This window comes from Pagrus pagrus, assembly GCF_965226575.1.
Source record: "Pagrus pagrus genome assembly, chromosome: 21".
NCBI lineage: Eukaryota > Metazoa > Chordata > Actinopteri > Spariformes > Sparidae > Pagrus > Pagrus pagrus.
In genome coordinates, this window is record NC_140208.1 from 17243677 (window position 1) to 17315154 (window position 71478).

The window sequence follows — 71478 nt, forward strand, 5'->3', positions numbered from 1 at the left end:
CACATGTTGGTGCTAGAGGAAAAGTCAGGTGATCACCAAAGTCACGAGGATTAATCCACTGAGAACCATGGATGTTGTGCCTATCACTCGACTAGATGTTGAGCATTTCACAGAGACGAACCAACCAACAGACTGACATTGCCATCCCTAGGGCGATGCTCCTAGCACGGCTAAAAATATCCCTTTAGACTGACATTTGCTCTGAGGGAACAGAACCTCCACGTCACACAGCACTCAGTCTCTCTCAGTCCGCTGTGTTTACATCCCACATTTACCATGTTGGTGGCCCACACGTATTAAAAATGCTACATGTTGTTTAACAGCGTCTGCAGGCGGTCATGTGACCAGAAGTGAGCGCCGATCTGTTGACAAGTCAATCCACCTGAGAAAAATGAGCGTGCACCCTGCAGCGAGGCACGCTGTGGTTACACACCGGGGAGCTCTGGTGATTTGTCACTGTGATTTATCTCTGTTGTTACGCGTTCGAGGCATAACAATGAGGTGCCGCGCGGTTTTAATCTCCTGAATTTTACTGCTGCGCGGAGATTTTAGGAGAAGCTCCGTTACGTAACCCCTCTTGTTGCAACAGATGATTTACGGCGGCGATGTGTGTGTGAACATAACTCGTGTGCAGATAGCCGTCCGCGGGGAATGTGATGTAGTGCGTCTGATGCAGAGCTGGATCCATCCTCACTCGCCTGTCGCCGCAGACATCGTTTTTCATATTAGACCTGCATGCTGGCAGCGTGCCTGACATCCTCTCTCCTCCTGTTTTCTCCCCCTCCTCTTTTTAACCTCCTCTTTTTCTTTACCCTCCCTTCCACAAACACACTTCTCCTCCTCCTCCTCCCCCTTTCTTTCCTTCTGATCAGCCTGAGTGCTGCAGTGATTTCAGCCCTGCCTCGGAAAAAAAGTAAAAAAAAAACACAAAAAAATCCGTCCCAGTTTGATGACATCATTGCTGCCACTCATGCTCAGCCAGCATGTTCGAGACCATGAGTGGAAACAACTGCTGTGATGTGTTTGTGTATTCAAATTCTCCTCCTATTAGTCAGTATGAGAGTCCAGCTGCTAGATGCTGCACAGGAAGTGGTTGTAACAAAGGTTTTTGTTCAGACATGAGAACAGGAACATCCACACAGACACACACTTACTCATCCACGATGTCATACCACCCTCCTGAGTCTCCTCGATGATGACATTCAGTACTGGCACCCTTTATCTGTACCTGATGCTAATCTAGAGCCTGAACACAAGTCTTAGGACTAAACTTCAGTGCTACTGCAACTGAAATGAGGTGAAATTTGATTTTGTGATGGTAGTTAATGTGAGACAGAGAGTAACCTAATTACACGTTACATATTGTAAAAAAAAATCTTAAAGGAGCACTCTGTAGTTTTGGGAAAGAAGGTTTAATCGGAAGAGAAAGATCTTTATTGACTGATTTTTTGATTTATGCGTAAACAAACTAAATAAACAAATTCTCTTTGTTTTCATGACTGAATAAACAAAATAAACAAACTGACCTTAAAGGACAACACAGTTTCATACTGTTTTACTTTGTTTATATGTGGCGGACCCTGCCACCTTTCTAGCTTCAAACAGTGTTCTGGGACCTTATTTTCCTCTGAGAGCAGCTTGTTTATTCAGTGATGGTAAAAAATAAACACTTCTGAGTTCGTATTATTACCTCATCCATAGTTTGAATTTGTTCTCCCAAACTACATAATGCCCCTTTAATAACACGCATGTAAAAGACAAAGATTAAATAGACATTATAGTGAAAGTGTGTTTAAAAGTAGGATTTAAAAGACATCCCCGACTGACATGAGTTCTAGTTTTGTCCTCATGTGTATAGACATACAACCCCCCACATACACACACACACGCAGACACACACTAATCCGGGCATGACGCAACGCTCTCAGCAACTGTATGTCATCATCAGCCAGACGTCCTCTGGGAGGCAGCGAGTCAGTACGACACGCTGCCTAATGGACACAGCGGACAGCAGAGTGTGTTAAAGATCTCTCCTCCACTATACAGTAACACACACACAGACTGACCTATATCACAATGTATCACAGTATTATTATAGTTACATATGAAGTTGTTTGATAGACCACCTCTTTGTGTTGGTTATGTAACAACCCACTGTTATGGCTGGGAATTATAGAGGGCTGTTTCAGCGCTGGGTAAAGTGTTTCAGTATGTGTCTAACATCTTTGCTGGGTTGTTCACTCATTGTTAGGACCTTACTTTTCCTGTTTATAACCTTATATAATAGTACAACTGCAGAAAATTAACATGCTAGTTCCTAAGCTAACACCTCCTAAACTAGCTTAATTAGCTTTCTTTTAGCATTAGCACACAATGATATATGTGACTTTTTAAGGTTTATGTGTTACATGTTAGCAAAAAGTTGCTTTTTTACATTACTAGCAGACACCGAGCAAAATTAGCACTGATTTGGAGCCATGGTTCAGGCCTGTTGAAACACAAACGACGTGTAGCTATAAACATTAAATACATAAAGGTATGTTAAAAGATATAAATACATTTTGAAAATAATTTAAGCATTGAAAAGTGCTACTTAAACCTACAATAGCTGATGTGTTGGCATCTTAGGAGCAACACAACAAGCTAGGCTACAAACACAACACTGACATAGGCTTAAATCGTCCTGATTTGTTGCACGTTAGCAAACAGCTGCTTTTTCACATTACTAGCAGACACAAACGACGTGTAGCTATAAACGTAAAATACTAGATAAAAGATAAAAGTACATTTTAAAAATATTTTATCTTTGAAAAGTGCTACTTAAACTTACAATAGGCTAACTGATGTTTTGGTATCTTGGGAACAGAACAACAAGCTAGGCTACAAACACGACACTGAAATATATTCACATGATGTGTCAGACATGGGGAACAGCCTGATGTTCCGAAACACCTCCGTTGCGAAACCCCTCCATCCCGAAACACCCCACTCCGACACACCGCTGTTCCGAATCCGACTTTCAACTTCCAATTACTTCCCAATATGGTTAGGGTCAGGGGTTCCACAATAGCCTTTTCGGAATAGCGGGGTCTTTAGAAAAAATGGGAAACCACGCCATTACGATGAATGGAAGTCTATTTTCGGAACAGCGGGGTTTCGGAAAAGCGGGGTGTAACCTCAGACATGCTAGCTAACAGTCGTTAGACATTTAGCCGACACAGAGCAATATTAGCATTAATCCGGAGTTGTGTTTCTGGCCACCTGGCAAACGTAAGTCTAATAGTTACTCACTTTTAGCTCTGTTTTGGTCTCCGACAACTCCTGAGAAAAATGTCAGGCTTCATGTTCACTAGCTATTGTTTCGGGTCAAAGAAGTAACCTTGATCCCAGAGTTAAACATTTACTCTATTACAGTAACACTACTGCCCGACGATACGTGAGAACTTTTTGTTGCTGAATAATGAAGCTCATTTACCATCAACGTCTGTGTGTATCCTTCCTTGGGTGACTAATACCCTGACAGGTGGTGTACACACACACTTTACTGTTATTGGATCTGTGCGCATCTCTCTCTCGCTCACACACACACACACACACACACACACACACGTACACACAGTGAGTAAATGTGCAAAGTGGACATACTGTAGTGTGTGGGGTGGAAGTAAGTTAGTGAGCCTTTTAGCTGGAGGGGGAGAGGAGAGAGGAGGAAATATGAGGCTTGTGTAAAGCTCCTTAATATTTCAGGTTTTGAATGAGAGAATAGATGGATGGATGGATGGATGGATGGATGGATGGATGGGTGGATGAATGGATGGAGGTCTGCCACTGCAGGACTAGTGACGTCAACCCCTGTAAACTAAGGACATAATCCTCTGTAGGCCTGACCTGCTCCTTTAGTGTAAGAGACTGACATCTAGTGGTCAGCTGCTAGAACAACACTATCATTTTGAGGCTTTGCTCCCCTCTTTAGTACCTTAAACATCCAAAAATGTATGAGAACATAACACTGATTTCTTGTTCGCCTCTTCGTGTTACATCTGTGTTTGCTCGGCTTGAGCGCGCTAACCCAATTTACCCAAAGTAACACAGGCTGATGACAACACCTCATCAAACTGTAACACCATATAAAAAGACAAATCGGAAATTAAATGAGGTCACGGATAAGGCTTATGAAATACTCTCCTTATCAGTGTGCACATGTAATTCAGTCTGCTGGCTGTTGTTCTCACACAGCCCAATGTAAACACATGGAGTGATTTTATGGGTGGAATATGGGTCAGACATCATCTGCTCTGCCGATGTTATAAACTCGCTCCAGGCTTTATTGATGCTACGGTGGCCGGCTACCGTCACATGGGGCCAACTGCCGCATTTCACAGTTGAACAAGCCGGTACACTGTGTGCTACCCAACACCGCAGGGTTCAGGTTATTTTCAGACCGAATGTTCAATAATCGACTGAGACACAAGTGTTTACGCACGTATAGAGTGAGGCCGTGACCTTTGACTCCGCTTCATCAGTATAGCACATATCTTAACTGTTATCAAGGGTTTATGATGGCTGTAATACATTTAAAGTGAAGCTGAAACCCCCACAGCAAATTAAATATATAGTATGTGTTCTTGGATTTTATTTGATCTACAACAGCAAACAGAAATCTAAAAAATGTCACATTATTGAAAACATTTTTTTGGTGTTAACTCACATTAAAGAACTAATGGTACCTTTTTTGTCCTCTATTGAAGTTAAAAGCCCCTAAAAACATTTGTTTTAAATCTGAAAGTCTGGATCACATGACTACATATATTATGTAAGATTTTGCTTATATGTGATTGTTTTGTTTTGGTCCCATCGCTCTAAATAACCGTCAGCTGTTTTCAGCCAAACAAACAAACAAACAAACAAACAAACAAACAAACATACAACCACAAAACGAAATAAGAAAAATTAAGAATAAATAAATAAATAAATACGTTTAATAAACCTGCTGTATACTACCTGCTAAGCACACAACAGCAGACATACAAAGTTAGCGACTAGCTTGGGCACATTGCTGAGCATTTAGCAGCTAAAGAGGCCATGTATGTCCTTCAGAAGATGGTGGAGACCAAAAAAGAGCTAAAAGGAGAGAGAATATTGGACAAACTGACTCCTAGTGAACGCTAATGTTGCCTCGTAACTCCTGGATGCATAAATAACAGCTTATTCTCTAACCGCTAATGACCAAAAAATAAACAATTAAGGGTGCTTTAAGTATTTTTACACATACGCAACATTTTACACAACATTGAACTATCAAGCATCCTTGTGTTGTATCAATACCTCTCCAAACCTCTGTGTGGATTTGATCAGATTTTATTGACAGAACCTGACTGCACGTAGGAGAAGATGCAGCACTGTTTGGCTCCGGAAATGTTTTGTTGACAACGAAACTTCACCTGACTGGTGAGTAGATAATGACTAAAGTTTCATTTCTGTTTCATTGTTTATCTTTATTGGTGCATGAAAGTACATGACATCATGTTTTTCTATTCACAAGAGCACTGAGCACTGACTTGTTGGTTCTTTAATTTTTTGTTACCTGATCAGTATTGCTACCTGTAGAGGCAATCATTTGAGTGGGATTGAATCTATGCATGACGTAGTTTGAACACAGATGTCTTATAATTATTCAACCAATGTCCAAAGTCTTACTGAAATACAGTCAAACATAATGTGGAGTTGAACTAAGCTGGACTTTGAGTCTTTTGTTGGGGTCGGCTCACCTCCCACTGCTGTGCATTGTGTTGTATTATTGACAGCAACCTTACTGTCCAACAGGAAAGTAGGTCAGCCATGTCAAATATACAAGAGAAGGGGAATGTATTACTCATCTACAGATGGAATAACAGCCCTGCTTTGCCTGAATGACAAATTTTCTTCCCCACAACACCAAAATAATTCTGTGGTTATGTTGTGTCATTGTTGAGCTCTGTCAGTACCAGGTATTATACAATGTGACCACAGTTGTCCTTCCAAACACCCGAGCCTCTCAACATTTGCATGTTTTACATTCAGAGCACACTATTTACCTTATTTAAATGGAAGTATCAATTGTATCGTGTGACGCCTGGTTTGAAGTTACTGTCGGTGTCCTGAGGCGAGACTGTCCAGATGATGAAAACACGTCGCTGCGTCTCTTTCTGAGTCTGCTGTTCAACGCCTGGGTGTGTTTTTTTAGAGCCATTTTGAGAGATGAATGAGTTTTGTGAGATGTTGCAGGAAATGTTCGACATCGCTCAGTTATTTTGTATTCAGATTCTGGTTTTGATCTGTTTTTAAGCTGCCTTTGTTCATGGTCAACATCACTACGGTGTGCGGATCTACAGCGTCAGGTCTTTAAAACAGGATGGAGGTCCCAGACCAGGATGGGAAGCTCCAGCTTCAGTCCGTCATCCATACACAGAGCGTGGGGTCGAACACGGGCGTCACTTCAGACCCAGAGCAACCTGACGTCCAGCCTGAATCCAACCAAGACACAGCGGAGCCAGGGGACGGCCTCCCACCGCAGGTTGCCATCGAGACTCGCATACAGCAGCTTAACAGCAGGCGCTGCCTCCTGCAGCACGTCAGACAGATGTCAAAGGACACTAATGGAGGCACCATAGCAGAAAGTGAGTCTTTTGGTTGCATATGTATATTTCGACTTGAGTTGTTTTGCATTTTCAACTTTAAATGTTTTAATAATTCCTCATAATGAGGAGGTAAAACTTAGGTCATGATAATGTCAGTAGCAGTGGTGAGAAAAGGACTTAGATCCTTAACTGAAAAAAAAGTAACAACACCACAATGTGAAAATACAAGTAAAGGTTTGCATTCAAACTTCTACCTGAGTATAAGCACAGCATCACATGTCTTCTTCATGTAGCTGCTGCAGGTGGAACTATTTCTTCAAACTAAAGGACTGTATGTTGCTGTACTGTAACTGTAGTGGACTTGTGCTGCACTTGAAGGTGGTCGTTAGTGGAGCGGAGAATGGCACTGAGAGGACGTGCATTTAGTCACATCCTTTGGACTGTCGAGGAAAATCTGACAGGAGTCTTTCATGAAAAAAATCCACAGTCCAGCAGCTTTAAACAAAACCGTCCACAGGCTGGTATAGACAACCAAGAGAGACGGGGAGGGTCGTCACGTTACGATCCGCTCGCATGAGGCCAAGAAAATATGATTCATGCATGTAAATTACCACAAACTGTTACAGAGAGGCACTTTAATACATTTTCTCCAGGGGAAGGGCACCCTGGAAGACATTTTACTACTCATTTTTATTTTTCAACTCCTTAGTAGCCAGTTGTCAGCAAGCTAATGCCAACAAAGTCAGCTAAATTAGCTAAAACTGCCACCATTCAGATTAATAGATTAATACCTCATTTATTTAACTTTTTAAAAAAAAAACTTTTTGTATTTCTTTCCATGCTTTTCATCTTATAATCATATAATCATTAAGAAATATTGCTCGCTAAGAACTAACAACGCAAATAACCAAAGAAGAAAAAGTAAAAATACATTTAAACCTAATTTATTTGACATACAGTATAATGCTTTGCAGTAGTTGATTAACAATTATATTTATTGATGTATTCTGTTATAATTTGTACCTGTTTGTAACTTTTCACTGTATTTTGTCAGTTTTGAGGCTCCATGACGAGCTAATAAAAAGTGCTTTACAGACTCCTGAGCTTGCTTTAGACCCACTTCAGCTCTGTAAACCTCCCCTCCCTGTATGTCGGTATCTTCAGTGACCAGTGAGGACAGCGACAAACTGAATGAGCTGGAGGCCGTCCTGAGGGAGCTGGAGGAGCTGCTGCGTAAAAAGAAGGAGCTGGAGGAGCTGAAGAAACGGGGAACGAGCCCCAGTTTCGGTAACGATACCCGACCCTGCTTACAGACTTTATTCTTCTTTTTTTAACATAAAGACATAAATGAATGCCAACAACATCTTCAAACTGCTCATGCTTCAAATCAGGTCAAGAGGCCATGCGTCCCACTTTTTCTAAAACGGAGACACCCCATGGGGGGATCTACCTGCTGCCACCTCTCCAGACAGCACAGGAGGACACAGCGCCGGCGCAGACCGGGCCTGTGGGTGAGACACCAATGGGACCAGTCGCTCCTCTTCCAGGTGAGTTACACCACCTCACACACATGAACACACATGTAACAGTATCAGAAAGGCATTTGTTTATGTGAGAGTATGTCAGACCAGTGACTCTCTGTCTCTCTCTGGGACAAGTGGACAGTCTGGCTCACATAGCAGCGATCACCCGGTGTCCATCCTGTCAGGAGGTCGTCCTCAGTGAGACCCGGAGCACAGTGGGCGAGGCCATGTGGCTGCTCTGCTGCTTGTTCTCCATGATGGGGTAGGTCCTCTCAGACCTGATTGGCTTTTGACACTTTGACCTTGCCAAACTGTTAATAAAACTAGCCTTTAAAGGGTTAGTTCGACATTTTGTAAAATGTGCTTATTCGCTTCCTGGTCCAGAGTCTCATGTCTGTACACCTTATATGGAACTGCAGCCAGGAGACATTAGCTTTACATTAGGAAGCTGTTAAATTCAATTTTATCCATACAATCTTTTGGCTCGGTGCAATGACATAGATGTTGCTGTGAACTGATGTAATTCAGTCCTTCAATGAGATAACATTGGCCACCACAAGTGTTATACAGTCAGTATGGACCGTACTCACAACGCAGCCATTTTCCCCTGACGTCACTCACAGTGGGGGAAGCTCTAGTGTCCTACTGCTGTGCTCCAGGTTGCAAGTGTAAGGAATTTGACAAATTGTTATCGTTTCAGCACTTGCTCATTTATCAGCAACTGAAAAGACCGAAGCCACGCCCCATCTGGTTTCCCTCATGGGACCTTATCTTGGAAAAAACTTTGTATGGTAGTGAATGAAGAGAGGCAAATAATTTTTTGATCCTGCTTGAATTGTGCCATGAACTACACATGTGATGTTTGTCAATTTAAAAGATATTTTTTCAAGTCAAGTCGTAAAACTAATGAAGTCGCGTTAGTGACGTTGTCTCGTTGAACGGAGGTTCTCCTTTTACATAACTGCAGTTGTCAATATGGACAGATTTATTGTGATTTTCACCTTTTTTAAGACGTTTTCTGTGCTGAGGCGGGGACCAAGTTGGTGTTGGTGATGTTTGTTGATTGCGCCAATGTTCATGTTGATTTATCAAATAGTTGTTTTACCTTGAAATATGGCCAAAATCCATTGTCTTTTAAGTTGCTGATCAATCAGAAAGTGATGTAATGATGATTTGTCAATACATTTATACAATTTGCAACGAAATAGAGTGCCGTTGCAGAGAGCTCAGAGACACTTTTTGTTGCAAAGATCTTCCACATCCCTGCTCACTCCTTCTCCTCCTTCCATAGGGGTTTTACAGGCTGCTGTTTAATCCCTTTCTTCATGGACCACATGAGGGACGTCCACCACCAGTGTCCCAACTGCCAGGAACACATCTACACCTACCAGCCACTTTGACTTAAACGTGTGATCTGTACAGCACGAGCCGCAGCTTCTGTACTTGAATGACAGCTGCCTGAGGTCTCGGAGCTGTTTGGGACTCGACCTCGGCACTCATTATATTTTTGCAGCACTACAATGAGGGATCTCCACGAGCATTTTGACATTTTGTCTTTCATCTGGGCAAGGACTTGTTTCACTTTTGATTCTACAGCTGGCCTTGGCAATGTTCCTGCAACTGACTGACTTTAAGTATCTCGGAAAACTTAAGTCAAACATACTGTATGACGCCACTGTTACAACTCGCCTCAGAATACCTGACATATAGTGCATTCACATGCTCCTCAGGTTTCCCAAATTGGGTGGTCGTTCCTCTGACTTTGGTGTATTAAAGGTGCAGTATGTGGTTTTGGGGAAGGAATTTTAATTAGAAGAGAAAGATCTTCATTGCCCAAAAAACTAAATAAACAAACTCTCTTTGTTTTCATGACTGAATAAACAAACTGACCTTAAAGGACAACACAATTTCATACTGTTTGTTTATATGTGGCGGACCCTGCCACCTTTCTAGCTTCAAACAGTGTTCTGGGGACCTTATTTTCCTCTGAGAACAGCTTGTTTATTCAGTTACGGAAAATATTTTGTACAATCCCCTCATTAATATTGAAAATAGTAAAATTATGAGTTCGAGTTTCTTCTCCAAAACTACATAGTGCCTCTTTAAAGAGCCTTTCCGTTGTAATGTGAATACAACATGAACCACTGAAATACGTATCTTGACATGACACACTGTTAATTTAAGCTCTCAGCTCACAGTGTCAGGTGTTAGGCAAAGTATCCAGCCTTTTTTCTGTATACAGCTCTGTGGTGTCGGTCAACAACATAATGACCTTTGTGACCAGTTTCCTTGGTGTTAGGGAAATATATTCGGGAAGAACTATTATCTGGCAAGAAAATGGAAATATGTTACAGAGCATATGCAAATACGAGCTTTTTACCTGACAAGTCTGACAAAGATCTGTCATCATACCGTAACTACAAATATATTCAAATGTAGTGGCTTCATCGATTCTTCTATTTCTTGACTCTCGTCTCGTCTGTCATTTGAGAGGCAGCATTAACAGTGTCTGTATTGTTTGTGAAGTGAAGAACTTCTGCCGAGACGTTCACAGTACACCAAATTTTATTGACACATAAAGGCATACAGTACTTATATACATCTTTTTGAGTATGTACAAAATAGAGAACCCATGGATGTTACACATGTATAAAAATATGCATTACATCTATATAAATATGTACACAATGTGCAAAACATATGGCATACAAACAACAAGAGGCATGGCGTGGGTGGTGGAGATGGAGCGGAGGTGTGGCTGCAGTGACGGATGTAAATCAGCAGAGGGTGGAGAAACTCCACGCCTCATCTGTGCTCCCATTAATGTTCCCAAAACACGTGTTTTAATGAAGTGTCCCGTGCAGAGCGCCGTTCGGCTGCTCCGCTGGAAAAATGTAGAATGTTGACAAGATGATAAACGGTGCAGGTGAACGAGGACAAGCGGGAGAGCTGGAGTCAATACGGGGACTCCAACAGTGAATGTAAAAGAACGTTCAAGGAACCTTTAGGGGTTCCTTCCACAAACCTCCAACACGAGAGGGTTATTCAAAGTCAAACACACCCCCCATTCAACCACTCACATATAAGTGCCTTCTCAACTGTATCACTCTGTAGTAAAAGCTCTTACGCTAATAAAATCAAGGCAGGATCTAACATACAGTACAGTATATCAAGGGGAAACAGCAGCCATTTATTGCTTTTAGCTGTCCCTGTCTGACCAGTCAGCGACCGTAAAACTGCCGATAGTAAGTGGTGTCAATCACATAATGTGTAGATTTACTGCAGTCGAGAGGTTTGTGTTCGTCTCGTATGAAAAATAAAACGAAAACAACTCTGCAAACCAAAAATATACACACAAACTCTTCTTTTACAGATTTTACACGAGCATGAAAACAAGATTAAATGTTGTTTTTTTTTTCCTTTAACTTTTCACTCTAAATACAAAAAATGTGAGAAAATTAACAAAAAGTGATAATATGTTCCACTGCCAGTTTGGCAAACAAAATATTACGTTTGATAGCCTTCAGAGGCACTGTGAAGAGTTGGAGAAGAAATTCAAACCCAGAATTTGAATATTTATGATATTAATGAGGTAAAAATACAAACTCAGTTATAGTTATAAATAAGTGTTTGAAGCTCGAAAGGTGGCAAGGTCCGCCACATAGAAACAAAGGAAAACAGTGTGAAAGCCTGTTGTCCTTTACAGTCAGTTTGTTTATTCAGACATGAAAACAAAGAGTTTGTTTATTTAGTTTGTTTAGACATAAATAATCGTGAAGCTCTTTCTCTTCTGATTAAAATGTCTTCCCCAAAACTACAGAGTGCTACTTTAAAGCTAACAGACAGATGCAAATAAAAACCTACGAACTCGTCACCTCTTGTAGGATACACATGAATCAGCTTGTGATTCTTACTGTTCATCCTATTCAGGATTTAACACTCACAGTAATGTGGAACAACCAGAGGTGACCAGGAGAAAGAAGAGAAATCTCTGAATGAGGCTTAAACATGTGACAAAACTAAAATACAACAAAGCCCAGAAGCAGGTCTGTGCAGTATTTGGCGCAACTCTTTCAGGCGTTTCAGATTTGAGCACATCCGTGTGTCTTGGCCTGATGATAAACGTGTAAGTGCAGCAGCGAGAGCATCACACTTCTTTAACAAGACAGTGTTGACATAAAGGGCTCTCCGTCGGTTCGCTCAGGTCGCCACATTATTGCTGACGGGAACAGCAAATCAGCATCACACAGGAAGAGGATCGATTTATTTAAAAACAAGCCCCGTTTAACTGTTTTCTTGCTAGAAAAATGACCCTGAAGCGGCAACATTTGCCGCCGAGGATGTGCCGTGAAGCCAGAACAGAAGAGAGGCGGCGCCCTCTGGTGCCCGTGGACGTAATGACAGAATAAAAAGTGGTTAAAATGTAGATGTGATTTCACCGGACATGTTTTTAAAAACGACAATTAAAAAAAAGCCATCTTATTCCAAAGTGCCATGACCGTATCAATCCCAAAAGAATAATCAAACTGAGCTCCTGAAACACTGAGTGGGATATGATGCAGTCCATTAAAAATAAACATCTAGAGACTTTGTGACGGCTCTTAAAGCAGATAAGCCCTCTTGTCTGTGCATTTTTGACCGTAAGATACTCGCAGAACGACACAGATAAAAACAGTAAACAGTCATCAGAAGCCGTTTTGAAGTTTTGAATATGTCGACTTGATAGTAAACGATTCCATTTTAAAAGATATGAGCAGATTTCTTCAGACAACTTGCGGGCGACGGCCGAGAGAGAGCTCGTAACGGCCAGAGAAGATTAAAACGTGGATACAATCATGCACACGGAGACGCACGAACATGCAAAGGACAGGACGACGAATCCACACATGCTTTCTTGCGCCTTTCTCTCTCACACACACACACACACACACACACACTCACTCACTCAAGAAACTAACTTTGTCGTAGCCGATGACTTTTTCGCCTGCCAAATATTATTTAAAATATTCAGTTTCCTTGGTCGCTAAAGCAGACTAACTTCTCAGCTACACGATTGTTAACTAGCGTGTTTGACGGCTAGTGATGCAGTAAATTCTCACACACACACACGCACACACACACACACACACACACACGCGCGCACACAGGCACACACACAAAGACAAAGTGCAGGTATACTGTAGGACAGCGAGATATAAAGCTCATCTTCTCCAAAAGACATTAATCCTCGATATAACTTGCAGCACACACACAATCACACCTACTGTGTGTGTGTGTGTGTCGTCATGTGTCATAAACTGATTTGTTCCCTTTTCAACTCTCAGTTTACGATCAGAAGAGGAAAAAAAAGCTGCCATCTTTTGAGAGTTAAGTCCCATTTTTTTTTTTTTTTATCTTTTTCAGAATTACATTCAAAATAAGATTCTTGGACAACAACTGCAGTATCTGACGACCGACCGTCACTTCATATTAACCATCACCTTGGATATGCACAGTTCACATTTCCTTGTTCTGAGGTGAGCGAGGGGCATCTGTCGGAAACGCTGCGCCTCTTTAAGTGCATAGCTCTCGCGCAGATGGAGGAGCTTGCTCCTCCCGTCGTCGTCTTTTGTTCCTTAGAGTCATTGGTTCATCAGCTTGACCGCAGGGGTCGTGATAGCTCAGAAGAGAACAGTCGCATCTGATGCAATAAATCAGATTGGTCAGCAAACATGTCATCTACAGTATGTGGGAGATTGGACCAGTGTGCGCTCCTCGCAGATAGAAATCCCTTTAAAGCTGGCTGATCTGGTTTCCAGTCATAAAGGGAACTAGTGACTCCTCAAAGCACTTCGACTGGTTGAGTCAAAGTTTCCCAGGCCTCAAATCATCTTTTTTTTTTTTTTTTTTAATACAGCTTGATTTCATATGTAGTCTGAACTGTCATGGACAGTAACGTCAATGAGTAACACAGTTTTTTGTGTTGCTTTTTTAACCTAGTATGGCTCAGTGGAACAAAGGTCTTCACATCGCAACTATTTATGAACCCTTTAACATTTGGTTACTGTGCCGACACAGTTAAATAGACACAGTGTTCACTGAAAGCCAACCAGCCAAACCTCCAGTAGAAACAAGCGTCAATACTATCGAGGCTCTCTGTCCAGGAAGAGTCATGTTAGTGTGGTCTAAACAGTATTTACAAACAGTCCTTGCTGCCAGTATTCATTTGGCTCTGTCTCCATTATTAATGACATCAGACACTGAAAAAAGTCTACTCTGTTTAAAATCCCTTTATCACATATTATCACCTCAGTGATGACGTTGTTCTGTCTTCTTTTTTAAAGCCGTGCAAACTCCTGCTTTTGTCTCAGTGCTCTGCCTGTACAGCATCCCTTCTGGTAGGATAGTGGGAATATTACAGATGGTATGGATGTAGTGGTGAGAGTGGTATGGCACACAGGTGCCATGTTTTCTCCTCCTTTTGCTTCCTTATTTAAAATGTTGAACTCAGACCCTTTCATCTTCTCTCCATCCATCCATCCATCCGTCCGTCGCTCCCTCCTGGCTCATTCGGCTGCAAACTCCCTCGACTCAACCTTTCTTTTTCTTCCGTCCATGCCTCCGTCAGTCCCAGTGCAGCTGCAGGTCATGTGAATCCAGGAAGTCCGTTGGGATCCCCAGTGGTGTGAGTGCCCCACCGGGACCCGGCGGCATGGTGAGGTCCAGCCACTCCATATTGTCCAGACCTGGGTCGGACAGGCCCATGTTGAGCGAGGACGGGGGCGAGGAGTCACAGAAGGACAGGTCTGATGTGTCCATGGGAGAGTAAGGTTGCTGGTCTATCAGCTGGGCCTGCAGCTCCTCCATCAGAACCTGTGTGCGCGGGTCGGACGCTGGAGGCGTATCGACCAGTGTGCCCTCCAGAAAGGCTTCCAGCTGATTGTCTGTGGCCAGCGAGGAGAGGCTGGGCAGACTTTGGCCGATGATGGGGCTCAGGGTGGGCGGAGGGGCCACCTGGATCTGTGGAGGCGGCCTGGAGAGAGCGGTGTTGACCGGCAGGGTAGTGATGTTTGCTGTGATTGGGAGGGTCTTAGTGAGAGACACTGAAGGATCCTGCTGGATGAATGGTGTGATTTCTGGAGAGAGAGGAGGGAGGAGGAGATTCATTAAGAAGGTTCAACCAATAAGGGCTCCTTTGTAAAGTAGCACTGGTACTGACCGAGACATTTTAATCAAATTATACAGAACATAGAGTCCACAGTTTGTTCATCAATACCACAACCTTCTTCTAAGAAAGTAAACTGAAAGATGAACTGATGAAAAAGTATTTCAACTCCTTACTTTAGCTAATTATTTCACCCAGTTATCTACTCATGTTAAGCTCAACCATGCATTTATTACTTTTAACCAACCAACAATTAATCTATTAAATTTTAGCTGAACACTATATATCAACTATTTATCCATTATTTAAGCTATTTCAACCATTTAGCTGTCAATTTTTGATAATTTATACATTACTTTGGCTAACTGTTTGGAGTCTTTAACCATTACATTTAGCAAACTAATTTCAATGGTCTTTGTGTTGCTGTGGTTGAGGAAGAACCTCCGTCATAATGAGACAGCATAAATATCTAAAAGGCTGATATCAGTCAATTCTGTTAACATAAGACGTAATGTCAACCAACTGAAGACACTCCTGTCTACACAGCCGTTTCCTCAGCGTCTTCCTGAGACTACAATGTCTTTAACTTGCTCATACTAAATACAACGTTCTGGGTCTGTACTGTTTGTGTTTTCTGTCTGTGCACCTCCTTACCTCCACTCTCTATCAGGATGTCGAACAAGTCATCCATTTGCTGGCTTGTTGCCGTGGGAACCTGAAAAGGACAGTTAACAAGGTTGAGAGACTTGAAGCGAGAGAATTCCTCAAGGTTTTGAAATCTGAAAATAGACTTAGATGTTGTTATGCTTTTTGGTATTCTGAAGGATACAGCAGCTGAGAACTGCAGGAGAAGAAATGCATGGAGTGTTTTGAGCTGTGCTATAGGTGTGCGTGTGTTTAAGCTGTGGTGGTGTGCATCTGACCTGTGAAATGTTGTTGATGTGCAAGTTGCGGCTCCGTTTCACAGCCTCCTCATAGCGGGGAGGCTCTTTTGTCTTGGGAGGCTGACTAACGAGGGAGGTGGGCTGAAGGATGAAGGCAGGCTGGGGAGAAGGAGACTGGAAGAATAAAAAACAGGCTTTTGAGTGAAGCAAACACTAAAGGTAAAGTTTGGAAACTTCAAATCAAAAAGTTAATGATCCCAAAAAGCATCTGTAATCAGGATAGACTGAAACAAACTAAACTAAACCCCCCCTCCCTCCAGAAACAAGTCAGCACTGATACCTTATTGAAGGGTCCGTTAGAGATGTGGTGGTTGGGTGAAGCCCGGGGAGAGACCCTGTTCTCCGGGGAGCTTCTCAGGAAATTCTGAGGATTCAACTCAGGTTTAGTCTGGGTCTCTAAACCAATGGTGTTATTGCACATAGTAATAGTCTGTCAAGAGACAAGACAGTCTCAATTAAGTTAATCATGTATAAAAAGATTGACATAATCATAACAGAAAAACAAGACAGCTATAAAAGAGATGAAAAAAATGCAAAAACTCCATAAAACAGATGTAATAAGATAGAGTTGTTTGTGTCATAAATGTGGTACCCAGAGAAAAACAAATGCAGCTGTTGTTTTAAAGGAGGAACTGAAAGTACAGCAAATGGGAAATGTTTTACACACACATTTGTGGCACTGAATTTTTAATTTCTGCTCAAATGTGGAAGTAAATTGGACATCTGATAATACAAAATAAGAGTAGTGGTTGTGGTAAATGGTTGAAGTCATTTTTAAGCAAAAATGTTCAAACATTTTGGTTCCACATTCTCAAATGTGAGGTTTTGTTTTTCTGTTTTTTGGTAAACTAAATATCTTTGGGTTCTGGGCTGTTCTTTGGATAAAAGGACCTTGGTCTCTGAGTAATTGTTACAAGCACTGTCCACCATTTCCTGACATACTGTAGTCCAAACAATGACTCAATTCTTTACGGAAAAAAAACAAAAACAAAACAGATGTATCATTAAAGGATGGGGACTTAAAACAAGTCCCCATCTACTTTGGATATTTAGGAGAATGCTTTCAACATGGTTTTGTTATAACAATGAAACGTGACCCGACTTTCCTTCAGCATGGGGGTGAGTATATGATGACCAAATTTAAATTTTTGGGTGAACTTCATCAAAACAATCATTAGTTGCAACCTTATTTAGATAAACTGCTGCAGTGCTTCTCCAGTAAGCATCATTACTGTGCGTAATACAAAAGTTTCGGATTGTTTAATACACTTTAAGGACAGGACTCAACATATGGGACACAGCCGAACAATATGTTTTGTCAAAATGACAAATCAGCAAACAGACATTGTGTAATGTTGTTCTCACAGAAATGCAACTACTTATGTGACTCACTTGTAGCAATTGGTTGTGGTTGGCTAACTGCTGGCTGGGTGCCACCTCCATCTTAGTGGTTTGCAGCTGAGGAACTGAAGCCTGAATCAGGCCTGGGTTTGAGACTGTGGCCTGAAGAACAGGCTGAGATAAGAGATAAGGAGAAAGGGTCATTTGGATATGTAAAGTCAAACAACATCTGTAAAACTACGCTGAATTTGTTACACATTATTCTTGGTTGCAGTCTCACCTGCAGGTTGACAGTGGTGCTCGGCAGCTGGATCGCAGTAGCGTTGTTGGGTAGTGACACTGGGAGCAGGATCTGAGTTCCAGCCTGGCCTGTCGTGGTCAGCAGAGTCTGAGGCTGACCCAGCACCTGGGAGACTCCTCCTGTGTGGCTGATGAAGAACTGCTGGAGGCTGGGGGCTGCCGGTTGGGACTGGGGCTGGGTCTGGAGCTTGGGACTTCTCTGGGACTGGTGGAGCAGCTGTGGGCTGGTGCTTATTTGGGGCTGGGCTTGGGTGATGAGCTGGGTTTGGGTCTGGAGCTGCAGCGGCTTGCCAGAGGAAACAGTCACATCCTCCAACTTGACCACTGTTGGCAGGGAAGAGAGAGCTTGGGAGCCGAGGATGGAGCTAGGGATTGTAGCAGTGGTGGATGAACAGTTTGACAGGACTGCACCCTCCATTTTTACAACATTTGAGTTCAGGAGAGTAGGAATAGAGTTCATGGCAGGTACAGAGGTGACTTTGGGAGACAGAGAGGCACAGTCAGCAGTGCTGGCCCTCTTCTCCACCTCCAGCTGCATCTTCAGTGCCTCCACCAGCCTCTGCTCTTGCTCCAGCTTCCTCATCAACTCTTCTATCTGCCGCTCCTTCTCGTGGAGCCTCCTGTCCTTTTCCTCAGGGACTTGGACAGACGGAAGAGGTGAGGACCGCAGACCTGCCAACATTTCAGATGGCGGCTCAGACATGCCTACATCATGCTGGAGGGCGGACAGTTCACTGGGAATGGGTGAGACCGGCGGTGTGGGGTTTATGCTTTCTAGAGTCTTCTGCTGGACTGGGAGGACTATAGTGGGGGCTGAAGTGGTGTTTGTGACATCCATGGGGATGGAGGAGAAGGTGGTAATGCCAGGAGAAGGAACAGTGGTCGGAGCAGAGCTGCTGGGATTGTCCTGGAAAGGCTTCAGTCTTTCTATCAGGTCGGTCTTTGTTCCCGAGACAGGGAGGCCACGCAGCTTTAGCTCCAGTTTGAGCTCAGCCACCTAGACAAGAAAAACAACTGTAACACCTATAGAATTATCACACCATGGGCGATTAGATTGGTGCCCTATAAACCTCACTGTCACTATGCAACTTTCACTGTGCACAACATCTCCCGGGGAAAATGATGTCTTCATTAGAGACTAAATGAAAGAATGAACTCCTGTTTTGTCCTGTGTTGTTGGTAGTTTTTACGCTGAGGTAAAAGGAGAAACGATCCAGTTATCTTTGTGCCTTAATGGAAGCTACAGTCCGCTGCTGATTAGCTTAACATACAGCCTGGAAGCAGGGGGAAACAGCTCGTCTGGCTCCGTCCAAACTTAGGAAAAAGCGCCATCCAGCACCATTACATTTACGTTTTCAAAACAAGTGTTTCTTGATGGGCTAGTCACTTCCTGGAGTCCAATAAGTTTAGCAACAATCACCAACAAGACACTGAGAAGTCATTGATCTTGGCAAAGAAACAAGTGCTGCATATAACCACAAAAAAACCATAACATATTGTTTTTACACGTCGTTTTTTCTACAGCTTAAACAGCGTAAGCATAATAATAATCATAATATTTTCCATAGACATTCCCAAGTTGTCAATGCTATTCCCTCAAGTCCTGGTGTGTAACCACTGTCTTAATATGTGTAGCTGTATAAAGCTCGTTCTCACAAAACACCATGTTTTTTGGCAGCGCTGCTAGTGTTCGCAGCAAAAAGAGAGCTTCCTGAAGTATATTGTTATCAAATGCAATTTTGAGAGCTCCCTTGTGTAATCATTGTTTTATAAAACTTCCTGAATGAACTTGAATGACTTGTATTAAAAACATGGCCTAGCTTTGTAATAACTTTAAGTTTTAACAGCTGAGTAATTCCACCCTTCAGCCTACAATCATAACTTTGATTTCTAAGCTGCTGGGGCACGCTGTTCCAAGCTACAAGGGCGAAGGGTTCACTGGTGCACGTGGGTTCCCAAATACCTTCATCTCCTCCAGGTTGGCAGGCAAGACTCCTGGCTTGCGGTTCGACAGCGAGTTGTTTGGGCGAGCTGGAACCGAAGCCACAGGGGGAGGCGGAGGTGCAGTGGGCAAAGACACCACGATGGAGGTTGGCAAGCTGCTGGCGCTGCTGCCCTGACCCTCTGCCACAGGTCTGCAGGGAGAAAAGAGACGTGAAATAAGATGAGGTCATTGTTATTCAGGAAATCATTCGCACTACATTGCATGTGAAACAGAAAAAAAAGGAAGAGGAGATGGGAGAAAGAGGGAATCACTGAAAAGAGAAAGACAGGAAATGAAGAGAGGAAATCTGTTCCCAATATGAACAGATGATCCGTTCTGTGACCTGCGCCTCACACTAACAAAGCCAGTCAACCAAACCACTGAGCACAAGCACAGTTCAAAGAGAGCTTGGCCAGACTGCCGCTGTGAGGACATTCATGAAAACAGCGGCTGTGGAGCAACATCCTGTGAGTTATTAATATGATTAGAGGCAGAGTTGTTGTTGGAAACTAGCTAATGGCCCTCTGGCCCGTTGAAAACAACAATATTTGGCTTGTTGTCAGATAAAGAGTTATGGAGGAAAGCCAGACCAGGCCTCTTGAAAAAAATGTGTGTTGTTTTTTTTCAAAGAGGCCTGAAAAAACATAAATCCATAACACTCTGTGATATGGGTAATGTTTGGTATGCGTACTTGAGTGGTGCTGGTAATATAGTCTGGTAGTTATAGTGCTGCTGTTGCTGGCTGAGGATCTGCAGCTGGAGGAACAGCTGCTGCTGCTGCAGTAGTCGAGCATATGAAGAGTCCATGGGTGCCTCACTGGCCTCCTGCTTCTGGTCGGGGGGAACGTACTGGTGGTACTTGAGCTTCTTCACCCTGGACTTGGGCTCTTTGCCCTTCTTACTGCGGCTCTTCTCCGAGGGCGTCTTCTGCTGGCTTTGCTGTTGTGGGGAGGAGCACATGGTTTGTCCAGCCGCGTTCAAATATTACACATTGAGATGATATTAGATTTAGAGATATAAAAAAAAAGCGCTTACTTTCACCAGTGTTGGGCCGGGTTTCGAAGGAGCAGCTGTGGTGAGTGGCTGCGCGGGAGTGACAGCTGGGCGGCTGGCGGGCGGCTCACTGGTAGCGATCAATTTCACAAAGTCTGTTGTGGGTTGTGTGGCAACTGGGAAGGCCTGAAAGACGACAGATAACAAAGAGAGACTTATAACTGCCAAGCAAACACTGAATTTCTTATAAACACTGTATAGAGTTACAAATATCTGGAGTAGAGCTGGGCAGTATGTCGATCTCCCAGATCGCCCAGTCAGGCATAAAAACATCGGTGTTACTAGTCCTGGATCTGACCTGCAGTATGGTGTTGGGCAGTGCTGGTGGTGCTGGAACTGGAGAGGGCGTCTCTGGCATTTTGCTCTCTGATGGAGAGGGGACAGAACTCTGAGACTCCTGGCTGGCCGGCGTCTCTGGAGACAGGGCATCGCTGCTGTCTTCATCCATCACCTTGGGATAGTTCACCTGGCCAACTGAAAGACGACAAAGTCGAGTAAGTTAACCTCCATGCAAGTAATTCACAACTTTTATCATCATTTCTCTCCCCCAATTCCCTGCATGTCAGATCAAACAAACACCTCACCGTGGTTGAGTCCATTAAGGCAGAAATGCTCAAAAAGCACTGGTTGTCTAACATGGTGAGTCTCACCGATGATAGCCTGTTTCAGGGTGGAATCCACTGGCAGGATGTTCTTCTCCACCAGCTCCATGGGGCCGGGTCTCTGGGCGATCTTTTCATTCAGGTTGTCGGCCAGCCGGGCCCTCTTGAGTCTCATCTGGGTGGCCTGTAGGGATGGCTCTGCTCCAGTCTCTGAATGAAAAATAAAAAAAATAAATCACACAGGATTCTTGTTGGGAAAATATTTTTTTTTACAATACTGTGTCTGGTGTCAGAATTTGTTTGTTTATAGCACGGGAAGCCATATTCCCCTTGAAATGTTCAGTCTTTTTATTCTAGCGCATTATCTACTTTAGTTCTCACTACATATACCTTTTGTTTTATCTAGAGTAGTACCTTGCAGGATGTGCATCCTGACCAGCTCTGCTCTCTCTGGACGACTGCGGATCTTGTGCTTGAGGAAATTCTCAGTCTGTAATGAAGGACAGATGAGGAACAGTCAGTAACACGTCTGAATTTACATGTCCTGTTCTTTTCTGCTGCACTGAGCAACATACAAGTCCAGGAGTGCTTCTCAAGTCTACATTATGCACTTTATTTACCCTGGCTCTCTCCAAGCTGCGAATCTGCCCATGGAAAGCCGCCGGGCTCTTCAGAGCTGCAACACACAACATTTTCATTCGCACAAGTTTGTAGACAAATGATTTATTTCGATGAAAAAAAATAGAGCAAACATGTTTATTATCTCAGCTATGAGGGTCAGAGTTTGTCATCATATTCCCGCCCACATTGCATTAGCCTGTCGGTGAGTGATGGACAAGTGCTGAGACTCACGTGGCATGATGCCCTGATCCACCAGCTGCTCCCGGGTTCGCCTCTGCTGAAGCCTCAACTGCAGGACTGGAAAACAAAACAACAAAATGTTGCAAAGGCATAAAAACAGAGGCATTTTGAATGCAATGTTAAAGCAGACAAACGAGAGGAAGTGCATGAGGGAATAGAGAGAGATGAGGTAGTACATAAAAATAAAAAATGATTAAAAATAGGGAAGAAAATTAGATCAGACAGAGAAGTTTACCACATCCTAACCTCATTCCTCCCCCAGATATATCACTCATATCCTGCTCTCTAGTCTGGGTTGATAACTATACAGAGGCATTTTGCACTTAGGACTCAAGTTAAACAACCACATGTTTTCAAGTTTTGCTCAAAACCTGTCCTGTCTTTTGGGAATTTCTTTGTAAGTTCACTCCAGAAGAGTAGTACAACTTCATACCTCGGTGGCTATTTAAGGGCAGAATGATGTTTGGTTCTGTTTCCACACCAAGCCTTACATTACTAGGGTATGACATTTCCAACGCTGTTATTATGTACTTTAACATTTTGGACCCCTGCTACTCAAAAACAAAACAGAGCAAGGCAATAATGAGAGGCAAAGGCGTACATCCATGACTAAAAGATGATTTATTAACCCAAACACTTCCAGAACTCCGAGACAAGCTGGCAGTATCATTTCCCACTTGGGTTGAGCAATAAGTATGACAATAAAAACACAGAAGAGGAGTGCTCACCTGCTCTGAACCCAGTGCAGCAGTCACTGAATGTCTCTACCTCCATACAGGCCATTATTTTACTCTCCTGAGACGCCTGCTGAGCGGTCCAAAACACAACTGACTGGATTAAGTCATTTGATCTCAAGGTGACAGACTTTTAATAAAAGCCCAAAAAGTGAAGCCTTTAGTCATATCCTGTCAGCCGCGGTGCAACATGATCAACAGAATGATAAGAATCCACAGTGTTAGAGAGAAGCAACATTAGGCCCTTCCTCTATTCCTTTACTCCTCCCTGACTCTGCTCTTTTTTACTGCAGGGCCGCAACCCTCCTCAACCTCTTCTCTCACTTCCCTCTCATTCAGTTTGGAAATATTTTATTTTGTCACTGCAGGCAATCCCAACAGTGTCTACAGCGGTTCCCTATAACTACTGAAGAAGAGTCAAGAGTCTTAGTCAGCTCTGACTAAGGCGAAAGGACAATGGTAACTCTGTCTTCAAGATGAAAAGATGAGCTTGCGGTAACAACACAAGTGTCACGTTAAAGGAAAAGTTCACCCAAAATGAAAAGTCAGTCATTATCTTCACTCCTCTGCCGATGGAAATAATATGAAAATGGATCAATACAGCTTGTTGAGGAGAATGCTGTGAATCTCCAGAAATGTTTTGTGGATTAAATAACCTGACCCGACCTTCCATCGGCATGAAGGTGAATATATAATGACTGAATTGAATTTTTTTGGTGGACTATTCCTTTAACTAAAAGGAGGTAGAGATTTGACATGACTTAAATACTGACCACGCGTACAGACACTTCTCCATTTATAGGAAGGGTAGAAAATTTCAGTGAAATGTGACAGGAAACAGCTGCCCTCACCAGCGTCATATCTTTTGTCTCGCTCATCTCTTTTGTGTCCGTTCACTATCGTCTTAGATATGCTGTGGGACCACTGATTGCATCACCCACTGTCACACCACCAACTGTTTTAACCTTTTGCAGGCTTTGACTGGGAATCCTGCAGCTTTAATTCCAACCAGAGCTGAGGTAAAACATTTACAGAACTCTACTCTGGACCCTGTTTATACAGATATTTTACAGCTATATGTCCCTGAAAGAAATGAACAATTCAAACACAACGAGCCAACTCTACTGGGGACATGTTTGTTTAAGGTGATACGTATAGACTTCCAGTCAGAAGTATTGTTCTGAATTCCTCCGGGAAATGCTGCTCAGCCTGACAAACACATGTTGACCTGTGACCTGAGCAGGCTGAGGAGAGACGTGGACGACATGACTAAGCTGTCTAAGTACACAGAAACCGGCACGCAAACACTCGGCCAGTCAGCAGGTCAGTGGAGGAAACGCAGGCTTGCATAGAAATGTTTCATCTGCGTTCAACAAGAGAGCCGTTTAATATTATCTACACCAAGTTGGCCGAGCTGCTGATGAAATGCGAGAAAACAAAAATCAGTAGTATAATAAGGACAGCTAGAAACCAGAGATTGAATGTTTATAGACAGATATTAAAAATAAAAAGAAACAGCTCCACATTTTTGGAAATATACTTGATAGCTTTTTTTGTCGACTGTTTGATGAGATGACTGACACCACTTTTATATCCATCAGTTCAATGTGAAGCTGGAGTCAGCAGCTGGTTTGCTTAGCTTAGCATTAAGAACTGGAAACAGAGGGAAAACAGCTAGCCCAGCTCTGTCCAAAGGCAACCTCTACGAGCACCTCTTACACTCATTCATTAACAAGTTGAATCTTGTTTGTTTAATCAGTGCAAAAACCAAAGTGTAATAATGTCACAGTGAGGTTACCAGGCAACCGGACTCCAGGAAGTCACTACATTCAGCCAGGAAAAAGTCCCGCACATAACCGCCTTTAAAAAAGGTGCAATTTGTAAGAATCAATTATTTGTCGAATTCAAAACAAATAGGGGGCAGCATATCGCTAGAGTAACTGCTAAAACTGCTGCTGTTAGCTAGTTAGCTCAGTTAGCCGTGCAGCTAACAGTCCTGACTGTGACCTCGGAGCACTGGGGGGACTGTTGGTGTTTACACCACTAGCACAGGAGCTTTAGATCGGACCGGCCAGGGTTAGCTAGTTGGCATGCTAACTTGAGTAGCCTATTTCTTTGCAACACAATACATAGATGTCATAATGTCATAACACATTCTGTTGATAATTTTAATAAATGTTCATGTTTTCAACCACAATTCTAACATATCGTACCTTTAATCTTGACATTATTATTATTTCTTCACAGAAACATGAGTTTTCCACTCACTTTGGAAAAGCAGCTGATTATTATTTGGGGCTATTTTGGTCTAATGGTTTGGTAATAAACATATAGTAAACTTGTGATTATATTGTTTTAAGCTGTGCACTTGTTTATCTTCTTGGCAGACTTTTGCTGTTGTCATTAACATTATTGATTTCACATGATAGGAGACCTCTTACCGGCCAGACACTCATTCCCTGTCACAACAAACTCACTGCCCTGAGTCCTCACGCTGACTCTGCTGACAGAGCTGCACTGCAGTTCTCCTCCTCTCTCCCTGCAGACTCTCTGAGCCACACACAACTGAAGCGGCCTCAGACACTCAGACCTGTCACGATGGTAGACAGATTAACACCTGAATGTTAAAACCAATATGAGAGACGGGACTCTGCGGTTGGCAAAGTGCTGGGGATGGCTCGGAGGGTGGAAAGTATGAGGTGTGTGTTCTCACTGGAGGGGAAATGACAAAAGCCAAGATGATGAGTGGGTGCTACTACTGTTGACATTCCACATTTTTCCACCGTCAAGACATTTTACTGCGCTCTCCTGCAGGCAGCAGCAGCCACCGTGCACGACGGCACAAACTCCTCCGTTTATCCAAAACATGCTTAATCCAGCCTGGACCAGCTCTGGCTTAACACCCTGCATTTGTTGACTGTATCTGACAAATTAGATTTTTCTAAGCATGGTGATCAATATTGCAGTGATTGCACTGGACTGATCTCCCTTCACCATCTAAGCCATGATTAGGAACTGGCAGAGGCAGCAGTGCATCTAACCCACTCCTAAAGCCTGATAATCACGTACCCATCCATCAGTGTCTCAGGCTGTCCCATGTGGCTGCCAAAATAACTCCAACATCGTGAGGCCCACGAGAAACATGCAGGCTGGCTAGCATGATGAAGATAATTTCTCTGCATGCTGCACAAAAGAAAAGCTGATGGAAGTTTCAGGGGTTGCAGACTCGCTTTTCCTGCCCAATTTGAACTTAGTAGTGGATTTGAGGACTACGTGCCTGTGTGCATGTGTCTAAACGGCTACATGTCTACATACATGTCACCATGTTGGAGGTGCAACAAAGGAAAAGAGCAAAAATGTTATTACATAGATTAGATGTTCCTTAGCTCTTCAGAGACCTCACCGTGCAATCAAATCCATTTTTGTTCCACAATTACACCCTCAAGTCCTGTTTATTCATATTGTTTTTCTGAAATGTATTCTCTAACAACTTTATAGGTCTCAAGAAACTCACGGTATGCAAAAACTTTTTTTCTCTCTACACCAGTGGTGAAAAGAGTACTGGAAATCTGTACTCAAGTACGAGTACAGCTAGATTACGGAATCATTACAAGTCAAGTTACTGGTATTCAAATAAAGCTTAAGTAAAAGTACAAGGTTCTTCTCAGACGCTACTCAGTATTGATAGTATTTAACCGTTGATGATTGATTGTAACGCATTATCAATAGCTTGCATTCAATCAGAGGGGTTTCTGTTTCTCCAAATCTTCAGTCTAAATTACTCCCAACGCCTGTTCTGCTCAGTGGTCGTGGTCACATCTCCAAACCTGCGCCTGCTGCAGACTTTTGTTTATCTGTCCTTATCTCAGGGTTTTCATTGGCCTGTTTTTGATCCGATTGCCTTATTGGCTACAAAAATGCTGATGAAAGGTTGAGATATTAATTCTAACTATGATTTTAAAAGTAACTAAGTAGATTACACAGTGTAATGTATACTAATGTACAAGTAAATTTACAGACTTAAAAAACTACAGTAATTTGAATAGTTGTAATTGGTTATTTCCGCCCCTGCTCTACATTATGCAGGTAGCAGGTAATGAACAGTAACGTGTTTTCTTGTTCGCCTTGACTCGGGTGAGTTGTGATTGTTATGTCACAGTAACATGTTGGTGCAGCACTGTCTTACTTACTGATATTGGAGGAGTTTTGATGACAGTAACTTTGATGATCCATCATATCATTTTCTCATATAATTCAGATAATTTAGACGCAGAATTACAGCAAGAGTGTGACGATGTTCACAGCAAAAACATTGGACAGCTGCACACAGCCCACACTACAGCGACTGTGTTATCACCTTGCTGACTCACTTATGCTGCATTGAGTAAGTAGTTACAGTGGCCAATGTGTAACATAGTGCAATGTGTGTTACGACAGAAAATACATAAGAATATGTTAAAAGATAGCACTTCCTCACCGTTTTTGCGCTCATTGAGCGGAGGCAGATTCTGTGTGGGCTGCAGCGACAGCTCCTCCATCTCATGGGTCACCGCCTCGCTCTGGGGACTGGGCAACAGAAGACTCAACATCCCACAGTCCCCCTCTGCTCCTAGCTGCCCCTGAGAGGCCTCCATCATGCCTCTGGAGGCGATTGGGGAGGGTCCCAGGCAAGTAACGGGGGGTATTGGTCACCGTCCCTTTGGTTAAGCCTTGCTGCTACCTGTGTGGAAACAAGAAACAAGAAGAGAGACTGAGGAGTTAGAGGGAAATCTAGTTCCTGCACATATGGAATAAAACACTCAAGGATATTCTGTGGCTCCTCATGAACATCAGTGCTTCAGCATAATAATCATCATCCTGTTGGTATGACTACTTCACCCAACTGGTGAAATGCTAAGGGTGGCATTTCATTTCAGCCATCTGGAAGAGCTCAGTCGCAGCCCAAATTATTCATTAAACGAGTCGAGATGGCTATTATACTGAATAATCACTTCAAACCGCCAGTTTGTGCATGAATGTTCTCTCTGTTCAGACGGCTTCATGATCTGGAATATGACGTCGCTGTGGCCGTTTCAAACAGAGGGAACGGAAACATTTCGGGAGCAAAACAAACAGTTTAGTATCCATGGCTTCCCAACAGTCTCTTAACCAGCAGATGACAGACTGCTCAGTCTCAACGTGTATGCCATTTATCGCTCTCCGGCAGTACCCACATGTATCCATTCCAGGACCTAAGCACTATTTACTAACCGTCCTGACGTGTTGCTTTTGGCTGAGAACCACTGTGTTTCTTATGGCTGTTTTTATTCCTCCCTGTAGGCCCATTAAGTGCCAAAGGCATTAGACAGCACAGGGAGACTGTGACGGATAAAATGTTTGAATGTTGTTCATTCTGGTGACTGAATGCTGATGTCACGTATCCAAACACAACAAATCCTAAACCCAAAGTTTCATTAGCTCTTGGTGTGCTGGTATCATAATCAGTAAAAAAAATACTCGCTTCCTCAGTGCGAGGAAAACTTATTTCCACAAACACATATAAAACATTTCTGCTGTTTGTTGTATGTAAAGCTCTCGGGTAATACAAAGTTAAGAGAAAACTTGAGCTGCTGATTATGTGATAAAAGTGTGTCAAAACACCACCAAACAGTTAAACGCACAATATGTAATGTCTTCCGCTATGGGTCTCTCGATCAAAACAAAACTAAAGATGTTTGCCGAGTGCCGTGTGTGACCGGCCGGGCGGAGCAGGAGGACAGAGCCGCTGCTCAGCTGTTCAGAGCCGGCCATTTCTTGAGAGAAAGTCGGGTGCAGAGCCAGACCTTCAGGAGGAATAAACACCTTTTATAGCTTTACAGCCATTCCTCGACTTGCTTCTTGTGACATCTCATAAAGAAGAAGCAGCAATCAAAAAGGCACTGAGACTTTATCACGACATTGTCATTGTGACTCTGTCTCGTCTTTTAAATCACCCACTTGTTTTTAAACTGCAGGGATTTTATCTGCTTTATTATTGCATATTTTACTCTCTGTGCATTCTGTTTTTATTGCTGTTAGCTTGTTTTATTCGCTTTGTGTTTTATTTGGTTTTGTAAAGCACCTTGTAACCTTGTTTTGAAAGGTGCTTTATAAATAAGTGGTTATGATTATTATACATTTGTCACACTATGGTGAGAGCTTATGTCAATAGGGGGAGCATGTAACAGTTCTGATTCAGACTATAATCCAGTAAGTGGCAGTGATGCACTTAAAAGCTGTTTTCCACTGTCATTAGACAACAAAAACAGAAGAGGACACAATAAAACAAGACAAAGAAGAAGACACCGTGACTGACTATAAACTATGTGGCGAGTTCAAATGAGTCACTGGAGTTAGAGGACCGGCCCGCTTCTTTCATATCAGCTGTGTGGGAAAGTTTTGAAGAGCGGGTGGTGAATCGGACTTGGACAGTGTGTTGGCGTTGTTGGACAGGTGTGTGTGGGTGCAGACATGTCGTACATGCTGACACATATTAGACGGCATCACCCAGTAAAATCAAAACAAAGCTAAATTTTAAAAAAAGAAGTCCAACAACTTCTCCCTGCTGCCTCCAGAAGTGAAAGCAGACAGGGCCAAAAACATTACCGAAGCAGTTGGCATTCAAATGACATTTTCATTTGTTTTTTATCAGCCCTGCATAAAAATATGACCTGTACCAGACTGTATGTTCATTGTTCATTCCTAAATGAACTACAGGCTGTACAGACTTTCTCAGGTGGAACAAGCTAAACTTCGACTATTATCTGTTGACAAGAAAAGAAAAGACACTTAGGCTGATGCACTTTGGATTTTTTTGTTGTTTCTGTCCAAACTTGTGCCGAACAGTGACTTCTCTGTACTGTTATGCCCCCATTTATGAGAAGTGCAGATGCTAAGTGCCCATGAGAAGTAATTATTTCACCTATTGCCTCAGTCTTAAAGACTTTCTGGTGTACTGACTGTTGCCTGCTATATCTGTGACATTTTGGGAGTGTGCATTCAGCCCCACCAATCAGATATCAAGTATTAACATGGGAGTCAATCCCTGTTCGCTTGGCATTTACCGGCAATCTGAATTGGTGCATGCTGACCTTAACGACCACTTCAAAATTAGCCCACTCGCTAAAACTTGGCTTCTGACCCGCAGCCACTTTCTGGCCCCTCAATGATGATTGAGTGCCACTAAAACACCAGGCTACAGTGTTCACAGCCTTGACGTTCAGCAGTTTAACCTCAGTGGTTTTCTGTAATAATACTCTAGTCACTTCATCTACAGTAATGTGAGGAACCAGTCTCTGCTCTGAAGCATTTACTTCCTATGGATTACAATCAAACTGAGCATTCTGGGCTGTGAGGCCTTTTGCTTTTATTTCTCTGAGTTGTACGAAAAGGGACTCTACATGCATTGACGCCAGTCAAGTGCCAGTCATTGCTCACTGGTTGTCTTTTAGTGGGAGTAGGTGGTCGTTTTTGATAAAATGAGCTGGAACATGAAATACGGCGGAAAGTATCACTTAAATCACATTTATAGAGTCTGACCTTTACTGCAGAACTAGTTTCCTTTCCTAAATGATGTGGCTTTATGTGATGCACATTTTGACTGGTTTCTAATACAAGTGAAAGTGATTTAACCAGTTCAGAACTAGCCTCTATTTTGGGTCTCTGCTTGAAAATGACATGCCCTGTGTAGCATGTGTAGCCATACTTGAAAAGGAAGCTTGATAATATGTTTTTTTTCACTGGGGAACATAAAGAAGTACAGAAGAAGAGTAAGAGATACATTTATAATAATATGCTTTCAAACCTGTAGTAGCAGACGACAGCAAGGGAAAGAGGAAAGAGATGTCCGGGCTAGTTGCTGTTAGGAGTCACTAAGCCATGGAGTCAAACCTGTTGGAGACAGAAAGGATCAAACATGAATATCATACATGCATCAATAATTAAAAGAAATGACGGAGCAGGATTTTACCTCCACCTTACACATGACAAGATTGCAATTAAATAATACATTTGATTAGTTTTATTTTTCTGTGTCTTAGGTGAGCTTCTCCTTCCAGTCATTAATGCTATTGCTTGTAACTCTTCCTGTGTTTATCCCCCCAAAAAGATTTTCTCAATGGAAATTCAGAAAAGAAAAAAAATCAAAATCACTGTATTACACAAAAACAAGACTCAAAAACAACCTTGAAAACATTGAAACAATGACATTTTTACATGGCATTAGTGCAAACCCACACGACAAAAGGAATACATTTTAAAAGGAAAAAGAATGACGATATCACACAATTAATATCCATTAAAAACAATAAAATAAAAACACAGTGCTGAACCAGACACTGATGCTGCTTGAATAGATGCGTTTGAAGATGAGCAGAGAATGAAAACAGATGACGAGAACCACTTAAAGATGTCTGAATAAAACTGGCCGACACTCAAGGCTGCATCAAGGCCTGAAAATGAATGTTCACAGGTTGCTAGGAAAAGCAGCGGTGGTCTCTATGACAATGGGAGCGGATCATCCGGGCGGAGACAATAGAAACTCTCGGTGCTGATGACTGAAGTGCTGCAGTCTGAGGGAGCGGCTCTCAGAATAACAATCAATCAGAAGCTTTCAGAATCTTGCGCTTAGTAAACATACTAGATAACTCGATTATGGTTTGATGGATGCATCAATTTACTGACACTCTGGGCCAATAATGGTCTTGTACTACATGAATGATATTTGTTTATGTAGCTGCCTCTCTCTCTCCACAGCATCATAAACTCAAAAGCTCCTTTTGGGCAACTACTCTTGTAGATGTCTGCGGATATTTCTGAGGCCGATTCAGAACATTTTCACAGTATTTCATCAGTATTTCAAGTCTTTAGGGGGATCAGTGCTGACTCACTGCAGTTTTGTGGCATGGTGAAAATAAAATGGCAAACTGACATTTAAAAACCATAAACTTAATGAAAAATAAGTAGGCATAGACTGATTATCAGATCTGACATTTAGCATTTGTCTGATTATTGGAATTGGCGGCTTTTTTATCTGACAAAATAGATTAATTTAAAAACAAGCTACTTTGGCTGTGACGCAGCTGTCTCTCTATGTCTGTATTCACCACTCAATAGCCCGCCAACAACACTACCTGACTGGTCAGGGCCCTGACACACCAGGCCGATGGTCAGCTGTTGACCTGTGTCGGGCCATCGGAGAGCATCTTTTGCCCAAATTTAGTTGATGTGTGTCTCGCACTGTTGGCACTAGTCGGTTCTTGTCAGCAGCTTTTTGGCTGATTGAGCATGTTAATTGGCAGTGGAGGTTGTTGGTGAGAAAAGTCACTCTGATTGGCTGTTCAGCTAAGTGAATCAGCACACAAGAAGAGAAATGGAAAAAGTAAGGGGAAGCCCCTTTTTCCTGTTGCTGTAGTGTCCACGTTTTTCCCCATTTAGCGCGCTTTCCAGTGCCATTTGCAACTTTTATCAGACATGTTCTCGATTAAGAGAGGCTATATTGGTGAGGGTGGTGTAAAAACTGCTCAATCATAACAGTACTTTGTATATCTGCAATCTAGAGTCTTTCTTGTTTTCCTTACAAAAAAGTACAATTGCCTCCAAAATGTAGTGTAGTGGAAGTATGAAGTAGCAGAAAATTAAAAACGTACCTCATATTAAAACTTAAGTAAAGTATTTGAGTATTGAGTATTTGACTTACTTACATCACTGGTTATTACACATTTTGACACAGGTAATTTTATTTTTCTATGTGTTGGCTCCAATATTTGCTATCAGTCTCCTTAATTCCTTCGAACAGGTATCAGCACTGAAAAAACAACCGTATTGGTCGTTCCCTAAAAATAAAACAGAGGAGAGAGGAAGAGGTGACGGCACGATTCTAACAGTCAGAGCACCAACATGCTGTGTGTGTTTATGTGTCGGGTGGGGCAATGTGAAAGACAGAAACAAGCGATCGAGAGAAAGGAGGCTCGGAAAGAGAGAAGAAGGACCGAACGACTGTCACGGCTGACGACGCTGTGGGATAAACATCGGAGCTGCCCCCTCAGAATCAAAGAGCGGATCCAGATGGCAGGCACTGCGTGTTGCTCTGCACCGGACTGTTCTTTAAATGGCACGGGGCAACAAGTACCATGTGTTTCATCAAAGGCTAATGCAGGCACACTATACTCACAAGTAAACACACCGCTAGAGTCAAAGGTGGGATCAACAAGGGAGGGTTAGAGAGAGAAGCTAGGCATCTGCTACTCATGTATTTGCTCAATTGTAATACTGTATTACTTTTCCCCGCAGGTTTCAACAATGAATGACCGGTCACGGCTATAAAAAGGTTTGGATCGACCACTGATACATCACATGACCGCTCACAGTGGTATTATATTATTCTGCTACCAGGCAGTGTTGTCTTCTTCTGCCACAGGCCGCTGTGTTTGGTGGTTAATAAACCTGGCACAGATGATGTGCAGGGTCCATGCTCGTGTCAATCATCAACACTGCAGTGTGCAACAACAGAGATATTAACAAATGTACCCATCCCTTTCCTGTCAGCACATAGGACGCTTTGCTAATGTGTTGCCAACAATCTGTAATCTGGTCTGAACAACATGCCATTAAAACAAATGAATGAAGAAAGTCATCATTGTAGAGAGTGAGTTCATAGTTCATAGAAACAAACAGCTCTGCAACACATTCCAGTGGTATTCTTGACACAAAAAAACCTTGGTATTGGTATCGGGTATCAGTGCCAAGCAGACAATGATTGTCAGAGGGAACAGAAGTTAATTTTCAATTAATATTTGTATAGCGAGTGAGGAAGACAGAGACTTTGAGCCCAAGCCCTTCAGTGCTTAGAGCCCAACTGTCACAGAAAGATGGCATGACAAGCTTGTCATATTGGTCATATACTGGGCAGATTGGGAAGTCACGAAGGCTGGACAGCTTGCAAGACACTTGACCAAAAGACTGACTTATATAATTTACACATTCGCATTAGCAAACATGCAGCCAGCAAGAATCTGGTACTGACATGGAAGCCAGTGACAATGTTACGGTGGTTATCTATACATCTTTTACTTTAATCTCTAGTTTAAAATCAATGCCAACTGAACAGTTTTGGAACGCTGCTTACCCAGAGAAGAATGGGAAACTATTTCAGGCCAATGTCTTTAACGTTAACAGGCCTGAAAAGGGGCGAAACTTAACGAAGTTGGAGCTGATAAATACCCATGACTTCTATAGAGTCCTTTAATGCGAGAATGAATGCATTTCCCAATAAATACAATAGCCAGACGTTCATAAGAATTAGGGGGCTTTCTGTCCAGAGTGAAATGAGTATAACACACTTCCAAACAACGCCATTGTCTGATCCCTGCGCTCAAAAACACATCCTCGTTAAGAGACTTCAACATTCACTTAAAGAACACTAACATTGCCATGGGGGTTTTTAGCTATTTCCCCGCCTTACCAGTGTTTATTCTGGAGCTCAATGCAATGCTAGCATCTCGGACCAGGCCAAATTAACCAGGGTGAATCTATGATGAACTGAAAACAAGAACTGCCTTCAGGTTTCATCATTGTTTTTATACCTGCAGTTCTAGTGGATCAGAGTTCAACAAGGTAATCATCCGAGCCAAGATTTTTGCACTATGATGGCACTATCTGGGTGTGTCTGCTCCCTGAGGCTGTTCTCTGTCTCGCACTACCTTAGGTCTATAAAAGGCCTGAACGTATGCCGTGCAGGTGAGAGGCTATATGACGTTCTACCACAAACATCTTTCTGATTGACACACTTCCTCATGTGTGTGAAGTCGGGATGTGAAACAACATTCAAAGTCCAACCGATATTCAGCAAAACAATCTAAAACTGAATCAGTTTGCCGCCATTCAAAAGAAAATGGAATTATTACAAACACAGAGTGAATGTATGTATCCGCCAGAGTAACAAACACAGAAGAGCCCCCACTTCCCAGTCTCTGCAAACTGACGAGAAGAGGTCGTGGGTCAACTTCACTACAAATAGGCCTTCAAGTGCTGAAATACCCACTAGCACTCACAGACACACACTGACAGCATGAGATAACTGAAAACTTGCAGCCTTTGTCGAGCTAATAAACAACAAAACAGTCGAGGAGGTCTGTTTTCTGTTAAAGGACATAAACATACCACCGACGGACTATGAAAAAAGAACATGCTGTGATGAAACACTGACGCTGCACAACTGTAAACAACAATCATCTAGAAGCACTTAAGTCGAAGCCTTTGTCTAAAACCTAAAAATGCTATGCTGTGGGTGCTCTGGGAATCATCTTTTAAAAAAAAGATTGAAAAACTAATTAAAGGGGCACCATGTAGTTTTTGGGGAAGAAAATCAAACTCAGAATTTACAACATTAATGGGATAATAATACAAACTCGGATAAATTAATTTTTTCCATAACTGCATAAACAAGCTGATCTCAGAGGAAAATAAGGACCCCAGAACACTGTTTGGAGCTAGACAGATGGCAGGGTCCACCACATATAAACAAAGTGAAACCGTATGAAACTGTTTGTGTATTCAGCCATGAAAACAAAGAGTGTTTGTTTATTTTAGTTTGTTGAAGCATAAAATCAAACAGTCAATGAAGACCTTTCTCCTCTGATTAAAATCTCTACCGTCGAAACTACATAGTGCACCTTTAAATCTGAAAAAAACGGGAATGCTAAGAAAAATGAGCATGACTGTACCTTACATTATCATGCAGCTCAAGGCAATAAGCCTCACCGTATCTAACAAGATTTAGCCTGTGACACTGTGTAATAAGGCTACACATCAAAATAAATTATCTTGGGGTTTATTGATATTACCATCACCTAGCTCTTTATGCTATTAATACTGTATGTGAGAGATGCTGAACCAATGAGCCGCACACATACAAGCACACAGCATGAGAGCCACGCCGTGCCAAACTACGCTTTGACTCTGCAGTTTTCTGGGCCTTAAATAGCCCACGTCTAGTCCAACAAAAATGTCCTCTTTCATCCCGAGATAAGACAGAAATGATGTCATCACCGTGGTTCATTCACCGGGGCCACTGTTCTGCTCTGTTCCCACAGGCGCACTCCTGCAGTGTCGTTTCCTTCCTGGCTGCCTCTGTGGACTTTGTAGAAAGGATCTTCTAGAAAGAGTACAAAAGGACTGGACTGACAAATAGACATGGGGCAAACGGCTGGGAGGCTAAAAGCAAAGGACGATTACAGTAGCCTCTTAGCTTCAAGAAACAGAGAGTGATGCCTGCAGAGGAGTACTACGGGCTGGTTATATAAATGAATTAACTACCCGGGGTGGCACCCAACTCCAGCATGTCACTACTAATAACTCAGTGGAGTCTGATTTGTCACAATCACTGTAAGGAGGAAGTACAATATCAGCCTGGACAAAAATCAAGCACTGTATAATGGAAACACGTCTGAATACAGTCTGATATACGGTTTCATTTTAATTTAATTCACCCCATGGAGAGACATGGAAACCCTAGTCTACAGCGATGTGAGCAGACAGTCTCCCTGCAAACTAATACCGCACTGGGAGGCTGAAATAAGCCAAACACACAGGGATATATGGCTCACGGCCCCGGGATAATTACACTCCCATCCAGCCATGTGCGCAGTGTTTAAGTTAACGCTAACAATCCACACTTCTTCTCGGTGACAGACTGGAGAGGGCCGCCTGGATGACTCACACAGACGGCGACCTGTTCGGGTTTTGCTGCAGCACCACCTCACTTTCCTCGCTTCAATCGATCGCAAGGAGACGGGATAACATCATCGGGTCTGAGGCCTCGTCAGTCATCACACACCGGGCGTGTAACTTGAGTAAAGGGGGATGCCAACTCACAGTCATGCCCCAGCATCCTGGCTCAAGATTAATGGCTTAAAGAAACATGCAGCGCACATAAACTGTACTCACCAATAAGCAGCTAGCTAGTTTAAACAGCAAAAATACATTTTAATATTGTCCTTGGGGAGTATTATTGGTTGGCATGGCTGTCTGCTCCACTACAGCTCCTGTTATCGCAGAGGAGGAGGCGGGTGGGTGTGGGATAAGCTAACCCTGGCTAGTTACTTTAAATCTGACAGGTGAGTGAGTTGCGGACAGCGCCAATCATAAAAGACGATGCGGCGCTTGCGTGGCCATCATTCCTAAGACTAGAAAACGCATCTCAAGATTAGTATCTGTCAGCTACCCCTTGTCCATGCTTTGCTGTGTAATCTCACCGAGCCTCGTCTGCTGTCTCTGTCTGCATATCACGAACGCTGCTCAACAACAACCTCCTCCTCCTCCTCACAGTTTCGCTAGTTAGCTCGGTTTAGTTAGCGCAGGCTAACATGCTAAAAACAAGACCGCTCCGTCCCGAGTCTGTCGTCTTACCGAACTGTGAAGACTTGAACAGCCGAGTCCGTCCGGGGTCCGGCTCACAACGAGATATCCATTAATGTCAGCGGGGATATCTTCTGTTGTTTGTTTCTTTCCTCCGGCTGTGAGATTGAAGTTTATTTCGCGGAGGAAAATGGCTGCGACTGGTCTAGGTTCGGATGCAGAGTGACGTAATGACGCTGTCGGACAGGAACAGTAGGGGGGCGTGGCGGAGGGCTGCTGTCCATGAGGCACCCATGAGCCTGGCCACTGATTCATGTACCACACTACACCTCAACACCTCCACTCGTCTGTAGTTTAATATGTTCTATCGAGGGACCTCATCTGTTTATTGTTCTCACATGTGACTTGAGTGTTACATAAGCTGGTAGACACCCACAAGGAGTGGAGTAAAATCATAAAGACATCCACATTCATTCCCCTCACTTTGCTTTGAAGTTAATTGAATCGCAGCAGAAGATTTTTTTTAGTAAAGCCCCCCAGAATTTCCCTGTTATTATCAGTATAAAGCATGTTTCTGAAATGACTGTGCAGTCGACCACCTTGTCTGGTTTTGCACTCCGTAACAGGAGCACAATATGAAAATGAAGCTTGCCCACACTTGCAACAAGAAGACAACTAAATCCTAATTCAATTTTAAAACCACTGATCAAGAAATCAAAACTCAGGCCTGTTTAACTCTAGTGGAATAGGGAAGACTATTTTTCAGTTCTTTGAATCATATAAATGGAATGAATTGCAAAGGATTTTTAAAATGGTGTCTCCTCCGATTAGCAGATTTGAAACTTTTAACTTAGATTCTATTTAGTGGCTTCTCTGATGCTGTATTCAATTTTTGTTACCTCGGCTATGTAAGATTATATTAAAAAGGTGCAATATGTAAGAAATTTAGTTGAAAACACTTAAAAGAATTAAAATTATCAGCAGACCGAGAAGAAATAACAGTTTTGAAGTTATGATGTCTGTGCAATGTATTGCAGGGATATCTACTGAAGTTAGCATGCTAACCGTGCCAGCAAGGTAAACACCAGCACTCCCCTGGTGCTGTGTGTTATATCCCTTTTGGGTAACAAAAAAGGTTGTTCTTGAAAGCTTTATTTTGAATACAAGGTTATACACAATAATGAAAAATTAGAAAAGGATTTTTTTTTTTCTCTTTTATTGCAAAGTTTATTTAAAGTTTTTTAAAAAGTCTTATAAAATACAATAGAAGTTCAGTTCATTCTGTACATTAATATAACAATTTCTACTTCTGATGACAAAGATTCATTCTTTACTAGCATAAGGTGTGAATTCAAACTACGGTGTTCTACAATAACATCTAGTTTTAAAATGCAAAACTAATCCTGGTGTCAGGAAAATATGTCTAAAAAACAGTCAGACACTTTACTGCCTCTTATGTCTTCTGTTTGGTCTTCTGCACAGGAGCGTGGACGTCAGCGACATTATGCAGAAACTCATACAGCGACTTAGCGCTGTTAACATTCCCGAGTATTTCTGCTAGCTTGTCCTGGCTCAGTTTGGCTAAATCTGCCAGGCTGTCTGCATTTTTTATAATAGCCCTATAGTTTTTCATATTGATCCCGGGCATTTTCAACAGGAAATCATAAGGTCCAGGGTTATAGAGGTCTGCTGATTCAGCCACTGTGTCCGACTCAGCTGTGACTGCCTGAGCTGCTGCAGCATCGGGTTCAGAGCGACCATGCTTTAGATCCAGGAAAAGGTCCGCTGTGGCGTGTGGAGAGGGGCACCAGAGTATTCGAAGTCGGGGGAAATGCAAGGTGAGTAAAGTGAGTTTTGAAGAAATATCATTGGCGGATATCTCATGACGGAAATCCGATCGGGCCATTAAGGAAAACGGTTTTGCTGGGTCGAACTCGATGAGAAGCACTGGTTTCCTGTAGTAGCGGGTCATGGAGAGACACTGGGTGTAGAGGCGGCCGCTCTGCAACGAGCCGATCAGATCGCTGACGCTCTTGCGCTCGACGCATGTGTCCGGTGTCAGGATGTAGTCACCTACTTCTAGAGTGACAGGGTCGATGTCCAGGCCACGGCGGTGCAGCAGGGAGGGCAGCTCACTGCGGAACTCACGCATGTCCACGATGACTCGTGAGGGCTCTTTGGGCTGCTCCTGGCCTCCTGGTTATTGGACAGGAAATGGAAATAAGATATTCATGAAAACTGACAATCAAAAAATAGAGAACAAATCTAAAACTTTAGAAAAAGGACTAAATTAGACGTGCCTGCTTTGCGGGTGTTGGTGGTGGCATTGGCAGGCTCTAAATTTCTTGCAAGGTCCAAGTTGGTGTCTGCTCGCCCCTCCCTCTCCTCTGGGATGACCATAGTAGCCTTTTCCCTACAGAGAAACACACATACAAGCACTAATGAGTAACAAAGCACACTTCTGCAGATACTCCAGAGGTGCTAGAGGAGAGAGAGAGCAATGAAGACAGGTTCTGACCTGATCAGGTGCTCAAAGGCTTTCTTCTCCTTAGACAGTGCGGTCAGGTACTTCTGCTCTTCTGTTGAGCCTCCATAGATGAGGAAATACACCCTGAGAGGCTTTCCGGGCCGGCAAGCTTTGTAGATCTCCAGCTGGCGGACAAAACTGAGTTCAGCGTCGTACAGCACCACGAAACTGGGCTCAACCTCATGCAGCACCCGCGTCAAGCTGTGCGGGTCAGTGAGACCTTTCAGTGGGTGAATGACAGTCAGCGGCTCCTTTAGGACACCGTAGTAGGCATCTGATGACAGGTCCAGCTTCAGCTGTTCTTCGTCCCCTTCGTCCTCCTCCGTCAGTTCATCCTCATCTCCGCTGCTGCCCATCACCGCTGCTTCATGCGTCTCCTCTTTCCCCATCATCTGGGTCAGAGTCAGAGATGGACGTTTTTTAGTTTTTGTGGGTTTTCTCTTTTGTTTCTGTGCAGGCTCCTTCCCCTTGGCTCCTTTCGTAGGCCAGCCTTTGCCCTTTTTGTGAGAGTCAAGCTCAAAGGCAGCGGCTGCAGCAGAGTCCCGTTTACCAATTGTTCGGGCGTACAGACGGGTAAGCAGCTGGTCAGAGCCGTGCCTGATATACTGCTGCAGCTGGGCACAAGTCCTGTCATCACTGGCACAGATCAGCACATGACCTACGGTTGACATGACATGACACCACAGTTATACAAGTGTGTACATCCTGTTATAGCCACAGTGCCTGTAAAAAGTATTCGCCTGCTTGGATCTTTTCCCCTTTTATTGCTTTTATAAATAGAGTCATGGTCAAAATACAAAAAATATACAAAACAAAAAACAGATTTCTACAAAGTATTGTCAATTTATTAAAAATATATAATGTCAAATAAGTGACTGTATAAGTATTCACTCCCTTTAAAGTGACTGACCTAATTCAGCAGAGGACCAGCCAACTGGTGCTAGTAGTCTCACAATTAGTGAAATGGAGTGTATCCATTATTTTGAGCTATTTGAACAGTCTATCCATTACTTTAAGCCAGCTCCACAATCTTTGCAGAATCACCCTTTGGGGTAAAAGTATTCCTGACTTACAATCACTGGCTTACCGGCACACCAAAATCAGCCATCCTTAATCACAATAGTTCCACCTCGGCTTTCCCTGCTATGACAAGTCAGAACGTCCAGCGGGAGAAAACCTTATTCCATATTCTGTACTCTCCAAATTCAAGGAGGCTAGTTTGCCTTCACAGTATTCTCGGCAAGTGCAGTATGACTGTGCCGTCTGTATGATGTCTACAAAGCTGTAGCACGAAGAACCCGAGCAAACCAGCCCACCCGGAGGATGACTTTGTGAAATGTCAGCTGTATTTAAGCAGGTGTCTCTGCTGGTTCTAAATTTAAAATGTAATTAAGTTTGAGGATTCCATGTGCTTATATGCTTCTCCGGTGTTAGTGCTACGTACTAGGCCAAAACCTGCTAAAGATCAGGGTAATTTCTATGGAAAACAAAACCACCCTTTTGAAACTAAAAGCTAGTTTCTATGACATTCTGTTAATATAGTACAACATATGCAAATCCACTGAATAGAGATGACACACACTGTTGACATGACAGACCTTTATAACATTTTAACAGAACTGAGCTCTGACCTGGTTCATGTTGAGAGCTCTTGTTCTCCCTCTCAATCTCCTGCAGTACCTCAGTCAGAGCCTCCCACTTTGGGCTCTTCTCCAGCACAAGTTTTCGCTTCACCTCTGAAACACGCGCACACACACTGAGCGTTTAGTAATTCAAACATCAAAACATATACGAGCAGATAAACGTTGCTGATATCTCAGAGATCTGTTCATGGGTCGGTTACCTGAAGCAGAGGATGACTTTTGTTTCTCTGCCTCTGCTCCCACTTTGAGTTTCTTCTTGTTCTCAGGGATGTGATACACTCTGTTCCTGGCATTTACAAACATGGAGGTGCTGGAGTCGAGGAACAACCACCCTGATGGTTACAACAACATACACACACAATTAAAGACAAAGGTGATTAATCACAAAAATTACAGTGCAATAATAACCCAAGTACTTCCACGTAAGTACTTAGTGCAGCTTAGTGCAACTAATTAACCTGAGTTGGATCCAAAGATCTTTTGGCTGGAACGCAGTGACTCGAGCAGATTGAGGAAGGTCACGCAGTCATACTGGGTGAGGTAGAGCAGGAGAACCCTCAGGACTTTCAGGTCCTGGACTAGGGCTTTGGTCTTTGCTCCCAGCTGGTGCCACAAGGGATCCAGGTAGTGACGGATGGTCTGGATGGGAGTAAGGAAAAGCACGACCATAAACATTTAACTCAAAAACAAGTTATCAACAAGGCATCATTTCAACAACAACGGAGGGTAAGGAAGCTTTTTCTTTTACCAAAACCAAGTTTGGAGCCTGTTTTTCCTTGTACCTTGTCGAACGAGTTTCCTAGTGTGTTCTCCAGGGAGAGGTCCTCGGCCTCCAGGCTGGGGTTGTAGCGTTTGAGTTCCTTCAGGCAGGCGCTCATTATATCCAGGATGGAGCTCTGAATGGTCCTCATGGCCGGCGTCAATGAGACATGGAGCTCCACCACGTCTGGCTTGTGCCTGTCCAGTGCTGTGTTTACTGATGCTTGAAACCTGTTGGGAAAAATGCAGCCTTATTAATTAGACATGTCTAAATGTCGGCCATGAAAAAGGTCTAATAAGTTCCATCATACCTGGGCCACAGGTAGAGCTTCTTGACGAAGAGGTTCCTCATCACGCGCTCCACCTGGCAGAAGCCCGAGGAGAAGGAAGTGGCCTTGTCGGTGAAGGCTTTAATGAAGCCTGTCTTGTTCTTCTGCCTGAACAGACGAAGGATGAAAGCCTCCTGACACGACTCAATGATTTTATGAGCACGATACACCAGGATGCCTGAAGGGGGGGTACAGAAGATGTTGTTTGACTACACTGAGTGACCAGGAAATAGAAAAACCTGTAAAAAGTAATGCAATGCTATACCCATCTATTAAAACTACATTGTTTTAAAAGTTTTTTGATTAAACTGTCTCTATTAGGATGCAACTAACGGTTATTTTCATTGTTGACTATTTTCTCAGTCAATCAGTTGTTTGGTCTATAAAATGGCAAAAAATGCTGATCAGTGTTTCCCAAAAGCCCAAGATGACATCCTCAAATGTCTTGTTTTGTCAACAACCCAAAGATATTCAGTTTGCTGTCATAGAGGAGTAACAAAACCAGAAAATATTCATATTTCAGAAGTAGGAATCATAGAATTTCAAACCGATAATACTAATTAAATAATTCAATAGTCACCACCGATTGAGCAATTGTTTCAGCTTTAACCTCTATAAATATACTTTATTTTATGGCACATTTACCTTTATATCTATCTTTAAATGCTTATTTTAAAGTGCATTTTACCCAATCTGTTATTTTCTAACATGTAATTTGCTGCTAGATTTAAATATAAAACCTTTTGACTTTTAAATGAAAGACATCTAAAATTTTTTGTGTTTTCCCCAGCTTACTCAAATTTAAGATACTGGTTAATTTATTCTGTTAGGAATATCATAACAAATATTAACTTAAATTTATCTGCTGTCTTTTGTGTACATATAAAAAGACCTGTCAGTCAGTATGTGAGTGACAGTATGCTTCAATGTAGTGTTCTGAAACTTTGATGGACAGTGCCACACTTGTTTTCATTACGTGCATCTCGACTCTATAAATCCATGATTTGCCAAGTCACAATTTGATTCAGTTTTTCAATTTTGATTTTGTTTCAATTTTTTTATCAGGGGCGGCTGTAGCTCAGTGGGTAGAGCAGCAGGTTTGAACCCCGGCTCCCCTGGGCGGAACTGAGCTACATGCCGAAGTATCCTTGAGCAAGATACTGAACCCCGAAACTGCTCCTGGCGTGCAGCTGCCACCCTGTGGGGCAGCCTCTGCCGCCAGAAGGGCCCTGCGATGAACCGGCGACTTGTCCAGGGATATACCCTAGCCTCCACCCATAAAGACACTGGGATTGGCTCCAGCAACCCCGCAACCCCCCGAAAGGGGGGGGATAAAGCGGCAACATCTCCAGCGGCCCTCACGGATAAGCGGCAAAAAGAAAATGAGATGAGAGATGAGATGAGAATTTTGTTTTTCAGCTTTGACGTTGATCGACTATTGATTATTGGTTCCATGTCCTGACAGGTCTCATTGATGTTTTTAAATCATTTTTAAAAAAGATGGCTGACATGGTATCAAGTGTGATATAACCCTTACTTATTTACCCCATGTCACTTTAACTTGCAATTTACTGCACAGAACATCTTAAACTGTCCAGTATAGACACTTTACTCTTCATATAACAATAGTAGTTACCTCCTATCTTTATTTTATTTGTATGTAGATTCAGCTTTATTTATCTTATTTCAATTTTCTCTGCGCTTACCTACTTACTACTTTGGCTTTGTGCTGCAACACTTGAATTTCCCCTCTGGGGATAAATTGAGGATTATCTATCTTATCTTATAACGGCCATGTTTTTTTCTTTTTTATTTAAAATGTAACAACAATATTTCCCCAGTCAATGGGGAACAAACTTTAAATAGAAAAAAAAAAGTCAGAATGGTACCTTACAACAAGAGCTTGAGTTTACTCACCTGCAAAAACACACCAGGAACAGAATTTGTAATGTTGGTGGTGTTTTGCTCAAAATGTGTGCCGAACACACATAAGCAGACGAGAGTGGTTTGAAAAAATAAATAAATAAATAAATACTAGGAGATTGATTTTCAATCAAGAATTGAAATCATGACACCCCTAGTGTTTATATTTGGGTCATGAATTGTGCCTTTCAGATAACTTTTGTTTCTTTATTACTCAAATGAACAGAGCTGTTAGCACTGAAATGCCCTTGCCCTTAACCAGGCCCAAGCCAACTAATCAGTTTTTAAAAGTTGAGTAATGTCAGTAATTAATCCTACATTAAGGCCATTTAAACAGAAACCCTTTATTTAGTTGTAGTGTTTACTGATATTGTAATACAGGATACAAATACAGTGATACAAAATATTCCTCACAAAGTAACTCAGACTCATAACTATTTGTGATAAATAAGATACAATACATAAAACATAACACATAAAACACTTGTCTGACCTGATATGAGATGAGCGGGGATGCGGTCAGTGAGGAAGTCGACCACCAAGATTCTGCTGGTGACAAACAGCACTCCTCCCTCAGTGTACACATCATAGCGTCCGGTGCTCTGGACATCGCTGGTCACCGTCCTGGGCAGGTGGGTCACCCCCTCCATTCGCAGCTGCTCTGTCAAATACTCCTGAGAAGGGAGGACAAGACAGGCAGCATTTTGTTAAACCTACTTTGGTACTGGATGCGAGAGAGCAGCTGAAATTAGATGTGAGAAATGATGCTATACGGACTCTATTGGTTACAGACAATTTGACATGTAATAGCAGAAACAAGGAATTAATAACATTAACAATGGCTCCTTTACATTGTGTCCCAGTAGGTCATGACAGTGAGTGGACAGGTACAGGACCTGGAACTGGCACACACTAAATGAAATGCAGCCATCATTAAAGGTGCACTATGTAGTTTTGGAGACGAAACTAATTGGAAGAGAAAGATCTTCATAGACTGATTTTTTTGTCTTGTTTATGTCTAAACTAAACTAAACACTTTGTTTTCATGACTGAGCAAACTGAATAAACAAACTGACCTTAAAGGACAACACCATTTCATACTGTTTTACTTTGTTTATATGTGGCAGACCCCGCCACCTTTCTAGCTTCAAACAGTGTTCTGGGGACCTTATTTTGCTCTGAGAACAGCTTGTTTACTCAGTTATGGAAAAAATGAATATTGTATTATTACCTCATTAATATTGCAAATATTTAAATGCTGAGTTTGAATTTCTTCTCCAAATCTACAGAGTGCCCCTTTAATGTTATTAAGTGCACCTGTGCTTTTCCTGCCTTGACAAGTCAAAATGTCTGTGAAAGGAGGGTATTGTTTATGTTGTTGGAAGACTAATAAGATGTGGCAGTTATGTATTATTTTCAAACAGTCACCCTATTTGAACTCATTTCAGATTTGTTTCTTCACATTTTGAGTCACACTTCATTTGGTTTAATCAATAAGTAGCAAGAACGCCCCCCATTAGCATTAGCTAATTAGCTTCGGGCAAGCTGAAGCGCCCAGGAAAACCTGTGAAGCAGCGTCAACCTTGGTGTTCCTCACCTGTTCAGCTGTGGTCGTGTTAAGCAGAAGGACCAGGCTCCCCTCCTCCGAGTACACCCGCATGAACTGCAGCAGGATGCGGTCTAGCCCCATCCCCTCCGCCACCACCAGCAGCCCGTCACAGCCGAACAGACTGAGAAACATCTCAGTCTCGAACTCCAGCAGCGGGCCCGCCATGTTGGAGCCACGGCAACGCGGAAAACTCTTTCAAGTTTCTGTCACTCCGAGACACAAACGTTAGCTAAAAGCGACATATACCATTGTGAGACAGCCAGTTGTGTGCTGCTCACATTGTTATTCAATGTTTTGAAACTGCACATCCGGTCACGTGACACTAAAAGCAAACGAAGACGTGACGGAGAGTGACGTTTGATATCAAGAGCGCCACCTAGTGACGTGGAGGACTGTAAGAGGTAACACACTGTCAAACCTGGTAATTTGTTTGCATGAACTGTGTTTAGTTAAATATAAAAACGAAGCAGATGGGCTTTTAATCTGTTCCTCGTTAGTATTCTATGTAAATATCTCCTTTTCACATTCTCACAACAAAATTGATGTTATCGTTTTTATTTATGTCTCAGGTTTTAAAAGAGACCTGTTGTGTTTTTTCTGTTTCCTCTCCTTTAGTCTTTTATATAGGTTCATGTGCATGTATAAAGTCCTGAAAGGCAAAAGCCCAAAGTCCACGGGAGCTCCTCTCTCCCACAGAAAACAATGCTCCTTAAATGCCTCATCAGTAGTCCCGCCTTTAAGTCTGTGACATCACACTGCGCCACCATGTCACACATTTGCATCATTTTTGCCTATATTCACGGAAAACATGACAGCCGACCAGCAACACGGTGAGTGGTTCTGGCTCAGGCGTGTGTGGGCTGACCAATCAGAGCAGACTGGGTATTCATATGCGGGCCTTAAAGAGACAGGAGCCTCTGAGAATTCAGCATGTGTCTAAATTATTTTTTAGAGACAATTTCTTCCTGACAAGAAAATCTTTCAGAAAACAATAAGACTGTCACGTTTTGGCATCAAACATTACATTTAAAGTTTTTAATATCATATCATTATACTCATTATGAGCTGTCACATAGCTGTATTTTGGATGTGTCAGTGTAATGATATCACTATCAGACTTCCAAAAAGCTCCAGTCAAACATTAATCCACTTTCAGTTAACTGCAGCAATGAGAGGTGCACAATCAAACAATAAAATGGGCACAGAAATGATGGGTACGGCACCAATAGCTGTGTTAGTGACAGTATTAACGTGTTTTCGGGTGGATTATTTCTCTATTGCACCGACAGGAACAAAGCTGTAATATGCTTGCATAACAAAGCCTGCCAGCTGGGCTTTGTAAAACTCTGTTGTGTCAGCCCACATTTCTCAGCCGTAAGAGAGCAGGCTGAGGGGACCAGAATAGGTCCGAGCTCATGAACGACAGCAGAGGAGCAGGACGATGCTGAGCCCACCACCACCCCCAACCACACACACACACACACACACACACACACACACACACACATACACAAACTCACAGAGGTTTTGTTACAGAGAGACATTGACATGACTCATCATAGTTTTGAGACTCCGGGCTTGAATTTATCCACTTTGATGTTTACATCTGTCACTCATCCTCTGTGTGGTGCTGACTCTGTGTGGAGCCGCATTACATAAAAACAACACATGGACCTTTGAGTTCGCCTCATTATAATGAATTATCTGGACAATAGTGTGTGTTGTTCCTTTCTTTTCACTCTGTCCTATTCTGCAAAGTTAGTTCAAGTTACCCTTCAAATGACACAGGAAACTCTGAGTGTGTGTGTGTGTGTGTGTGTGTGTGTGTGTGTGTGTGTGTGTGTGTGTGTGTGTGCGCGTGTGTGTGTGTGTGCGTGTGCTAACATCACCGATTGAATCTGTTAGGAGAACTCATTTCTTTTAATATCCTGATTTTGAACAAATGAGGGGTGAAGGACTGTTGCAGAAATTAAGAAAGTATATTAATTAGAACTCATATTTCAGCGACTCTTCCATCAATAATGAATTTCATTAATACTGTCAACAAGTGAGGCAAGAGTAATATGGGAAGTCTTAAATCGCAGAATATAATCACTATATGGTCAAAGTCAGTGGTCGACCTCGAAATTATGCTCCATGACATATTAGAAAGAGGGGAATGTTGAACTTTTACTCCAGTACATTTATTTAACCCTGTAGTTACAAGTTACTTAGCAGATTTAGATTTTACATAAGAATCGTATGATAGGCTTATGAAAACACGCAGTGACTTCCGGCCCCACTACTGAGTACTCATGTAATAATGTTGTAATCACTACTGAGTACTCATGGGTCAGAATGGAAAGTATTTTTGTTTTTGATCATTTTAGTGTAGCTGATAATGCCTCTGCTAATTTACTTAAATAGGATTTCTACATGACTTTTGCTTGTAATGGAGTACTTTTACATTGTTGACTTGGTACTTTTATTTAAAGCTGCTACAAGGAACTTTTATTTTTGTTGATTCTGGTGGCCCCTGTGGACAAAAGCTGTAAGAGCACCATCACCTCATGTTTAAATCTCTTGATCTGGCTAGCACGTGTGTTTTGTTTTGAAAGCAAGTGAAAGAAAGACACGTTTTGTTTTTTTTATCTGTTACTTATTACTATTTTACCTTTTAAAACACATCTGTTTGACGGATCCACGGTGATGAGTTAATGTATCTGTTTTGTGGCAATAGTTGTGTAATGAAATCTGAGGTGTAAATTTTGGGTGTCCACAAACTTTTGTCCATTCCCAATCTCACAATTAACTTTCTCACAAACTGCAGGCGTGCTGGTTGAGGACATTTACTGTACAGTGGCAGAGAGAGAGATTCTGCAGCCAACATCAAAGGTGACCCTGAAGGTAGCAGGAGACACAACTGAGCGCTGTAGTGCCCTTGGGGAGGTTTATAGGTGCCTTGAACAGAAACTGACGACTTGATAGAAGTGAGGACAAAGCTGGAGAAAGCCCATGAAAAGAAAAATGAGATTTTACCTCAAGGGCTGGGTGAGGTCTTTGCAGAAAAGAGAAGAGAAGCCTAGTATTAGCTTGAAATGCATTTTTAGTCAGTTTTTCTGTTGATTTGACAGTCACACATTAACTAAAAACAGTTTCTCTGACTAGAAGGGCTCATTTGATCTTTTTAAAGGAATGAAAAACAACATAAAACGAACCGTCACAGCATCTCTCCAGCGATGTTTTGTCAAAAATGGTCCCTTGATCACTTAAAACAATCCAATTTTACATCTGAAGTGACATCAAGTGTGTAACAGCTAGACAGTAAATGACAGACTGTACAAAGAAAATAAAAAAAAACTACACCTTTGCAATGGAAGTTTCACAATTGAGTTGCACAGACACAGAAATGACTCTTGGAGGATTAAAGCGATGCATTGTCATGAACGAGCCTATAGAGAGCAGTGGAGTGCTGTGTTCTCACACATCTTCCCGCAGACGAGTCTACCTCAGGGGTGATCAGTGTGTGAGAAGTCCATCCAGCCTCTTCTGGGAGACAATCAGCAGCTTCATGTCAGGATGAAAACACGATGCAGTTCAGATGGAGTGGTAACACGACGCCATTAGGGCTGACAAGAGCGAGAGAGAGAGAAAAAGCAGCATAATTGATTCTGTTATTATTACAGTTTTATGGTACATGAAATTGAGTCAAACGATGCATAAATGTGCTTGGAGGAAGCAGCGTGTTTCCACGGAGGAAGCGCTGGCACATGTGAGGGATTCATCCGCTCCTCTTTGCACCAAGCGAGATGAGTAAAAGTGTACGTTTGGCAGCCAGTGTGCATCCTGATATCATGGATGGTGTGGCACATTGTAAATGAGAGGAGAACAGCTTGAAATTGATGGCAGGCTGGAAGGATAAAATAAGACAAGAGATATTTAACACTGCGTGCCTGACTGCAGTGTAGGAGGGGAAAAGAGAGAGAGAGAGACAACAGCTAAAGGCCTGAAACATCCCTCCAGCCCTCATTAGCAAAAGAATGAGGCAGCAGGGTTTTGCTGTAAATGGAGGGCTTAGCCGGAGAGCCGACCAGGCTCTAAGGGCCAAACTCAGCGCCTCTGGAGGTTAACACACACTTTAAAGGAATAGCTCGGCATTTTAGGAAGTACGCTTATTAGACTTCTTGCTGAGAGTTAGATTAGATGATCGTGGCCGCTCTCATGTTAGTACGCTGAAAATGAAGCTAGACCCAGCAGGCGGTTAGCTTTGCGCAAAGACAGGAAACAGGAGGGAACAGCTACCCTGGCTCTGTTCTATACCAGCAACTAGCCCCTCTGGAATTCATATAAAATAAACAGGGGGCAGCTTGTCACAACAGTAATTGCTAACTGCTGCAAACAGTAGTTGCCATTTGCTAATTCGCTCAGTTAGCTGTGCAGCTAGTGGTCCGGGCTGAGAGCTCGGAGCACCGGGAAGTGTTAGTGTTTACACCACTAGCACAGGAGCTTTGGACCGGGATGTGCCAGGGATAGCTGGTTAGCGTGCTAGCTTCAATACAATACACATATTTCATAACATCAGAACTTTTATTCATATTCTGTAGATAAAATTAGTTAGTTTTTGAGCATTTCAACTCAAATTTAAACATATTGCACCTTTAATAAACATTTGTAAAAATGTCATGTTAAGTTTTTATGTTGGGTTGAGCCAAACTATTTAGCCCGCTACTAAGGCAGTTGGCTTGGCCAATATTTCCCCTTAAAACATCTTATACTTAAGTTCTTACGGATTAAGGGCCTTATCTACTAAAGGTTTGCGTGTATTAAAACGTGTGCAAACTGCTTGCACACGCAAAAAAAAGTACAAACTGATTTACTAACAGTGCGCAAAAAGGGTTGTGTCTGTCAAAGGTGCAAAATAGTGCGTCTGCATTCAGTTAGTACGTTTGCAGCAATGAATATGCAATATGGGGCGTTTGCACGCAATTGTGCGTGTTGTGGGTGGAGAAAATGTAAATATATTAATTTAGTACACGCAAAGTGATTTATCAAACCTGAAAGCAATTTTGCTCATAGAAACTGCGTCTATATTTAACAAGTCTTAAAGGGAGGTGCAAACGGTTTGTATGCGTAATTGCGCACACATGTCTGCCGTTATTGTTGCAAGAAGGAGACGCCGAAACAATGGAAGGAGATGCCGAGAACGCATTTTTCACCCTTGTGTGAACATTTTTGGGATGAATGAGGAAACTATCATTAGAACATAATGCCTATCCAGCCTTGCCATTTTGGAGCTGTTGGAGGAACTCAGAGCGGATTTGGAGCCAGCTACGAGAAGGAGTCACGCAGTACCTGCAATAACAAAACTCCTTGCAAGTTTACTATGATTATATTTATATTATTATACGCCAATTTTTCTTTTGTTCTTCTTCTGATGTCTTGGTATCTCCTTTTCACTTCATCCACTGTTCGCCTGTTTTTTCCAACAACATTAACTTTTTCACCGATTTTCTCCACACTGTGTTCTTTTCCGTCAGATTCCTTTGCTGCAGCTCATTGAAATGTTTATTTGCTTCCTCTACCAACACTTCTAATTCCAAAGGGTTGAATTTCACTTTGCGCTTTCTCTCTCTCAAACTCGCCATGCTGAAAACCATGAAACACGCTAAACCCTCATTTAAATAGGCGTGTCTCCAACACGTTTGCACCTGTTGTCATTAATGCAATCACTCTTAGTAAATCGCCCGCAAACCGCGGTTCAACGCCGCACGCAAATTTCTAGATTGCCCACGCAGATTAGTACAAGCAATTTGGGATCTTAGTAGATCCAGCCCTAAAGGTGCAATATGTAAGTTAGTTTTATACGTTCAAAAATGAAATAAAATTATCAACGGAATGTGACGTCTTTGTACTGCGTTGAAGAGATGTCTGTTGACATTAGCATGCTAACCAGCTAGCCCCTAACCAGTTTGTGTCATGGCCCTGGTCATTTTGTTTCATTATGTTTGTGTTTTCTGGTCTTGTGTTGTCTTTTGCCCTTTCTCTAGTGTCCTGTTTTTCCTTCCAATGTTTTTCCATTCCTTTCCCTCACCTGTCCTTTCCCCGACAGAAACTGTGGGGGGCGCCAACTTGCACAAAATGCCAATTTCTACATAATGTTGCTTTAAATAAAATCCAGTTTGAGTCTCTGAAATGACATATTTTGTTACTGCTACCAGAATTAGCATTGTAGCTAAGGTGGCCCAGTTTCGGGAGTTCTGGAGGGGTAAATACTGTTTGAACTAAAACATGCAGCACATCTGCTGCAACGTGAATATATGTATATGCTTCTGAAGGACGGTGAATGTGGGATTGACTCAAAATAAGTGCCAATGTTCATCCAAGTGAGGGCACAGGTCAAACAGTGCAACATGTGTATTATTGATGTGTATATAATAGTTTCTGGACAACAATGGAAAACAAAGGCACAGGGTAATTCATTCATTCATTCAATAATGATGTATTGTTTGTGTTTGTCAACCAATCAAAAAACAGTATACTTCTTGTAACAGATTTGTGTGAGAAGCTAAGATCAAAGCAAGATCAAAGCAAGATCAAAGCAAGATCAAAGCCAAGATCATAGCAGAACTGTGGAGTTATGGAACTTTATGTGTCACCATAACATGAAGATGTTACAATGTGTACACATTCCGCATTGACTGGCATAGTGTAAACACATTGAAGCCCTGTGACTAAAAAGTGTAGTTCTTGAGAATTATATTTAGTCTCGTATACTACCACACCAGAAGAAGAAGAGGAGAGATAACTCGATTGCTTCGGCTGATCTATTTAGTAAAATGGCCAGCAGAGGAGACGGAGTGCACAACTTATATTTTCTTACAGGTATACGAATCAATTTCTATGGCAGACGCAATGACGAAGCAGCCGGTGACCAATCAGATGGTTTTCCTAACTGGCTGAATTTACTTCGTGCTAGGGTCATCCTTCAGGATATAAGGCCCCTCCGAAATAATGCCAACAACAATGAAAACAATGAAAACCCAGCCAATAATGAAAACAACGAAAACCATGAAAATCATGAAAACCATGACAATAACGAAGACCATTACAATGCTGACAACCTCGACAATGACAATGTGAATGACAATGTTGACATTGACAACATTGACAATCACAATATTGATAATGATGACAACAATAATGAAAATGCAGCAGACACTGATGCTGTTGCCAGTGCTGAGGTTGCTGTTGGAGTCAGTCAGGATGTAGAAGAGCATGACCTCCTGCCTAGAAGATCAATGAAGAGGTCCAGAGAGGAGGAGGAAGAGGACGATGAAGAGAGAGATGGGAAAAGATTCTGCTGGTGGGATGAGAATGCCTGCTCAGACAGCGACACTTGCAGCATTTGCAGTGACCATAACAACACTGACAAGAATACTGGAAATACGGCAGTCGAACATGCAGGTGCTAGTGCTGAGGTTGCTGTTGGAGTCAGTCAGGATGTAGAAGAGCATGACCTCCTGCCTCGAAGATCCATGAAAAGGGCCAGAGAGGAGGAGGAAGAGGACGATGAAGAGAGAGATGGGAAAAGATTCTGTTGGTGGGATGAGAATGCCTGCTCATCAGACAGCGACACTTACAGCATTTGCAGTGACCATAACAACACTGACCAGAATACTGGAAATACGGCAGTCGAACATGCAGGTCCTAGTGCTGAGGTTGCTGAAGAGGACCCTCTGCCTGGTCCATCCAGGAAAAGGTCAAGAAAGCATGAAAGCAAAAAATTAAGACAGTGTCATGATTTTGCCGACAGCGACTCTGACACAGACACGGACACAACTGGACACAATCTTCCTCCAGCAGGTGGAGGAGGAAGACCCACAGCCAGGTAGAAAGAGGTCTAGGAAATGACAGAGAGAAATGGAGAGGCAGCAAAAGACAGAGGTGTTAAAATAACATCCGTGGCGTCATGGGTTCTCTCCGGGTGCTCCGGCTTACTCCCACAATTTAAAAAAGTGTATTTCTTGAAAATGATATTTAGTCTTGTATACTACCACACGGGCAGCACAGCGTCCCAGTGATTAGTGCTGTTGCCCCACAGCAAGAAGGACCGGGTAGGGCCTTTCTGTGCGGAGCTCGCATGTTCTCCCCATACCGTCGTGGGTTCTCTCCGGGTGCTCCGGCTTACTCCCACAATTTGAGACATTGCGTGGAAATTTAAAAAAAGTGTATTTCTTGACAATGATATTTAGTCTTGTATACTACCACACGGGCAGCACAGCGTCCCAGTGATTAGTGCTGTTGCCCCACAGCAAGAAGGACCGGGTAGGGCCTTTCTGTGCGGAGCTCGCATGTTCTCCCCATACCGTCGTGGGTTCTCTCCGGGTGCTCCGGCTTACTCCCACAATTGGAGACATTGCGTGGAAATTTAAAAAAAGTGTATTTCTTGAAAAGTATATGGGCTTCCTCCCACAATCCAAAGACATGCAGAAGTAAAGTTAATCGGTTACTCTAAATTGTCTGTAGGTGTGAATCTGATTGTGGATGGTTGTCAGTCAGGATGTAGAAGAGCAGTTGCTACTTTGAGTTTCTGGCTCATTTTTGACTTTGTTGGATTCTTGGTTTTGTTGGATCATTCAGCTTTTGTTTGATAAAGCTGCCTTTTGTTCCTGAATCCTGTCTGCATCCTTGATGTGGACTGCATTTGGGTCCTCGCCTCACCATTTCTCAAATTGTGACAGTTTGTGCCTCAAGAAATGATAGTCTGATAGTAAACAACAACAACGACAACACTTCCCTGGTGCTCCAAGCTCCCAGTTTGGGCAGAGTCAGCTAATGCCACTGCTAGCTGAACCCTTCAAGTGTAACTCTCGCAAAAATGCAACCTACTGCTCGTCCACTGCAATCCAAGTGTCCTGCGTGAACGCGGGAGCGTGCCTCCAGGCAGATATAGCACAGTGACTGTTTAGGCTAGAAAAATGTACTAAATGACGTCGTTACAAGTAAACTCTGGATGTCGCCACTACAGGACACTTGGATTGCAGCAGACGAGCAGTATGGAGGAATATTACAAAGTTTTTGTGTAGTTTTATGGACCTTTTCCTCTCAGACACCATTAACGCTCGTTATATGCATTATTGTTGCCGGAGGGTACCCCCGCGGGTCTCCAGCCGCACTTTGAGGAATAAGAAACTACACCGGACTTCTCATCAGCATGAGGCCTCCTCACTCTGATCTCTCTATCGATTACTAATTATCCTGTGTGGCCTGCCCTCTTCCAGGTCACCACGGTGGACAGGAGGTCGTGTGGCTCGGGCACCACCTGGCGATGCCTTGTCCTGCTCAGTCATCTCCTGGATCCACATACTTAACATATATAATTTGTATCAGATTTTCTGTCAGTGCAACCTCTAAACTGTGATTTGCTGTTATTTCTGTACATGCGACATCTATTGCATGACTGTCCGTCCTGGAAGAGGGATCCCTCCTCTGTGGCTCTTCCTGAGGTTTCTTCCATCGTCTTTTTTTTCCCCTGTTAAAAGGGTCTTTTTACCATCAAGATGGCAAGTTTTTCCTCACTCGAATCGAGGGTCTAAGGACAGAGGATGTCGTTCACTGTACAGACTATAAAGCCCATTGAGGCAATATGATTGTGATTTTGGGCGAGATAAATAAAATTTGATTTGATTTGGCCAATCTTACTTAGCTGTTTCCCCCGTTTCAGTCTAAGCAACATGCTGCTGCCTGCTAGCTTTTATAAACAACTGTACATACATCAATATTCTTATCTAAAGCTAACAAAAATCTATCTAAATCTAACAGTAGTTTGAAATCTGAGAAAAAAAAGATCATTAAAATTGTTATTTGGTTTAGTAAATAAACCCCAGCAACATTATTTTCTAGTTTCTGATTAATAATCAACTTGCAATCTGGCAATCTGAAACACATGAAATTGAAAAAAGTGAATCCTGTTTGTTGTCGGAACGTCGCACAGAATACAAACAGACTTCAGGGACATAAATTAAAGTGCAATTTACTTCATGAAACAAACATTTGTGTGCTCTGATTATTTTGCAGGTGAAATGAAAGTGTATGAAATTCTAATAAAACTTGACCTGAATTTTTCAATTAAATCTCTGTTACATAATAAATGAGACCTTCCCCTGCCTATGATCTGTTTAAGTTGTTTAATGCTGCTGGACTGTGGAATTGTTGTAAAGTGTTTAGGGGGGCAGGGGTAAAAAAAAATGTATGCAGGGGGTTGGGGGGGCGAATAGACGGCACTTCATCGTGTTCACTGGAAGGGCACCATAGAGGGCACTTGCTCTGTGTTTTTTCTACCAAAGGATGTGACTTTATGCATTCTCAAATGAGCAACAGTAGCTAATGTTAGTCCACAGGGACCCTTTTAACTTCTTGAACACTGCGTGTTTTATATTATAATCTTTATTAAATTATTAAAGGGCACCTCCAAGGTCATATTTTCAAAATGCAACATGTCGTATTTCTTAGCAAAAACAGTTTAAAAATGGAAATCCTTTCAAACATCACAGTGTTATGGGCGCAGGTTCACAGGTGAGAAGCCACTGCAGTAATGGTGACTTTACTTCTGCCCTCAACCCAAATTTGACATTTCATTTGGGTTCAGTGTGATTTCAATCCCAACTACAAAAAGGGCAGCATTGCTACAAAATAGCAACACACATTTTCTTTTTTCCTTCTCAGTAATAGCTTTTGGACAGGTTTTATATTTTGAAAAGAGGGTGAAACGAATAACCCCCCATTCAAATCTTCCTGGAGCTTTTTTTTCAGAGAACATCAGATGTTCTAGTGTGTCCATGATTAAGGTGCCGGGCCAAAAACTCTTAGACTGCACCTCGGGTTGAGCCAACCTCGCTCTGGGTCAAATTGTGAAAAGTGTGACTCACTGAAAGCCTTTCTGTGCTAAGAGCAGTCACGAATTTCGAAAAAACTGTGCCAGCTGAGTCGAGTTTCACTGGAAATAAAAACTACTCTAGCTGCATAGAAGATAGCTGCTGCAGGCTCTACATGTACACCATTTCAGGCTGTCGTGAACCTTGCTACTCCAGGACCTTAGTGGAATGTGACTAAAGATTATGGCGCTTTGAAAGGCCAGAGTGGCGCCGCTGCATGTTCACAAATTGAGATTATTACAGAACACCCTCGGTACACTGAAATATAGATGAGAGAGAGGAGCATTTTGGCACTCGGAGCTGGGTCAAGCAGCGCCAGTCAAGCAGCCTCTGTAATGCTCAACCATAATGACACACACAGAAGTAATTTCTTTGTTTGCGTAATGGTGGGAGCTGATTACAAAAAGCAAAGAGACTTACGTATTTCCAGGGCTGCAATTTGCATATATTATCAGTGACAAAACAAGTGGGAAAAAAAAAAAATGATAGCACGGGAAGAAAAAGCACTCTCCCGCGGTCAAACACAGCATGGGAAAGAAGCCGAAGAAATGAGACGAAAAAATTCTATTGAAGCAAATGTATGGCTTTATAAAAGGCATGAACAAGGCTCGCCGCCTGTCACATCCACTTTAGCAAATCACTGTGACAGCAGATGCCAATAAAGAGGACGGGAACGTGGCGTTTGCGAGAAAAGATGAGTCGGAGGAACAGAGGGGCGAGCTGAGGGAGAGGAGAGGACAATAACAGGAAGTGAAAGAGTGAGACACAGAGAGATGGACAAACAAATTTTTCTCCCGCCTTTAATGTTTGGCGAAGCAGCCAAACGGCTGGCCTTGTCAAATGGGCACATTAGATGAATAATTCAAGGCGGCTGGCAGACTGGGGGTTCGGAGGACGGTGTCAGTGGTTGACAGGGGACACACGTTAGGGGCTGGAGTGGATGTCAGTGATGCATTAGAGGGAATGGCTGCTACGTGCGTGCGTGTGAGAAACGCATGCGGCTTGTTTGGTGAGAATATGAGATAAATATACAGAGCGAGGAAGGGGATAATGTGTTTTTGAGATTTGGAGGCAGGCACGAACAGAGAAATGCCCACACTGCAGTGGGACTCACATGCAGAGTTTTCAGGAGCCATTAGCATATCTCGCTCAGTCCCTCTCATGAGCGATCATGGGGGGAAGTGTTTTCAGCACGCACCAAGGCATCAAGGCATCAAGGCTTCCCGTTCGATGTTGCGGACACACTTTTCCTCTGTCCGTGATCCAACACACCCTAAATCCTGACAGAGACCGAGGCCCGTTATCGACCGGCAGACCTCAAATCAACAATGCTGCATTTCCTGGACCATCGATAGAGACCTGAGGAAGAACAAGAGAGAACCAGAGGAGGGAAGCAGAGATCAAGGCAGCACAAAAGCTGATTTGATCTCGACCAGCGAGGTCCTGGAGAGGCGAGCCTCTCCGTGGTGGGGAGGGGGTGTGGGCGAGCGGTGTGGAGGTTGAGATGGTACCCGTGTTGAATGCTAAACCTTGTTACAGGCGTTCATGTTTTCACCTTAACAGCATCTTAACACTGAGCGAACTGAAGGCTTCAATACTGAACTTTTTGCCTTGCAGCAGGGAACTGCATCACCCCTCTCACCCTGATACTTTGTACTCATCGTGACGAGCTGTGTACCTTGAAATGGCAACTACATGCTGAGGGCTGACACAGACTGCTGTGAACACACTTGTAAAATACTTCAACAGTGTTTTTCGGAGTAAACCACATCTGTACATCAAAGTAGGGAGGAATATCTGGTAGCACTGGGTAGCTCATTTAAAGGGGCACTACGTAGTTTTGGAGAAGAAATTCAGACCCAGAATTTGAATATTTACAATATCAATGAGGTAATAATACAAACTCAGAAATAAAATGTTTTCCCATAACTGAATAAACAAGCTGTTCTCAGAGGAAAATAATGTTCACAGAACACTGTTTGAAGTTAGGTGGCAGGGTCCGCCACATATAAACAAAGTAAGAAACAGTATGAAATTGTGTTGTCCTTTAAGGTCAGTTTGTTTATTCAGTTTATTCAGTCATGAAAACAGATTTTGTTTATTTAGTTTGTTAAGTCATAAAAAATCGGTAAAAATTTCTTCCCAAAAACGACCTGGTGTTCCTTTAAGGAAGACTCGAAAATTGCCACTGTGAGAGGTTTGATTAAAATGTCATATTTGTGTTCAATAGTGATCGCCTCGAGATGGTTAGCTCAGCTTCCCTCAAACACTGGGGAAACTGGACAGTACTCACCTTTTTCTCATCAGGTGCTGGCATTATGGGCTTCATGAGCTCCTGGATGTAGGGCAGAGATCCTTTGATTTTGATTTGGAAAGAATATTTACCAAGATTTGTGCGAGGAATTCGATTTTAAAGTTTAAAAAGAAAAACCCCAATAGTTTTTATGATCTCTGGTCAACAAACTATGCATGGCATAACACATTTGAGGCATTTCTTGCCTAATTGTCCACGTGTAAAGAGCGGCTATAGACTGATTGAAGTTGCCAACTTTCACTTTTGCTTAAAGCTGTTACGTTGTGAGTTGACACTGTATTTCTTTATGCCTGAAAATGGACTTCTAACCAAGGACCACGTAGTTCTTGTTAGCACGAAAGGGTTGCGTCGTCACTTTCTTGCGCAAATGTCATCCACGATTAGTTACGAGCTAATGTCGAAACTGTGATGGCAGGATGGTAAAATGAAAGGTTTAAAACTAGGAGAATATTTTGAGCATCCATGTTGAAGCCGAAGTTGGCGACAGCTGCTTAAAAGCTGTCTGCTACTTAAGCAGCACCGCTGAAGCGTTCACGGCACCTGCTAGCGTTAGCAGCAAATGGCACAAAACAGTGTTGTCTCTCACAGCTGACTTTAAAGTTGAAGATCAAAACATCTTTGTGCGTTGCCTTCAGCCTTGTTACCTCACTAGTTAGCCTAGCAACTGAGAGCAAAGCACATTCAAGATCTTACAGTTGTCACACCATCTGCTGGCTTGTCTAACGGCAAACCATCCTGTAGGGCTTTTAAAAATGCAGCTGTATTTTCAAGAAAACAGAAAAAGCTTCTTTGTGTTAGCCTGACTCATTTTAAACCTTTTTTTTTTAACTATATCTGTTTTCAAAAATATATCCATACATGTTTCGACAAGGCCTCGGTTTACTTCTTCACTTCTTCATCTGTTACAACAGATAGTACAGATTGTGAAAACACCCTTGCAGGTGTTAGACCTCTCATTGGGACTGTGTGGACACACAGATTGTGTTTGACCTCCCTCAATTCAATTGCGACAGATATTTTCAGAGGAGACATCTCGACATGTAATAGCTTGAAAAGCACAGCTGACAAATACACACACACACACACCTGAATATTTCAGCGTCGTCATACACACAATTTGATCTCAATAGACCTTATTCACGGATGACATCTGGACTTGTCAAACCCAGGTGCGACTCTAAACATTAATAATGACAGCGTTCCTCTTTACAGTATGTGTTAGGATTAGGAGTGCGTTTCTCAGTCCTGGCCCTGGTGCATGCTGGCTCGCTCACGTTGTTTACTGGCAGACGTGAATATAAATGAAGCTGTCATTAATGTCATTAGTTACACCTGTGCTTTTCCTGCTACAACATGTCAGAATGACTGCCACTAAAAAGCTCAAGGACAACTTACACTTATTAGTGCACGGAGTCTGGTGATTTCAATTCCCAGAATAGCTGCTACCTCGGATTAATAAGGCAGAACAACCGAAAAAAAAGACCCCTTGTGTGTGTTTGTGTGTAGTTCCCGCATCATATTATCTGTGTCTTTATATAAGTGAATAAACAGTGAGAGCCCGAAGAGACAACTACAGGAAGTGGCAAATAATGATGAGCTGCAAGCAAGACATTTTAGGATTTTATGTTGCATTCGTGGCCATGTAATCACCCTGGAAAGTCAGCAGGTAGCACACAAGCTACGACAAGTAGCTCACGCCGTCCCTCCGAACACAAGCGTTACTTCAGAATGTGACCAACTGTACACATGGCCAGTCATTTGATAGTGTCGTTTTTAAACATATTGTCAAATTTCATTTACAGTTTGACTACCGTATGCAAAGTTACAGACCTTGATCTATGGGCATAATGTTAGCTTTCTGGCTAATAGCTGCTAAAGCGTTGTTCTATGTGCTGAGGGGACTAGTTTAAGTCATATCTGAGTTTCGTCCTCGACCTGGAGTCGTGAACAACATTTCCATTGCATAAGAAGCTTATAGGATTGTAATGACCGTTCCAGATATTAGTCAAAGCCTTCGAGGTGTCCATTATCAGGAATTAATGCACGACAGGGATGCCAGAACTGTTTGCTGATTTGGATTCAAGTCAGCGAGGCTAACTAGCTGACAGAGCTAATGTCAGGTATGTAATGTTTTACGTAATTATCAAGGTTCAAGCTTAGTCTTTGTTGTCAGAGTCTCAAAGGAGTTTAAAGGACTGGTCAAAGTTCACATAGACAACATCTAAAGAAACGTTTGCTCTCATTTTGACCCATCTCAGCTCAGCAGTATGAAGAGAAGGTCAGTGGAGGTGCCAGCGTGAATACACTTAGCGAACATGAATGTGCAGCATAAGCACCAGTTCGGATACACGCACACAAAGACATACACACTTCTCCTTATAAAAGCCAGATAGCTGTCAAGCGTCTAATACACTAAGTCAAAGGCAAAGGAGGATTTCAAACATTAGCATTCCTCCATAATTCCTCCTAATCCAAACACTAACATAACAGGAGGAAGTTCAATCTAATTGAGGAGGGGATGAAAGCCAAGGATATCCTGTGTGGGAAAAGATATCTGGATTAATTAGTGTTGTTGTGGTAGTGTGTGTTTGCGTGTGTATATTTGGTTGTAGTGAGTGTAACGGTGTATTGCGTGGACGCGTGTTTGTGTGTCTGACAGTACAAGAGAGGGTAATTGTTACTGTATTATATCCTATATGTGGAGCCGCCACCTCATCAGTGAGCGTTCACAGTCATAAGAAGCATGTTTGATTGGATTTTCCTGTTTTAATCACTCTGCCTCTATTTTTGCTTATGGTGGTGGGGCCTGGCTAATTACAAGGAGGGATTAAATTTGAATGTCAACATGTTAAAGGCATGCAATCATGGCCATGAACACACCGAAGGGAATCGGCAGGCATAATTTTAAATGAATTGTGATTGTTTGTGTGTACTTGCTACCCAATCGCCAGAATAAATGTTGGCAATGTACGTTACAAACCATGAATATGTTGAAGTTTTGTTTCTTTGTGTTTCAATTTTATGTTTCTTTACTTTCAATTTTCACTTTTATGTTGTGACAACACTGTGTTTATCGTCTAGCCAGGTTTAGTCACAAAAACCAATTGGTTAGGGTTAGGAAAAGATCATGTTTGGCTTAAAATTCATGGTAGGGTTGCCACAAAAACAGCGGGAGCGATCTTCTCAAAAAGTGGTACCACTTAAAAAAATTTAAACACTGTGGCCCCCTGTCAAAATATACAACGGTATCACACTTACAAATGTTAAAACCCAGTCTTGAACTGAGGTCAGTGGCTTGGCAGCCTTCTCGCCTACCTCTAACTCCACCAGCATCAACTCCGCTTCCCAATATCATAAAAATGTAACGCAGACATGTACGTTTTGTAGAAATGCAATATGGTATATGTATATAACTGTGAACATATCAGTGGTTTGAGAAATTGTTAAGTGCCAACTTTTTATTCTGGTGACTGGTCTGGTACTTGCATCTTTGCGAGGACCGTGTTCATGCGAGGACCGTGTTCATGCGAGGACCGTGTTCATGTGAGTGCAGGCATATGAATATATTATACATTTTGTGTGTGTGAAATCAAAGTAAAGGTGGAAACGCTTTTGAGTGTGACTGACATAAAAACAAACTGAAAGGAAGTATTGTTGAATTTCTGTGCAAAAATAAAAGCCCTCCACTCAAACTGTTACTATAGCACAGGTAATCTGCTGAAGCTGTGCCTGCTCCTCAGATCATCTACAGGATTACCTTGCCACCTGCTGCTGAATCAGAGAACATGGCAAAAGGCCGTGAGCAATAGATGGATTCAGACCCCGGATCTTCTGCAACAGTCCTCGCCAGAAAAATGACACCATTGGTTGTTTTTCTCACACACTTAAAATACCCAACTTTTACACCTTCCTAACAAGCCACCTCTTGTTCTGGTGAGAGTGTCAGCATGCTAGAAACTAACTAAATGAACTTTGTTAGAGGTGTTGGCCGTCCTCCTCTGAGGTAAAATGTGTTTATAGCTGTTCCAAAGAGCGAAGCTCAAAAACGGTGACGTTAATCCTGCCATCATAGAGACGGGTGAGCTACAATAATCATAGGAAAGGGACATTTTGAGGCCTGTCCTAGAACACATTCATAGTGTTGCACTCGTTTGTGCAGATGAAAAGTGACAGAATAGATTGTATGAAAAAAGAGTTTGAGAGTCTCACTTTGTCAACTTTAAACAACTGGCAACTTGTTGCCTGAGGTGGGGATGTGGACGCAGTCATTCTGGATTCTGAAAAGGTATTTAAATGGTGAGAGGTACTTAAGTAAGTATACTGATACCTTTACTGTCCTCATCAGGTAGCAAAGTTGGAAGTAGCACGTTGACTGAAAAAAATGGGGACAATTGGATAGACCTACAACCAATTGCATCGAGCAATGAAACATGTGATGTAACGGTGAGATAGCTAACGTGATAGCAGGACATGCACAGCTCAAAGCACAGATGGGACATAAGCTTGATAGCTTCAACTGAAAAGTAATTTATGGAAGCTAACTAGCTACTGCTATATGTTAATATGAAGAGCAGCAAAAATCAAGCCTGCAATCGTTAAAATGTCGTCAAGTCAACACTACAACTAACTAGCTGGCTTCCGTCCATGGTAACCATGGATGCATTTAGCCAAAAGTCACCAGTTAACATGATCACTCAAACACCTGCATGGTGGTAGTGCCCATGCCATACAAAAAATTGTACCAAACTTTAAAATTAGGCCTTGTAGATATTATATGAGTGAAGATTTACTAAATTTACATTACAGTATTTTAGAATCAAATATGTAGTGGTTACCTTGATTTATGGACAAGCTAATTTAAGGTGTTTTAGACACTACTGAGTGTAAGGTTGGTAAATCAATATCTCTCACAAAATAGCATCTGGAACCATCCTGAATTAAACATGCAGCGTTCAAGACTTTTAGTTAAAACATTAAAAATGAACTAAGATTATCTTCTGAATGTAAAAAAATATCACTATGTTGTGTTGCAGAGATAACTACTGAAGTTAGCATGCTAACCTGCTAGCCCTGGCCTTTACCGGTCCAAAGCTCCTGTGCTAGGGGTGTAAACACCAACACTCCCCCGGTGCTCCAAGCTCCCAGTCTGGACTGCTAGATGCACAGCTAACTGAGCTAATTAGCTAATGACAGCTACAGTTAGCAGATGTTAGTGTTCCTGTGATACGCTGCCCCAAATGTGTTTTAAGTATGAATTCGACATGATGTCAATTCTTAAATACTGCACCTTCTGCCAAATCACAAGTAACAGTCACATGCACATGCTTGGTCTCCTGTTATATAATATTTTAAGTGTGTAAGTGCATGTATAGGCACATGTAAGTACGTGTTCCCTTCATGTTTCCCACAAGTTGAGTGGAGTGCCGATATAGGGGATGAGTGCGATTGGCCGAGGTTCATATATACATTAAGCATCTTCTTCTTCCATCCTTCCCTGAGCAACTAAAGAATATTAATATTTAGAAGGATTGTTGCCTTGCCTCACTTTACCTCGCCCCCGGAGGTGCTTCCAGCGAAGCGCAGCACGTCGGCACCCATCAGTTTAGTGTGTTGTTAGCCAGCTTCTTGGGTGCTAATGTTCCCTCATAGTTTATTGCTTGGTGAAATGGCTCCATTAGTGTTGAAGCCCAGAGTAATGGCATGCAGATGGGTCTTCATGTGCGAAGACTTGCGAAAGGGAATGTTGACTGACAGGCAGGAAGGCAAAATGTCTACCTGCCTTTATACTCTCCCTATGTGTGTGTGTGTGTGTGTGTGTGTGTGTGTGTGCGCGCACGCGTGTGTGTATGAAGTATGCATGAAGAAAATTAACCATAATTACCGGCATCTCTATGTGTAGCCTTCACACGTGTGCATAAGTGTCTGGGAGTGTGTCTCCAATTTTACGTGTGTTTGTGTTATCGAAGTCATGTTAAGTGTTTTATCATGTGAGTGTGTGTGTGTGTGTGTGTGTGTACATGCATTAGAGAGAGGATAAGTGTCTTTTTGAGCGTGTTTGTGTGTGCAGTCTCCTCTCAGGGGATAGCAGGCGGTTTAGAGACGTGTACGCTCCTATTCAGCTGTTACACTCTGCTGCTCCTCGGGGGTCTTACAGAAGCAACGCAGCAGCGAGGGGAGAGTGTTGTGATGACAGTAGGAAAGGGGCCGCTACGCCACACTATAAATTGCTCTGCTGGCTAAAAGAAACTTTAAGTTGGTTAGTGTCGGCCTGCAGGAACTATGAACTTTTGAACTTAAATTCCCACTACCACGTGATGGGAAATATACCTGACAGAAACAAGGCAGTACCGTGCTGTTTCTGGTATAAGATGCAAACCACCTTCTTCACCGAGGTTACTGTGTGCAAGTTGGGTGCTTATGTTCCTGTGGTTACGTATAACCACACGCTGTTTGTGTGTCCATTCAGAGGACCACCTCAACAACACAAGCGTGAGAGATCGCTTTTTCTTAAAGTCAGACTGAATAGGACTTAAGACATAGTAATCGAGCTACTTCACCATCTTACATGCAAGGAACAAAACTTGTTTTCATCCCGCCTCAATCGGTAGCTGGTAACATGTCCCCAACAGAAATGTTTTCAAACGTAATGGACGCTGGTGCGCTAGAGGTGACAGTGAAAGTGCTAGTGATAGCCTTGTTGCGGACACTGTTGAAGGTTGGGATAGCGATGAGAGTGGCAGCGTTCCTGACACGATTGAAGGTTTGCATGCGAGAAGAGATCGATACGCAAAAAAAGCGCAATTTGCCACATGGGTCTGACACAGAATGTGATGATGAGACCATGGACCGGTTTGAATCACAACGTAAAAAACTCCGTTCACTGGAGATGTATCTGTCTGAAAGTGCAGCCCCTGCTGCTGCTGCTGCTGCTGTTGATAGGACTGGTGAAGGTAGCAATCAGATGGGGGGTGGTGTTGATTTCCCCCTGGGGGCTGCTAGCACTGCCAATGGAGATGCTGGATGTGCCAATCAGACTGGTTCTGCATCAGATTTTGACCAGAGGGATGCTACCACTTCCTCTGAGTTGATACAAGGAAACAATGAACGTGTTTTGACTATTAACCAGATTGGAAGTGGTTTAGATTTTCACAAGGGGGAGGAGGAGGATGCTACTTCGTCTGAGTGGTTACAGGCTGACGATGGGGGAGTCGTGACTATCTGTAGATTATTAGAGCAGTATGGGGACGGGGACTCCGTCGGGGGGTCGAATTCATCTTTAGTGATGAAGGTGGGAGAGGTCAGACACGAGTCAGAGATGTAAATGTCTGACACATTATGTGATGCAGTGACACTTTTGACCAAATCATACAAGTGGGAGCCTCTGACCGGTGGATTGCTGACAATAATCTCTGCCTGATCTGTCTTCGATATCACATTTTTTTTAATCAAGTCATCGCTTCCAAAATGTATTCAGCAATTTTCCTGCTTCTTTTATGTGTTTGGAGTCCATGCATGTTTTCTCACCACTGTAAGGTATCATTATAGAACACCTGTAGTACCCTGTAGTATTAAGTTATTTATAATCATTTATTCGTACAGATCCAATTCTTTTTTGAATTACTGAAACACATTGCAGGTTGCATTAATGTGCCAGTGACAGAACGACTGTTTTTCTATGTACTAATGATACATAATATATATAATATTAATAAATAATGTAATAATATTTCTTATTTCCATGTAGCAATGACGAAATGAATGTATTTTTTATGCAGGCTGCGCAAATGTGCCAGCTTGAACTATTCACCATTTATTATTGAGAGGAAATTGCCTTTTGAATTGTTTTTTTTTTCATTATTATTTTCAATTTATTTTATTTTTTTGCACAGGCGTTATTAAAACAGTGTCAAAACTTGAATGAAAACAAAAACAAATGTATTGATAAAATCATTATTTTTCATTTGAAATTCTCATTGTCACACAGCAGTTGTGACTAGATTACACATTATTTTCCACAGTGGACACATCAGGTCATATTTTGTTAACAAATGGACAAACCATAGCATCAAGATTAGGTCCATATATTTTGATCAACCATGTATATGGCACCACTTCTTGTTTATTACATGCAAAAAACATGCAATGCTGGTTTAATACTGATTCAGTAGTTGTCGAAAACGTTTATTAAACTCCGTGCCTATGTCCGTTTAGAGTTTTGCTGATACACGACACTCGATGAGAATGTCGTTCAAAGCATTTGTAAGCTTTATTGTATTTGTTGTTCAGACACCTGACCCACGCACATTTAGAAAATACATAAATTACATAATCAACATTATGATTTTCTATAGAATATTCACTCATATCAACTAAATTGATCTGTAACTGTTTGTTGATGCCGCTAACCAGAACCCTATTCCTCTGAAAATGTATACGAGGGTATACTGTACACATCTTGGTCCGATATACAGCGTTTAACATCGACAGATCATCTCAAAATCTTTTAAGAGGTTTAAAGCAGCAGTTTGTGGTAATCTCGTAATGCCAATGTTGTCGACACAGAGGACTGTTTTTCTCCCCGGCGCATAATTCTTAGTTAAATTGGTTTCAATAGTTAAATTGGTTTCTTCCTGTTGAATGTTAAATTACTGCCATGGGTTGGACATGTTAAATATCACATCACTGACCATGCAGCACCATTCTCTATTCATTTAGCACAGCTGAAGAGGGCTGAGCCCAGTGTTACTCTCTAATCCTGCATGTTGCACTGACTTACAAACTCAAATTAATTCCTTCTTAGAGATAAAAGACAATTCAAAGACTTCTCAAAAAAATCTTAGGTGACATTTTGAAGGCCTTTATTAGGGGGCAGACAATCTCTGGCGAAGCCTTCAAAAACTGGCCAAACTACAAGGTTTAGTAGAAAAATGAAACAGCTGGAGAGAGGCTGCTCAGAACCCCTTCAGGGAACAATAGCAGATGATACTTTAGTTGAAATAGCAATAGATTGTAGAATCACTTCTGAATATTAAATCGCAGCTTTTTGAATACAGAGAGAAGCATCATAAATTATTAGTGAGAGAATTACAAATTATAAAAAAATAAGATCAAACAGTCCTCAAGATTAAGTAGAAGGCAGAGTTCTAACAAAAGGTAACAAGAAAAAGTAATGAGGCTGAATCAAGAGGTGCTCATCTACTAACAGTGTGTTGAGGAAACATGGCATGCAGTATGTAAGCTAGAGTCTAAGAAGGCTTCTGGACCAGACAACCATCTCCTCATTTTCAATTTGATTTGATTTGACAAAGAGAAAGAAGAGCCGAGGCCAGAAACCAAAGCACTCGACAAAGTGAAAAATCTGACTCTAACACTAGAGAACAAGTTAAAGGGTAAGTTCCCTCCAAAATGATAATTCAGTCATTATCTACTCAGCCCTGTGGGAAGTCAAGTGAAGTCTCCTTGACATCAAACCCCATTTTTGATGTCGTTCAAGGTCCCGTCTTTTCTCCAACAACCGTTCAATCAAAGCATTGACATCCCGCGATTATCTCGTTAATTCTCTTTAATAGTTGACCTTGTTAGTGGCGGGGTCCGCCAATTTATCTGATTAATATCAGCTGCACTCTTTATTATTGTTATTAATGGGATATTAAAGCATCCAACAGGCAGTTCAGATGAATTAGATGTATACACTTTGAAATACCATCATGGAAAAAGAGAAATTGTATGAAAGCTAGTGAGCGGTGCTGAGGTTCTCTACCTGGAGGTTATCGTAAAGAAAGATTGTGATTGGTTCTCTAGCTGCAAAGACTTTCACTCAAAATCACAAATTTCAAACTGATGGTGGCACCGGAGGGAAAAGTCACAAGTCATCTCTAGAGTCAGCAGGCTTTTGGAAATGAAATGGCAGGCCTTCTAATGGTTGTATTTTGTGCTGTGCTGTGATATGCTGCTACTGTTATGTTTTACCAGAAAAGGACCTTTAATAAACTAAATCTATAGCGCCCCTTTAACTTTTTCCAATGCAAATAGTGAACACCAACTCTGAGCCCACTGGAAACCACAGTGGATTTCTCTTTGAGGCGGAAACACACTTTTTCTAACCCTCTAAAAGCTTCCTTTATTTATGTTGATTTAAACACAGCTATGTGTGAAATGCTGACATCTTCAACGTGGCTCTTTAGCAGGTGGCCTTCCCAGAATATTCAAGTACGGTGCTCAATATACACCAATTATATTTCTCAATTTAATCATCCAGAAGTTTGTATAAATGTAATTGTAGGCACTCTATTGTCACGGCCACTTCCTCACAAACATAGTATCGCCTCGCACACACACATAGAGAAACACACTCACACACACACGGTGGGCGCAGGTGCTCCTTGTTGTCCTGATGAACCACTCCTGTCTCTCTCCGCCTCTCAGCCACTACATTCACATCCTGCGTGCTGGCAAATAACAGCGTTCGGCCATTTTTAGTCAGCAGGTGGCTACTTGTCGGGGGGGGGTTCGTTGTCTACGTCCAAACAAACTGTTGAAACAATCTTCCATCTTCACTTTGAGAGAGTGGGAGTCCAGTTGGTGGTGGTGTGAAGAACAGTATTGTGGGTAAATGTCACAGAGAGCCTTCTGTTCCATATCTGACTAAGTGAACAAAAAACGGAAAAAAAAGAAAAAGAAATCCTCGAGTGTATCCAACACTTTGTCTGCTCGAACAACAGGGAGGACAGTGACTGAGGTCTGTCAGTGTCATCTTTTTATAATGAGACCATACATGCAACTACTGCGCTGCTACTAACATCTTTATGAACCAGACATGGGCACTTTTCTGTCAGATGATGACGATACTCCTTGACCAAAATTAAGATTATTGTAGTCTCTATTTTGTGCTGATGAGCGAGGACGCACAGGTGTGTCCTTTGGCAGAAGTTTTTCATGGACCCGTTACAAAAAACAGGCATGACACATCTGAAATACAAAAACGACGGTGGGAGCAGGACTCTGCCGATGTTCCTACATATTTAGTTTAAGTTGTGTTTCCCCATTCCTTCTTGACATTTCACCTTGATACTACTTATTTCACATTATGCCACGTCGTTAAGTGAATTAGATGTAAATATATAAGTTGACTTCCTCGCCTCCTCCACTTGCAACTCAATGTGGAGGGACTTAGGTGTGAGGAGATAGGAGAGGAAAGGAATCAAGGCTGTACAAACTGAGAAATGAGAAGGGGATGTCACATTAAAGTCTGGATTCAGAGCCCCATTCTTTCCTATGAAATCAAAGGTATGAAATTACCGGGATCTTCCGTGTTGTGCGGTCCATATAGCGTGCACACAAAAGACTTCCACCGATCGAGCCTGCTAACTTCCTGGTTTAGCGCCCGGCTAACTTGAATGGGGATAAAACATTTTAATCGTGCAGCTCACTAAGCTTTTCCCTTACGACTTGGTTTTTATTCACAGTAACTCCAAACTGCCTCACAGCATCAGAGCTCAATAACAAGTCACAGGTGTTTTTGATAAAACCAAAGATATTATAGAGAAGAGACACATACGTGTAAGAAATAACTGCCAAGATGGCTGCCGAGTGGCAAGACGATGATGTCAAATTCAACCGGCAAAAGAAGAAAAGTCAGGGGATCACAAGTCATGGGGATTCATCCTCTTGGGAGCATGAATGTCCGTACAAAACGTCGATCCATCGCTGATCAAGCAAAATGGTGGACCGAGTGACTAATCGACATTAGAAGCATGCTACTAGCATGGCTAAAAAGTTGGATGATGGAAATAGTTTGAAGGTTGAAAAACAGAGCTCAGCTTTGTAGGATCAAAACCCAGTTTAATATGTGCTGTGCCAGCAGGCTGTTCCCCTGGAACCTTTACATGTGAAAGATGTTAATGTCTTGCTCAAAGACACTCCAGCGCGTGTTTGATGTCACACAGCTCCTCTCTCTATGATCCTCTCTGAACTGCTTCAACTGTG

At 42.4% G+C, this 71478-nt stretch overlaps 4 protein-coding genes across 7 annotated transcripts; 2 read left to right on the plus strand and 2 right to left on the minus strand.

Annotated features, from left to right (window-relative positions):
* Positions 1 to 5312: 5312 nt before the first annotated feature.
* LOC311250691 (uncharacterized protein) lies at positions 5313 to 10606 on the plus strand. Its single transcript, XM_084342625.1, has 6 exons — positions 5313 to 5448; positions 6326 to 6656; positions 7782 to 7904; positions 8009 to 8164; positions 8276 to 8402; positions 9432 to 10606. Exons 2-6 carry the CDS (start codon positions 6392 to 6394, stop codon positions 9538 to 9540), a joined length of 780 nt encoding a protein of 259 aa, XP_084198751.1. The 5' UTR covers positions 5313 to 5448; positions 6326 to 6391; the 3' UTR covers positions 9541 to 10606.
* An 81-nt stretch (positions 10607 to 10687) lies between these two features.
* mrtfba (myocardin related transcription factor Ba) lies at positions 10688 to 37684 on the minus strand. Of its 4 annotated transcripts, none has more exons than XM_084342629.1 (17): positions 37528 to 37684; positions 30926 to 31011; positions 27581 to 27823; positions 22361 to 22426; positions 22129 to 22184; positions 21923 to 21998; positions 21557 to 21718; positions 21205 to 21380; positions 20889 to 21032; positions 20545 to 20792; positions 19833 to 20004; positions 17850 to 18866; positions 17621 to 17743; positions 16509 to 16658; positions 16208 to 16342; positions 15939 to 15999; positions 10688 to 15255 (listed from the first exon to the last, which is right to left on the minus strand). In XM_084342629.1, the coding sequence occupies exons 3-17, from the start codon at positions 27738 to 27740 to the stop codon at positions 14744 to 14746; spliced, it is 3258 nt and encodes a 1085-aa protein (XP_084198755.1). In that variant the 5' UTR covers positions 27741 to 27823; positions 30926 to 31011; positions 37528 to 37684; the 3' UTR covers positions 10688 to 14743. The 4 variants fall into 4 exon arrangements, with proteins under 4 accessions (XP_084198755.1, XP_084198754.1, XP_084198752.1 ...); XM_084342628.1 differs by having other exon boundaries at positions 16509 to 16592; positions 21491 to 21718; XM_084342626.1 differs by having other exon boundaries at positions 21491 to 21718.
* Positions 37685 to 38684: 1000 nt separating this feature from the next.
* Positions 38685 to 46586, minus strand: ercc4 (excision repair cross-complementation group 4). Its single transcript, XM_084341966.1, has 10 exons — positions 46255 to 46586; positions 45151 to 45331; positions 42717 to 42912; positions 42429 to 42636; positions 42105 to 42285; positions 41847 to 41978; positions 41635 to 41739; positions 39995 to 40661; positions 39777 to 39889; positions 38685 to 39672 (listed from the first exon to the last, which is right to left on the minus strand). The coding sequence occupies exons 1-10, from the start codon at positions 46429 to 46431 to the stop codon at positions 38930 to 38932; spliced, it is 2703 nt and encodes a 900-aa protein (XP_084198092.1). The 5' UTR covers positions 46432 to 46586; the 3' UTR covers positions 38685 to 38929.
* A 6139-nt stretch (positions 46587 to 52725) lies between these two features.
* Positions 52726 to 56373, plus strand: LOC311250851 (uncharacterized protein). The gene is made up of 2 exons (XM_084342951.1): positions 52726 to 56011; positions 56149 to 56373. Exon 1 carries the CDS (start codon positions 53082 to 53084, stop codon positions 54135 to 54137), a length of 1056 nt encoding a protein of 351 aa, XP_084199077.1. The 5' UTR covers positions 52726 to 53081; the 3' UTR covers positions 54138 to 56011; positions 56149 to 56373.
* Positions 56374 to 71478: the final 15105 nt, after the last annotated feature.

What these genes read in the sequence shown, in the direction of transcription:
- LOC311250691 (XM_084342625.1), top strand. Translation starts at nt 6,392, where the DNA reads ATGGAGGTCCCAGACCAGGATGGGAAGCTCCAGCTTCAGTCCGTCATC. An exon ending in ACCAGTCGCTCCTCTTCCAG is followed by an intron (nt 8,165 to 8,275) that starts GTGAGTTACACC and finishes CTCTGGGACAAG; the next exon opens with TGGACAGTCTGGCTCACATA. An exon ending in TGCTTGTTCTCCATGATGGG is followed by an intron (nt 8,403 to 9,431) that starts GTAGGTCCTCTC and finishes CTCCTTCCATAG; the next exon opens with GGGTTTTACAGGCTGCTGTT.
- mrtfba (XM_084342626.1), bottom strand. Translation starts at nt 27,740, where the DNA reads ATGATGGAGGCCTCTCAGGGGCAGCTAGGAGCAGAGGGGGACTGTGGG. An exon ending in GCTCAATGAGCGCAAAAACG is followed by an intron (nt 22,427 to 27,580) that starts GTGAGGAAGTGC and finishes TTTGTTTTCCAG; the next exon opens with TCCTGCAGTTGAGGCTTCAG. An exon ending in GCACCACTGTCAACCTGCAG is followed by an intron (nt 17,744 to 17,849) that starts GTGAGACTGCAA and finishes CTCTTATCTCAG; the next exon opens with CCTGTTCTTCAGGCCACAGT.
- ercc4 (XM_084341966.1), bottom strand. Translation starts at nt 46,431, where the DNA reads ATGGCGGGCCCGCTGCTGGAGTTCGAGACTGAGATGTTTCTCAGTCTG. An exon ending in GATCTTTGGATCCAACTCAG is followed by an intron (nt 41,979 to 42,104) that starts GTTAATTAGTTG and finishes TGTAACCATCAG; the next exon opens with GGTGGTTGTTCCTCGACTCC. An exon ending in GCCTTTGAGCACCTGATCAG is followed by an intron (nt 39,890 to 39,994) that starts GTCAGAACCTGT and finishes GTTTCTCTGTAG; the next exon opens with GGAAAAGGCTACTATGGTCA.
- LOC311250851 (XM_084342951.1), top strand. Translation starts at nt 53,082, where the DNA reads ATGGCCAGCAGAGGAGACGGAGTGCACAACTTATATTTTCTTACAGGT.